We start from the raw sequence: 72,089 nt of genomic DNA, 5'->3' as shown, positions 1-72,089 counted from the left end.
AGAAAGAAGAGGGTACTGTTGGAATGAATGGAGCCATTGAGCCAACTGCAACTGAGGTCGAAGCCAATAACATGGCAAGTGGTTTGGTCACACACGACGCCATCCCAAGTACAGCAGTCCTTATCCTCCTTCTAAGAGGCTGTCTTTGGATATGAAATATGACACAGCTGAATTCTAGATGTATAATAAGAAGGAGAAGCGGATGAATGAAGAGAAAGAGAATGATTAAAATGGACCAAAGCAGAACAAGGTGAGATTGAAGACAAAGAAGAAGAAAAAGACGATGGAGTAGAATGCAAGAACAAGGAGAGTAGACACAAAACTTGATACTTCCAGCTTAAACACCCCATTTGAAAGACTGAAAATATATATCTGATGTATACTTATATGCTTCCAAGTCAATCAAAGTCGTTAGTGTTTTTCTTCTCAAAAATAAAAAAATACGTAGTCGTTAGCGCTCTGTTTTTTTCTTTTTTTGGAAAAGCACTTTTTGTCCCAAAAATCACGTTTGCTTATCAGACCTTGAGTTGTCGAATTAGACTTTAGAGTATCCAACATGATGATAGATAGACTTCGTTGTCCAATAATCATTCCGTGAATGATGCTCACCACCACTTGGATGGAAATTACTTGATGCCAGAAAGTATAAGAAAGTTGATAGAAATTATTTGAATTTATTTATTTGAGAGATTGTATTTTTTTATTTTTTTTATAGTTTATAACATGTAATTCCTTTTTCTTTTTCTTTTTTTAAGCGGAGCATAAAATTTTTATTTTTTTTATTTATATAGATACAGACATATAGTAGAATTTAAATTTATAGTGTCCAATACTTGATGATTGTTCTTATTAACAAGTTAAGATACGAGCTAGTTTTTTTGCGTAACAATAGATTTAGGTACCGTTTGATCACGGCCAGCACGTCCATGTCTAGTGTTTTTTTTTTTTTTTTTTTTAAGTACCAGCACCTTTTGCTCTATTCATGGGACATGAACAGTGCAAACAGACAAATGAATAGTATTTTATGTGTGAACAGTAATCTAAAGATTTTTTTTTTTTTTTTTTTTTTTTTTTTTTTTTTTTTTTTTTTTTTTTTTTTCAGTTTTCAGTAAAATAAGTGGTATCTAAACGCACCCTTAGAGTAAACAACACGTTTAGGGTAGTATTTTCCAAGAATCGTTCAATTTGATTGGCTAAAAGCAATTAATGATAAACTATTTAATGATGCACCCCCACCACTTGAATAGGTGTGTTGAAAAACTGCTAAAGTAGTACTAAACTTTCTTGACCCTAATTTCAAGTTTACAGAAATTTCTTCTTTAAAAAAAAAATTGACAGAAATGAATACATTAGAAAGCCAACACCCCCCCCCCCCCAAAAAAGAAAATTCAAATTCCAAAAAGATCGAAATAACAAAATTTATGCATTAAAATTCTATCACTAAAATTGGGAAACTTCTTCAAGCAACATGGGTGTTCATTTTTTGTGTGGGGGAGTGTTATCAAACCGGGTTCCTAATAAAATAAAGAATCTTATTTGGAGAGATTGTAAGGGCATTTTACAGATTCGTGTGAGCTCATTTGAGTCTTTGTCAAAGGCATTATCCTTAATTTTCTTATGCTCACTCGTCTATTCTTGTTTTATGGCATGGAATTTGTTCCCTGGATAAGTCACAACAGTGCAGGGTGAGGCATTTCATAGGCATGGTAATTTAGAGCATCAGCATCCGGAATTACAAATGCCATATCTAAGCTTCATTTAGCATTTTTCCCTCAAAAACCTCTCACATCCAGAATTGTAAACACCAACTATTGCAAAAAAAATTTGCAATAGTGCTACAGTGCAATTCTATCTTTAGAATTGCACTGTAGCACAATTCTAAAAAAAAAAACTAATATTTTATTCTGCTTTTCTCTCTCATCACACAATCTCCCATCTCTCTCTGTCTTTCTGTCTCTCACTCACTTTCCTCTCTTTCTCCCTCTTCTCTACAATCAACAGAGCACCACCGTGATCATCAACCTATGGATAAGCACCAACGGAGCTCCACGGATCATCCACCATGATCATCTTTTTTTCTTCTTTTTATCCTCTCTATCTTCCCTTGAATCAAGCCTCCATGATGGACCATGGAGATGTGGCATGGGACTCATGGATTGGTGGCTAGGTTTCATCTTCCGTGGTGTGGATTTCATTTTCGGTGGCTGAGTTTCATTTTTGGTGGTATGGGTTTCATGGATCAATGGATGGGTTTTATTTTTGGTGGTGTGGGTGGCTGGGTTTCCTCCTTCCTTGGTTCGGTGGTTGTGGTTTTTGTGGGTTGGTGGCGGTGAAGGTGGATCCGCAATCGGCGTGGGTTTTGGCCGTGGGTTTGGTCGGTGGGTATGGGCTTGGTTCGGTGGTTGTGGTTTTTGTGGGTTGGTGGCGGATAAGGTGGATCGGCAATCGGCGTGGGTTTTGGCCGTGGGTTTGGCCGGTGGGTATGGGTTTTGGCCGGTGCTAGAGGTTGAGGGAGAAAGAGAGGTTGGTGGCTCTCTCAGTGATGGATTTTGGCCATGGGTTTGGCCGTTGGAAACTTGGAATCATGCCAAAGTCTGAAAAAATTGACAGTTAAAAGAAATAATAAATGAGAAATGATATGTCTATAACATTTTTACAATATTTTTACAACAAATCCTAAGTGGCAGGTTGTTACTGGTTGTTATTGTTGGAGCAAAAAAATAATCTTAGTGTTAATTTCAAATTTGAACCAATAACAATTAACCACCTGTGATTTGTTGTAAAAATATTGTAAAATTGTTGTAGACGTAGCATCTCTCATAATAAATAAAGATTAAAAAATAATATTTTAATAAAAATAGAGTTTTGGGATGCTAGAGGTATTGGAAAATGATATAGTATAATGATAAAGTGGCTTTTTGGAATGGTAAAATAGAGTAGAATTAGAATTTGTTGATGCTAATGCTCTTAGCTTTGAATCGGCTAGATTTTCTGGAAATTGAATTTTTTTTGTTATTGTGGTGTAAATGCTAACGACGTTTTGAAATGAAAGTCGCGTCAATGGGACAAACCCGGTTTCATCACAAATTTGTCATCAGGATGCTTCTTATGCCATGGAACATAAGGATATGCATCTGGTGTTGAAATAGTATTGTCCAGTGGAAGGGGTTTTCAAAGTTAATTTGGTTGTTGTTGCTTATAAAAGCTGTTCATATATCGGTTTAGGCATCTTACAGTGGGACTATGAAGTGATTGTGGCGGTAGCAAAATGCATGAGACTCCAGGGTTGCATCTATTCTTTGTGATTATGGAGCTTGGCTTCTTGCTGTGTTTAAGCTCTCCAATTTTGTCAATTTCCCCAACTCATATTGCACATGAGCTTCTTATACCATTGCTCCATCATATCAGATAGTGTAAATTTTATAGGTATTGCCAATTTTACATACAATCACTTTTTGAGCCACCACTTAGTAATTAAACGAATTGTTGATAGCACATCCCCATAAAATCAATAAATATGATTTGAAAAAAATCCCATTTAAAATTACCTTTTTTTTTTTTTTTTTTTTTTCTAAACCAAACCCCATCTGTCCCGTAACCCAACCCAACCGGTTTTCCAAATCAATGAATGACTAGAATAAAAAATGTAGTCTTTTATTGGGGTAGTCCATTTTATATGCTTTAATTTGGTTATGCATTCTTATGTTGTCAGCCGTGCTTAATCACTTATAATTTGTGCTAATTATTAGATTAGTCTAAAATTGTATAAGCCGTAATTTAAAACTTGGGGTCTAAATCAATACCTAGATTGGATTAAGCTTATCTCACAATTGGTATTAGAGTATGGTGCACTGTTTTTGTGGATTAAATTCTTTAGTGTGATCCTTGAGCTCTTATTTGCCATCTTTGTATGCTTCTTTTTAAACTTTATATCTCACAAACAAAAGTTATAATTTCACCGTATAATAATTGCTTGAAATCTAAATCCGAAATAATAATCATACTCTCACACAATTTATAAACTTTTTACATCAATTGTTCTTTTTTAAAAATGTGTACATAATTAAGGGCATCCATTATAAATATTGGGTAAAAAATGGTGTGTGAAAGAACATTTACCAATTTTTAGATGCAATCACGTAATTGTATTAATGTCATGTAGAAGTCTTGGACATGTTGTGGTTATGTAGGCTTGTTAAAATCTTCTAGAACACCCATTTGGATAGAAGATTGATTTGGAGTGGGAGTCATCAACATTAATTTACTAGAATACTAATTTCATTATAATATTGATTAAAGCCCCGTTTGGATTGCGTTCCACATTCATGCGTCTGTGTTTTTGCCTTTTCTTTTTTTTTTTGACCAGCTCCTCTTGCACTGTTCATGGGACATGAACAGTGCATTAAGGGAAAATTACAGTGTTTTCAGCAATGAACAACAATCTAGAAATTATTATTTTTATTGTTTTCAGCAACAAGTTTTCAATTTTCAGCAAAATAAGCGGTATCCAAACACATACTTAGTCCATTATAATGAAATTGCCAGTTTTTTTTATTCATTTGTAAAGAAAGCAAAAGAGACTCGTGCATCCAACTCGCCAAGCGATTATCAAGATTTGTCAATTCTTTCTCTCTATTATGTGTTTTGTAATTGATTTCAAAAGCCCTATTCTTATGAGATTATGGCCTTAGTTGCTCCCTAGTGTGTTTCTTTTTTCTTAGTCGGTCTCCACGGTTTAATTTCTTTCTTTTATTGGACAAGACCCTAATGTTTAATTTCTTGTAAAACACACTTATGATATAATTCTTTGACAATAAAATAGGGTAAAAGGGGGGTGAGCATAGTAACTTTTACAAAACAAAAGACTACTAATAGATTATGGCATCTGTGTGTGTCAAACCAATTGGATTACTAACTTGGCCAAAATGGGCTTTTACCCCTTTCTCACAAACTTTCTAGCAAAATGCCTTATGTTTGAAACTAATTAGGGAAATGTCCCTATTTTGAAATTCGATTTCTGGAACATCAAGTTATAGCAAACGTGGACTTAGAATTTTTTTTTTGGAACTCGAGTTCCATGAACTTGAGTACTTCACATGGAACTCAAGTTCCATGAACTTGAGTTCTAGAAATTTTTTTTTTTTTTTTTTAAATTTTCAGTTTGCTATAACTCGATTGTCCAAAAATCGAGTTTTAAATTAAAACTCGATTTTTAGAAAATCGAGTTTCGAAACAGGGGTATTTCCCTAAATAGTTTTAGATATGAGACATTTTGCTGAAAATTTTTGGCAAAAAGGGCAAATGCTCATTTTTTCGTTACTAACTTTAATTCATTTCGGCATAGTACAATCAGAGTTATTAACCTTTGATTTTTTTTTTTTGGGTGATAATTAACAAACAAAAACTTCATTAATTAGAAAAAGTCATAGATACAACATGAAGAAGAGCTTGTACAATCAGAGTTATTAACCTTTGATTTTAGTTTCTCAAAAAAAAAAAAAAAAACCTTTGATTTTGAGATTTCATCATGGCATTTGTGGTGTAGATGAATTGTTGTTTAATATATTTCCACATTGTGGTGGGCCTTTATGAGATTGTGGGCTAGGTTGCCTCTTGCCACACTATGGCCCAAAGGTTCTGGGTAGGAGAGTTAGGACCGATCCAATTGCAACTCACCTCAGACCGGCTTGTGCGCAAACTAAAACCCCTTTGTTGAAATTTTGGTCACATGCCCATGACAGATGAGACTGTTACAAGAGAGTTATGGCAGGCAAAAATATGACAATAATAAAAGAAATATACTTGCTATTAGACAGAATAAGTAAAGGATTTTCAATCAAAATAAAGGAAAAGGACGGCACACCACCAAGAAATACATTATAAATAAAAATGGCAAAGGCAAAAGAGAAATAATATTGGTACTTAATTAATAAAAGCAAAAATGAATGGTTAGTATGCCGTGCTCAGTTGCATTACGAAACTAAGACGAAGGAGGGAACCACTCCCTCAATGTGAATAACCTCACAGGAAGATCCTACTATAAAAATTACCCACTTTGAGAGAACAGGCCTAAATGGCTTATGCCCAGAAAATTCTTAATCCTTAACAGAGGGTAGGCTTTTAGAGGGAGAGAAGGGGTTAGCCTATTGGTGCATGCCTGTTATTCTATTCTCTTCTATTTTTTCTTCCTAACTTCCCCTTTCTTTTTTTCCCATTTTGTTACTTTGCTTTTCCCCTCTTTTCTTTCTAGTTCTTACTCGTGTGTTATAGTGGCGACTATTGTTGTTGTAATGTTGTGAATCTCTCGTTATGATTGTTGCTCCCTCCTCTCCTTTCTGTGCATGGCGGAGGATCCTTATATACTGCCTGCTGCAACTGGTTTTTATCATTTTACCCTTTAACCACTTTTGTCTAGGTGTAGGTGTCCTTCCAGACCACCCATTGATTTGTCAGCTACCTAGCCACTACCACTTACCTGTGCTGGCCGTGCCACTCCCTATTACCAGACAAAGAAATCTATTTTATTTGCTTGTTCACCATGGCATTCCTATCAGCAATGGTGTGAGTACTTTTTCACTATCTCTTATGGCATGCACTTAGTGGTTCCAACTCACCCTTCCTTCTTTTAGGTGGTATGTCATCCCAGCAAGACATTTCCCTTAAAAGAGTTTGAGCGGGAACCCTAGAATAGTCTCCCCTTTCTCCCCACTGCCAGACCATACTCTCACTTACCTTTGACCTATAACTCATCACTCCTGTATTGGCTGGGTACAGGTTGGTGGTGCTTGGGCCTTGTGCGTGCTCCACTTCCGTGTATGTCCAAAGTTTGTTTGCTGCTCATGCATTTGCCATGGTCTGGAGGCTCATTTGTGCATTTTGCCGCTCATCCTTGACCTCTTTTGGTGTGAATTGTTTTTTGATCTTCCTTTCTTTATGGCTTGCTTCGTTTAAGGGCTAGGCCTTTCTTGATTGTGGCATTTTCTCTCTTTAGCCCACTCTTTGCTCCTTCCGTAAACTTGCTAGCTTTCCTGCTATGCCACTGTTATTCCTGCTGTGGTGTTATTTGACCCGTGCTTGCTTGGCCTCTTTTGGGCCTATTGTATGTTTTTCTTTCACTTGATTACAGTGACCTAGCATTGTCATTGGGTCTGCATTCATGCTACTTGGGCTTCCTTGACCCATTCCATTGCTTACGGGCTTCCTCAGCCCATTTCTTCCTCCTTGAGCATCCTTGGCCCATTTTCTTTCCTTGGGCATCCTCGGCCCATTCCAATTCTGCATTCCCATAGGCTTTTGCTGACTCTTTTGGGCCTTCCTGGCCCAATTACCGTATCCTTTACCCTTGGGGGTTATGGGCTTTCCATCAACCCCTTACTTACTTACTCCATTAATTTAGGCCTGTTTTAGCCCATTCTTACTTTTCTACTGCTCATGGGTTTACTACTTCTTTCTCTAAGCTCCTTTAGGCCCGCTTGCTTTCTTCGAGGCCCATTTATCATTTTATGGGCTTATGATTCATCATTCCTGCCATTTGAGTTTAATGGTTTTTCTCTCAATTTACTAACTATTTTCTGCCCATATTGTTGGGCTTCTTCTTGCTATTGGGGCTTTTCCAAAATGAGCATCAACACACATCATTTAAAAAATATACGATTTATTGAATTGTTGTTATCAAATTTTTAGTAAAAGATTTTTTAATTTCTTTTGTAGCCGGGATTTTGTTCATATCAATAATTCTCTCTTTGATTAAAAATTGAATTGAAAATCTATGGTTGCACTAAATTATAAATTGAAGTAATTTTTTAAAGATGAAATTCCTTGTTGTTTTATCACTTTTTTTTTTTTATTATAAATGTTTCATATTTGATTTTTACTTAAACTTTATTTTTCGTATCAACTTCTTCTTTTTATTATTATTATTTTGTCGTATTTGATAGGTAAACAATTTTTTTTTAGTGTAAATGAACTTTTGGTCCTTACATTTTGGGCCATTTTTCAATTTGGTCCATAAACTAATTTTGCTCCTAGGTCAGTCCCTAACTTTTTAAAATCGTTTTTAAAATGGTCCTTACCATCAACTCAGTTATGGAAAAAGTTGAGGTGGCAAACAGTGTGTTCTACTTGCTGACATGGCGCTGACGTGGATATTAAAATATTATTAAAAAAATTTATGTAGCTTTTTTGAAATGCCACGTCAGATTTAAATTAATAAAAAAGAGAGGATCCGAAATTTTTTTTTTCTTTTTTTGTTTTTGATTTTGAATTTTTTGAATTATTTTTATTTTTTTATTAATTAAAATGCTGACTTGTCATTAAAACACTGACATGGATGCTGATGTGGTATTTTTTAATAATATTTTAATATCCACGTCAATGCCATGTTAGTAAGTAGGAGACACCATTTACCACCTCAGCTTTTTCCGTAACTAGGTTGACGGTAGGGACCATTTTAAAAATAATTTTAAAAAGTCAGGGATTGCCTAGGAGCAAAATTAGTTTAGGGACCAAATCGAGAAATTGCCCAAAATGTAGGAACCAAAAGTGCATTTACGCCTTTTTTTTTTTTTTTTTTTCTCATTTCAACTTTATGAAATTTTTACATCTTGTTCCTTTTAAAAATAACAATGTTATTTTTTCTCTCTCTTATTCCTAAGTTGATTAGAAATCTAATTTCTTACCATAAAAAATTTCTAATATAAAAGTGGGTATAAATAATTTTATCTTATCAATTTTTCCTCCACGGCTTTATCAATTCTTTAGATAGACACAAAAATTTAATTAATTGTAGATTACCAACACTTCAATTTATTAAATTAGATTTTCTTATTATTAATAGTTAATTGTATTAGAAATATTTTCTCAAATCAAATTGATTTATGGATAATTTTTAACTTACGTAAAAACTCTATCATCTATCAAAAAATTCTGAATTCTATTTGTTTATCTTCACACACGTCTCTCTCCGTCACGTCTCTCCCTCTCGGTAGAAATCCTATTCGTTTGTCTATAAAAAGAAAATCCACACACACATCTCTCCCACAAAATTCTCTCTTAGTGGGTTTAGACTTTAGACTCTTAGAGCATTTGCAGCAGTGGAGTTAAAAAGCTATAATGCTATTTTAGCTCCACCAATATAACAAAAAAGCCTTGCATCAGTAGAGGCAAAGCCATAATTTTTTGCTGATTTGCTACAGTGCACATCTATATATAGATGTGCACTGTAGCAGACATCTAAAAAATTTTTTTTTTTTTTTATTCATCAAGCTCTCATCTGATGCAACTTACATTATTTTTTTTCATTTCTTTTATCAATCTCACCGTGCTCTCTCTGTTCATCAAGCTTAGTTCTCTCGTCCTTCTCAAAAAAAAAAAAAGCTCAGTTCTCTCATCAAGCTCTCATCTCTCTCATCTCCCAGCCCACGCCATCGCCGTCCCACGCCATCCCAGCCCACGCCGACGCCGTCGCCGTCCCACGCCATCCCAGCCCACGTCGTCGCCCTCCCAGCCCACGCCGTTGCCGTTCCACGCCATCCCAGCCCACGCCAACGCCGTCTCAGCCCACGCCGCGCCGGCTGCTTTAGGGTTGAGATTGGCTACTATGGCTTGAAAAAGAAGGATCTATTAGGATCAAAAAACTGTAGATTTGGAAGCAAGTGAGAGTCTATCCCCTAGCCTCTATAGTAGCCAACCATATAAACTCCCATTCGTGGACATAGGTTATATAAAACTCCTTCCACAGGGCTGTATATTATTGTCTTCCCCAACAGTGACAGTGAATCATGTAGACGTTTTCCCTCATCTCTTATACCATTTGGTTGGTTCGTGTTAGAAAGCCTAGAAAACTAACTCAACATAAAACTAAACCGCATCTTTTATGTATGTTTGCGTTTGCAGGTTTCAGGACCCGAAGGAATTTGATGAGAGAAGCTGCATATCTTTTGATATAGGGAACAATCAAGCCTATGAAGGTATATAACGTAATTTTGTGTTTCAATTTGAACCATCAAGTCTATAATTTAATTTATTTTACTAATTAGTTTTTTTTTTTTTTGNTTGTTACAACTGCTTGACTAAATTCGAATTTCCTAATCAAGTGTTGAGAATAGGAAAGTGGAAAAAACTACTGCCCTCACTAAACCTCCAAAATGTTGGTTTGGTAAAGGGCTTTTGTTTTTAACTTTAAAATACTTTGTACTGAACAAAAGACCATATAAGAGCATTTGCAGCAGTGGAGCTAAAAAGCTATAATGTTATTTTAGCTCCACTAATATACCAAAAAAGCCTTGCAGCAGTGGAGGCAAACCTAAAATTTTTTGCTGATTTGCTACAGTGCACATCTATAAATAGATGTGCACTATAGCACACATCTAAAAAAAAAAATTAATAGTACACTCTCTATTCAACCTCCTATTAAAATAATCTTACCATGCTCATCTCTCTTCAAGCTCTCATCTCTCTCATCAGGGTTCTCATCTCTCCACGCCGTCGCCGTCCACGCTGTCGCCGTCCCACGCCACGCCTCAGCCCACGTCGTCCCACGCCATCCCAGCCCATGCCGTCGCCCTCCCAGCCACGCCGTCGCCGTCCCATGCCATCCCAGCCCTCGCCGTCGCCGTCGCCCTCCCAGCCCACGCCGTCCCAGCCCCTCCCTCAGCCCACGTCGTCCCAGCCGATCCACTTCAGGTCAATGCTCTCTTCTTTTGTAGTGAATTTTTTCATCTGGGCGTTTGTTGTTTTGGCTTAATTTTTTGGGTTTAGTGTTATTTTGAGGTGTTATTTTGTGGTGAAAAATGGTGTTGTCGCTATGTTGTTTTGGGCAAATGGTGTTATTTTTTTGCTGTTTTTGCTGGGTATAACATCCGAATTGAGGAATTTATTGGGAATTTTCTGTTTGCAGCAGTGGCAGTGGCGGCAGTGGCGGCAGTGGCGGAGGTGGCGGTGAAAGTTGCAGTAGCGGTGGCGGTTGCAGGTAGTTGTGATGGTTGTTTATTGTATGAGATATATTATTTTATTATAGTGAATGTATTATTTTATTGTGATGTTTATATTATTTTATGTGTTGAAAGCTAAAATAGATTCACTGCTGCAACATGTATGTAGGTAAAATAGATAAAGTGACTTTTAGTGGAGCTAAAAAACTAAATTTTTAGCTCCACTGCTGCGAATGCTCTAATCTCTTACTAAGGAAGTCATCTCTATAATTTTCGGATCCGGATCCCCTCCATTCCCCTTTGAAATGGAGAGGGTCCAGTACATGGATAAGATTTCTTTAAAAATGATCAAGGGCCAAATACCTGCCACGTCATTTAAAAGGTAAACATCACACTTAACTGGGGTTAAACTCTTAACTCAACTAGAGGATTTGTTTAACTGAGCGAGGAACTGAGTTCTGGTTTATTCTTTTGTTGGTGGCTTCTTCCGCCTCCAGTCTCTGTTGCTTAACTCTCCGATGCGTCAGTTTCATTTCAATTATTTCTGTATCCATGCTTCTTCTTCATCATTGAGAAACGTGAGTACTCCAGAGAGAATGTGGTTATCACATATGTATTGGTAGCTGGAGCTATTATCCTTGAGCTTTATGCAGCAATATTACTGCTATGCTCAGACTGGATGATGCTATCGCTGAAGAAGCATAGCCTCTTATATCAAGAAATTTCATCACTTCCATGTACTAGAAGCAAAAGGTGGTCTAACACCATTTTTTTTTTTTTTGTTATAGTGCCTAAAGAAGATCTTGCTATTGCTAATACACAAAACAAACGAAAGAATCGTTTTCGAGTGGAGGATGCTGCTAGATTGGTTATGTTGATGGAGGACGTGCATCGTTCCCGAATAGAGGAGGCTGCTAGATTGTTTATGTTGATGGAGGACGCGCATCGTTCTCGAGTAGAGGAGGCTGCTAGATTGGTTATGTTGATGAAGGATGTGCGGCGTGCCACGCTCTGTTTACATGAAGACATGGGTCAATTGGGAGAGGACATGCAGCGATTGCAAGAGGACGTGCAGCGAGACATGTCTCGATTGCGCGAGGATATGGATCGATTGCGGGAGAACATGCAGCGAGACATGGGTCGATTGCGTGGCAATGTGAGTCGTGGGTTGTGAACCATGACGTGGTTATTGTAAGGTGGGTGTGGTTTCGAGCTCACTCTTTGAACAAGTCCATAAAACTTCCAAACTTTTTATTTTGGGAAAAACTTGTTTTTTATTATGAGAATTATAATTTTGGATGCTTTGAGATAATAGGGGTAGAGACAGTCTGTTTGTGTTTGTGTGTAATTTTTTTTTTTGGTTGTGGAAAATATGTGAGAAGGGTAAAAAAAAGGTGTGTGAAAGAACATTTACCGAGTTTCAGATACAATCACGTAACTGCATTAATGTCACGTAAAAGTCTTGGACATATTGTAACTTAATTAACTAGTTAAGTAGGCTAGTTAAAATCTACCAGAACACCCATTTGGATAAAAGATTGATTTGGAGTGGGAGTCATCAACAATTTACTAGAATGCTAATTTCATTATTCTCCAAAAAAAAAAAAAGAAGAAGAGAGAATTCTAATTTCATTATAATACTTATTTAGTCAATTACAATGAAATTCCCAATTTTCTTTATTCATTTGTAAAGAGAGCAAAAGAGACTCATGCATCCAACTCACCAAGCGATTATCAAGGTTTGTCAATTCTGTCTCTCTATTATGTGTTTTTGTAATCGATTTCAAAAGCCATAGTGTTATGAGATTATGGCCTTAGTTGCTCCCTAGTGTGTTTCTATTTTCTTAGACGGTCTCTACGGTTTAATTTCTTTCTCTTTTTGGATAAGACTCTAATGTTGAATTTCTAGTAAAACACACTCATGATATAATTCTTGATAATAAAAAAGGGTAAAAAGGGAGCGACCATAGTAACTTTCCGTCATTATTATGGAGTATCATACTTGTTGGGCCTCTCAACCTTGAATATATTATGCAAACATAAATATATGTTTATATGTCTTTTATGAATCAAATTTCTTTCTTAATTTTGAGTTCTTTTTGTTAAATATTTGAGATAGTTGAGGAACATAAATAACATTTAAACACTAAATCTTTAATGTTTAATATTTGTTTTTCCGGTTTCATGTTTTGAATAATAATAACAATAAGGGTTACTAATAATAATGATGATGATGGTGATATTTATTATGTTTTGTTGCAAATTATAGAATTTGAATAGAATATTGGATCCATCCATGCTCAGATTTCTGGTGCCAATATTTATTAAAAAAAGAAAGAGAAAGGATTTCTTTTGGCAAATTGGTTCTCCTATTCATCAAGGAGTATATTTATTTTGTTTTGTTTAAAGTGTTGACTATTGAGGGTGTTGCTAGCCTTCATATATATATATATATATATATATAAAATTTTACAAGCCAAAATTGATATATATTGTCAAAGTTTTACTAATGTATGCCCTTAGAGCATCCATTTATAAATCATTCTAAGAAACTTTTTTATGAGAAAATAAAAAGAAGACCAACTTTTTTCACAACTTTTTCAATTTCTCATAAAAAAGTATTCTAAAATTGATGATTAATGTACTCATTTAACCAGACTCATATTATTACGCTTGATAAATCATATTTGCACTTAATTTTACGTACGTGTAGGAACTAGGAACTTGATATTCCAAAATGGATATGGATATTGGGTCCGCTGATCCTGCTTTTGTTCAAAAGATTGCACTGAAGTTGCTAGCAGTTTGTTTTATTACAAAATTTGTTGGCAATTAGCTGAAGAACCTATTGTCACTCAGTGTGGAGTGTGGACACCTCTATTGCTGGTCTTGTCTATACAGTTGGCTACGATATTACTCTAAATACAGGGAATGCCCAGTTTGTCGAGCAGCCATCAAGGAACACAGATTGGTTCCTCTATATGGAATTGAATCACGGGGAAAAGAAGCAAAAGATTTTGACTACGTACCCAAAATCTGAAAAGTCCATTCCCAATCGTCCAATTGGCCTAAGACCCCCAGCTGCCACACCTCCTAATAATCTTGGCTATATGACATTGGTTACTCTAATTTGCATTTTCTTGATAATCTCAGGTACATATATTTGTAGCTTTGTGAGCGATAAATCTTATAGTAGTGAAAAAGCATATTATGTCACAACTTTTGCTGGTTATCCTGATCAATATTACCTGATTCGACCTCCAAGATTAAATAGTTTAATTTGAACAAGTTAATTATTGTATTAGTTAGCTTGCATTTATTGGTCTGGATACTATTTCAGATATATTTTGCATTCGTTAACAAGACTTTTAATAATCATTTGATTTTTTTTCCCGTGAAATAAAAAGTGGGATTTTATTTTTATAGTGGTGATTTCTCTCTCTCTCTCTCTCTCTCTCTCTTTTTTTTTTTTTTTTAATTTTAATTTTTATTGATGTTTGACCTGAACAACTTGACCCAAAGGAAATTAGGCCAACTAGTAATTGTCTCATATTTCAAAGAAAGATAATTTAAATTCTATATATAGACATTAGAAACATTAAGAAGTGTCAGTTACTAGGTTTTTGCCAATGACATGTAATATAATTGAATTTGATTCTCCATTGGGTTGTTTGGTTTGTATAATGTAAAATTGCGTTGTAATTTTTGCATTCTAATTTCATTTTTGTAGTTTTTTTTTACATTTGAGCTCTTATTGTGGAACCATTCCTCATACCTCTTTCACCGAACTGCTTTCCTGTATTGGTTTCCAAACTTAAGTCGCACTCTGTTCACCCAACATAAATTTGAGAGAGGTTGTTAGAAATTTAGAATATAAATCTAATGGACTTAGGCCCATTGCTTTAGGTTTCTTGTATTTTAAAATGCATCTCCCAGAGACACGAACTAATATCTATATCTAAATGTCTGTTATTTTCACATAAATTAGTAATTTTTTTGCCACCACTCCTAATCTGTTATATTAGAGTCATTTGCATATATTAAGAGGATTCAAAAAATTAGTTATGACTTCAAAAAATGTCAAAAATACCCCAAATCTAATTAGATAATTTTTATTCTTAAAAAATAAAAAATTGGATTAAAATTGTAATTAAAAAAAAAAAAAAAACTACTACTAGTGAAACTTTTTTCCTAAAATTTTTTTCCCTAAAAAATAGAGTTTGAATTTGGTAAGGATGTGGTGTAAAACTCATGTTTTACACTATCCAATAAGTGATTGTCACATCAACATTTTACTTAAAATTTAATACATCCTACCACATTAAATAACATCTCAATAAATTCTCAATTTGGTTCGATTTATATATGAGTATTAGAATTGATCGGGTGTAATTGTGTTTATTCTTAAAGATGTTATAAGATGATGTGATATGTTGAGATTGAAACAATAAAACATAAGTTTTACACTACATCTATACAAAATTTAGTTTTTAATAAATAAATTTAAATTAAAAAATATATTAAACTCAAAATAAAAAAAAAGTCTCAGCGAGAAATTAAAGTTGTGTCCCAGTAATTGTGTAATTAGATTATCTCATATCTAAAGCCACGTCAACTGATAAAACGAAGCGTAGCGCCGACCTTTGCACGAGATATACAAAATATCTGGTTTTGGATAAAGCAACAGACAGCAATGGTTGTTACACTTCACTTCACACCTCAGTTCCGAAACTGAGAGGCCAACAAGTTCCATAATTTCCAACAATGGTGGCTCTAACTCTGAGTCCCACAAAAACCCTTTTCCTCAATTCCCATCTTCTTCACTCCACCTTCAAACCCCACTTCATTAATCCATACAGTACCAAAACTCACAGATTCCACAGTTCGAGGTTTCTCTCATTCAACTTAGTTACTTGCAAGCTGAAGTCACCTCAAGATATCAAGAACAAGGACAAGAACATATCCAAGAAGATTGTGTTGTCAGAGGCAGCACCGTCACTGGCGGAGAAAGATGGTGATGGTGGTGGTGGTGGTGAAGGCAATGGAAATGGGGAGGTTAAAGCAAAGTCAGGAGGTAGTTTGATGAGGTTGGTGAAGAGGTTCCCCAGAAAGGTTCTGGGGGTTTTGTCTAATCTGCCTTTGGCTATTGGAGAAATGTTCGCTGTTGCTGCTTTAATGGCCCTTGGTATGTTGTGGTAGTATTTGTTCTTTTCTCTTTTTGGGAATTGAGTACAGTTGGGGTGTGTGTTAGTTAGAAGCTGAGAAATTTGTTTAAATTTCCTTTGGTTTTTGAATACATAGATTGATAATTGTGTAATGTTAAATAGCATGGTTTAGTACTCGAAAAAAATTAACTTTCATACTCTTTACTTGTACAAAAAATTGCCACTGATAGATTTCAAAGATTATGACACTAGGTCTTAAAAGTGTAGAAATTTGTGATTTGAGGAAGAAAAGAGAAGGGAGAAAACATGATAGTTTACGTGGTTCAGCCTTGAGGCCTACATCCATGGGACAAGAGTCCAAAACGCTACATTTTCTCATAGATCTTTCTTGATAATACATTACCATGGAATCCTTATTTATAATGAAGAGTATACACAAATGACAATGTCAATTTAAGTTTGAATTGCGTATTGATTGCATAAATCTCATGATATTCTATAGCAAACAATTTCTTCATTTATTAACCAATCCCATTATATTCTCTGGCAATTAATAACTTGATTTGGTCTTCAATAATTGGACAGTGAATTATAATTTCCAACAAAATGACCTAGGAGATGAGATTTTACGACATAAAGGGATAGCCATGTTGTCAAACTGCTTTAGCTTCATAAAGTATTGTTTGTAATTTTGCCCTGATGTGTTATAATTAGAAATTGGTCTTGTATTTATGTGATGCTTCTACAGGTACTTTCATTGATCAAGGTGAAGCTCCAGACTTCTATTTTCAAAAGTACCCTGAAGACAATCCTGTATTGGGAATTTTCACTTGGAGATGGGTTCTCACCCTTGGGTTTGACCACATGTACTCATCTCCCGTTTTTCTTGGAACATTAGTTCTCCTGGGTGCATCGCTCTTGGCCTGCACTTACACAACACAGATACCCCTGGTTAAGGTTGCAAGAAGGTCTAATTGAATGATTGTTGTTATTATTTATTATTTTGCTTTCTCATATTTGGGTCCTCTTTGGCTTTAGAATGAGTTGGAGAAACTTTTCAATCACAGAACTTGGTTGATATTTATATATGCAGATGGAATTTCTTAGACTCTTCTGAGGCTATCCGCAAGCAGGAATATTCAGACACTCTACCTAGAGCATCAGTTCAAGATTTAGGTGTTCTTCTGATGGGAGCGGGATATGAGGTCATACAATCTTATTATTGCTTGCTTTATTTTCTTTCTCATTCTCATTTTGTGTATGTGTGCACATGTATGTTTCTTATTTCCTTAAATTAAGTAGTGTAAGTTTTTGTTTCCATACATTCATCCCTCTTCTACACTTAAAAGAAAAGTTGATGCCTGTTCTTTTGGCTAGGCTTGCATTTTACCTGCTCAAGGTATGGAATTCTGATGGTAGTTTTTACTAATGATGTCCCGCATGCAATCTGTTGTTTGGATGCTGTAGGTATTCCTGAAAGGACCATCTTTATATGCCTTTAAGGGGCTTGCTGGTCGGTTTGCCCCTATTGGAGTACATTTAGCAATGCTTCTCATAATGGCCGGTGGAACTCTCAGTGCAGCTGGGAGCTTCAGAGGTTCAGTCACAGTTCCACAGGGACTGAATTTTGTTGTTGGAGATGTATTAGGCCCAACTGGGTTTCTCTCTACTCCCACTGATGCTTTCAATACTGAGGTTCATATTAACAGATTCTACATGGATTACTATGACAGTGGAGAGGTAGATGTTGATTTTGTTTTGACATCAGTGAAAAACCATAAGGGAAAAACCTTATTACGAGTTTATTAGTTTTGCATTAAATTCTTAATTTGATCGAACACTTCCTGTCAAATTTTTATTGGAAAAAATTCATTTTTTTTCTATGACTGTATTTTTCAATGGGACCCTTCCCTAAGTCGTTAATCCAATGGATGAGAGTAAGTCTTCATGAGCTCATCAATTGGGATCCCTATAGCTGATTTGAAATATGCTCCTTTAGTAATCTCTATAGTGATGGTCCCTCTCACTTTTCTTATTCATTGCTAGACATTTTTTGTGTTCTTTCTTTGGATTTATAGGTGTCCCAGTTTTACACCGATCTTTCGCTCTTTGACCTTAATGGGAAGGAGATAATGAGGAAAACAATTAGCGTAAATGATCCTTTAAGGTATGGTGGAATCACTATATACCAGACAGATTGGAGTTTTTCAGCACTGCAAATACTTAAGGATGATGAAGGACCTTTTAATCTGGCAATGGCACCCCTAAAGATCAATGGAGACAAGAAGCTTTTTGGCACTTTCTTACCAGTTGGAGATGCCGAATCGCCTAATGTAAAAGGAATGTATGTATTTTTCCACCACTACACACACTCGATATAAGATATATGTATTCCAATTATATATGCTCATTCTCTTAAGGTTATGGGAAAAAAGTATGTTGTCCATATAGCCCTGTATTTTGTCTTTTCAGTATTTTCCCTTCATTCTAATATCCTTTTCCCTTTTTCATTTGGATTCAGATCAATGCTTGCTCGTGATCTACAATCAATTGTCATATATGATCTGGAAGGAAAATTTTCTGGAGTTCGACGGCCTGGCTCTAAGCTCCCGATTGACATAGATGGTTCAAGAATTGTTATCGTAGATGCAATAGGCAGCAGTGGCCTTGACCTGAAGGTGATGACTCAAATTAACTGCTATACTAACAATATAGGGTTTTCTTTGACTACTTATTTGTATTTGTGTTGGAGCTAAACATGGTTTTTTCTCAGACTGATCCTGGGGTGCCAATTGTTTATGCTGGATTTGGTGCTCTAATGCTCACAACTTGCATCAGTTTTCTATCTCATTCACGGGTAAAACATCTTTTTACATGATAGAGGTTGGCTGTATATGTTTCAAATATAGTAATTATATGCCTGAATTATAAAGGTTCATAATAATATTGTATTTGGTCATACTGATCTGGCTATAGTTACAATTTACATATATATAAATTGAGTGAGTTCCAATTAACTCAACTAATAAAGGCTCTTATCGTCGAATAAGAGATCTGGAGTTCGAACTCCGCCTACACCAAAAATCGATTGGTGTTGTTATTTAAGAATATATATCAAAATTTGAATGTGGTTCTGGACTTAAGAATGGTAATAACAAAATTAATAAATTGAATTTCTTGCATCATTACTTTTACACTGTAAGGGTGCAATGTGTTAAAATTTCTGTTTTTCTTTTTATTAATAATTCTATTTTTGGTTTGATATTGCCATAATTGATACCATGATTCCAATTTAATACATACTCCTCTTTTCCCATATTTTTTTTTCCTTGAACATCCAAAAGATTTGGGCCTTACAAGATGGAACTATGGTTGTCGTTGGAGGAAAAACTAATCGAGCAAAGGCTGAATTTCCAGAGGAGATGGACCGCTTGCTTGATCGAGTTCCAGAAATAGTTGAATCATCTCGTTCTAAGGAACCTGATAATGTTAGTGGCTAGTTTATGGGGCATTTTAGATGGAAAGAGGGAACACTTGTAGTGGGTTGATAGATGCAATTTTAAACCTTGAAGTAAAGCAGAGAGGTGGCTTGAATACAATCAGACATCCAGCTCTCTAATTAAGGGCACCGCTTCATCCCAATTGAACTAAACTTTGGCACAGAAGGTGCATTTATCTTTCCAAATGTATAGTTGCAGAGTCCACAGCCAGGTTTTGAGACACAAATTTTACAGTCTTTTTCTGCTGAATTGCTTATCCTCCAATTATTTCACTCACCATACAAGATGTAAATTTTTGACTGAAAAAATATCATAAATACAATATCATTCTTTATTGTCTAGGTCTACATTCCATTATTTTTTGTGATTCATGTTGTTTGATAATTCAGACTCTAAAGATTGAAAGTTTGTCACTGCCCTATTTTTATTATAATAACTTTTGTCTTTGATTGCAGATGGTTGATAAATTTCTTTCCTCATTTTAAGTACTCATGATATTGGAGTCAAACATATATTTTCTAGTATTTGGTAATTTGCGTTTTCCAATTGGAGTTGTGACGAGCTCGTACTTGAGTAGTACTGGGTGCTAACTAGCTGAAGTTTAATAATTGCAGAGAAGTTGTGGACTAAAAATAGACGTGTACAAGCCCATTGTATGATCTAGTCAAGCCCAAAGTATGTTGTATAATCCTTATTCAGGTTCTTTCTACTAAGAAATAAGAATCCTAATGTTACCTATATTAAAAAACCTAATCCATTTTTGTAGTGCAAGTAATAAGTTCATTAAACCAAATCACGTTAATTCCATGTATTTCTCTTGAATTTTTGATTCTCTTCGTATATTTTTTCCATTTACTTTAACAATTAAAAGCAAGTATTTAGCGTCGACTAAATTTATCAAAATAATTTGATCAATCAATCTCTCATCATCTATTTTTGGGTAACTGAAGTGTTCATATTGACAAATAACTGTAATTTTCAAATCCACATAAAAGAATTATATATATATATATATATATATAAAAGTTAAAGCAAAGCATTTATTGTTGTTACGTTCCTGTTGAGTCACATCATCCACTTAGTTTTTATATTTTCTTTTCTCTTTTTAAACTTTTCTTCTCCCAATTCTCAAAAAAAAAAAAAAAAAAAAAAAACTCTTTTCTCCTTGTTAGTTCAAATCTNTTAAACAAGGTATATTAATTTTATTTAATTCATATTTATTTTTAAAGATATATTAGAATATTGATATGAATTTTTATTTTTAATACATGTTGTAATATTATAAGATCAATGGATGAGAATTTAGTTGCAAGTAGACTCATCTTCTAAGGAATTGTTTTGACTACTAAGGAATTGTTTTGACTACTAGATATGAATATAGCATTAATTTTTAGCTTTTTAATACTAAAATGCTTCGTCAATAATGTCACTAGTAAATTTGGATGTTTCCCTAGCATTATTTGTGTTTATTTAATTAAAACCAAAATTTTGGTAATTAAAACTATTTTCAATTTTTCTGAAAATTTTAATATCTTTCTTAGTTTAGTTAATAAATCTTTATTATTATTTTATTTAATACCAAATATATATATATATATAAAAGTTGAAACATAGCATTTATTATTATTTTTATTGAAATCATAGCATTTATTATTGTTGCACTTCTGTTGAGCTATATCAGCGGTCACATCATCCACTTATTTTTTATATTTTCTTTTCTCTTTTTAAACTTTTCTTCTCCCAATTCTCAAAAAAAAAAAAAAAAAAAAACTCTTTTCTCCTTGTTAGTTCAAATCTATTATTACACTTCTTCAAACTTTTCTCCTCCCTTTTTGCCTCTTTATCTCTCCACTACTTTATGCTTTACTGTTACACTTCCTTCATCCTTTATCTTTCTTATATTTTGACTCTTCTTCTCCCTATTTTATTATGTATAAATTTGATATTATTTCTTCCATTCAAACCATATTTTTCCCACAAGAAAATGTGAGCACTCTCTCTCTCTCTCTCTCTCTCTCCTTTCTTTTGGTGGATTCTTGTTCTTCATTATAACTCTAATTAAGGTTGATGGTTCCCTTTTTTTTAATATGTGTTTTGGTATTGTGTGTGTGTTTTTATTTTTATTTTATTTTTTTTATTTCCCATTAGAAAAGTCTTCTCTTTCCCTTTTATAACTTTGATTGAATTTTGGTTTTGGCTAATACTTAGATTTTTTTTGAAATAAGAATTTGAAATTATATCAAAACACAATCTACATGGTATGAATTTGAATATTCTTACCAATTGTTTGAGTAATAAATTATTATTAAGTCTATTTTTTATTCCTTTGGCTTCATTTTAATTTTGGTTAAGATAAATTTGTAATTTTGTTATGAGTTTTGATTATTATTATAATTTCATTATTCCTTAAGAGATGAGAAATTTGAATAATAAATTTAAATTTATAAAGTTTATTTGTATATTAAGCAAATATAACACACTACAATAGAAGTTAGAAGAATAAGGTTCACCTTAAAAAAATATTAATAAAAAAAAGGAATGATATATTTATAGAGATAAAAAGATAAAAAATAGTTGTACAAATCCTTTTTTTTTTTTTTAAATAGACAATATTTGTAATGTGTAGAATGAGTGAGAGAATAATAAATTTGAATCTAATACGAAAAACACATTTGGCAATTGTTCATTTTAAAATAAGGGAGTGTTGCGTTGTGTGGTTAACTTAGTTCTAAAACTTAGCACTAAAAGAGTTATACATGCACATGGGAGTCATAATTGAATATACAGAGCTGAGGGTATGTGGGAAGAGAATTAAAGTTGACCTCAGGGTCCAAGGCCTAAGCTATATATGCAATATACAACTAAACTCATGTATGTAATCTCCTTATTTTTAGTCACGGTTTTTACGATTAGTATTTTATTTACTATCATTAGCATCTCTCTCTTTTTTTTTTTTTTCAACTATTGTCTTATTAATTCAATCTTTCATCTCCTCTAATCATTTAAAAAAAAAAAAATCATTTGATTCTCTCTATAGATTTTTAAATTTTCTCATTTATATCTTCTTAAACTCTACAGTTTTGTGAAACCTTTCATTTACTTCCACCATTCCTCTTCCATCTTAACTTTTATATAAATATTTTACTATTTCATTTCCACCCCTCTTCTCTATTCCTTCCAAGTTGTCCACGACAAAATAGGTCAATACTCTCTCTCTCTCCAATTTTGTTCCTCTATCGGTGGATTTTTTTTTTTTTTTTTCCAACCACTTATTTTTAGGATTCTAGTTGTAAGATATCTAATAATGAAATCATTGCTGAAATTGAGATCTTATTCAAAGAAAAAGATATCAAATATTTGGAGTTTCTTTTTGTATATTTTCTACTAAAGGTTCCTTTTGTTATTGTTGACTTAATTGTCACATCACATTTGTTTCTATTTTGATAATTTGTATAGATTTTTATGCATATTTAGTTATTTTGGTATTCCAATTCTTGATCACAAGTTTTTTTTTTCTTTATCTCATTGGTTTGATTTGATTTGGGTTAATAATTAGTTGTTTTGCAAGTTAGAATTTGATTTTTTTTAGTGATCCATTTAAATGTTAAATTATGAGACTTTACTAAATTTTGTTTATTTTTTAATCTTTTTGGGTGAAAAAATTTGTAGTTTTTGTTGAGAAAGTATTCTTAGTAGTTGTATTAGAAGTAATTTATAATGCCATTTATTCAATGAAAAGCAAAGGTTAGTCAAATGAAAATAATTAGATGATGACATATTTTAGCTTTTGCAATTATATTTCATTATTATTATTATTATTTTACAACTATGCATATATAGAAACTTAATTCTAATTGTTTATTTGATAATCTTTTTTGGAGAATGAATTTGTAATTTCCACAAAGAAAATAACCTCAATAGATTATCGACAACAAATTGTTTTCCTAATTGGTCCAGTTAATCATTGTTAATGATAGAGGTATTTTTGTCCGTCAAGGTTGTCAGCACACGTGGATCTGTCTGGGTAGATGTCACTCCCAATGGGGAAAACATGATTATGAAATACATTATTCTTATTAAATTAGACTAAATTGCAAAAAAAAAAAAAAAAAAAGAAAATTTAATGAGATTACCATAAAAAAATTATCATGCGCAATGCACGGATTTACGATTAGTTGTAAATAATAACTTTAGGCAGAAGCAGATTTCTAATTTTGGAGCCAGAACCGAGATGAGAAGTGGCCCTAGTAAACAAGAATGGGGAACAACTCAGGATTATGCAAAGCTTTAGAAGTTAACTAAGGTCATCAATAAAGGTCTTTAATTACATGCCTACTATATTTCAGCATGCTTGTGAAACATGCCCTAACATCCTCAGGAAAAAAGAAAAAAAGAAAAAAAGAAAAAAGAAAAAAAAGGAGGAGCACCACTTTCCATCAAATGGTAAGTGGGGAAAATTGTATAGAGCCAAGAACTAAAAGTCAGTAATTTCAAAAAACTTTATTGTACTAGGATTATGATTTTTCTCATGTGTGTGTGCACGCGCATGCTTAAGATGTTTCTCATGGACACATCAAGTGAGCTAGCCTTTTGCACTTCTTTATGGAAGTTCTAATTCCATTCTTTTTCATCTCCTAATACAACAATGACGGAGCTCAATTATCAAATCTCGTTTGATAATTTTTTGGGAATCATACAATGTAATTAACTACTTGGTTCATAAATTATTTTAATCAAGAGTAGATAGAAACAAGCCTTGTGAGTTACAATTGAACATTTTCATGCTTGCTTCACACATCTGAAATGAGTGTTAGACATTGATATACATAGTAACATAAGAAAAAATATTGATAAGTATTGAAAAAAAAAAAGGACTAAGAAAATAGTACAATAATAAATATCCATAAAAATAGCATTAAGGCAAAGTAACTTCACTGATTCCACCAGTTAACTATCGAAACATATGAAAAATTTGTTGATGTATTGCATTCCCTTTTCATGATATCTTTGAAGACTCATCTTGAAGACAAAACTAACGTCTAGATATTAAGTTTAATGTTTGTGTTTGTCCAAGCGTTTTATGATTAAAGCAAAAAAGAAAGGTCAAAAAAAAAAATTTAAGAAATTAATATAATATAATTGAATTCAAACACAGACTACTTAAGCTTTTCAATTTAGTAGTGTTCCGGTGTCTAATCCCAAGATTATACCCTCTTCCAAACCAAATCGGATTTATCACCACAGGTCCATAAACAAAAAACAAAAAAACAGTGAAGGCTTAAGTTTACAGCTAGGATAATCAGGGAAGAGAGGAGCATTGACCCCTCAGGCCAAAGCATAGCACAACAGATCAACTACTTTTCTGAATTAGTTGTTGGCAATGGGTCCAGAGGTGGATAGACTTGGAGCTTACACCCATCCTTCATCTGCAACTGTTGGAGCATCTCTGCTGATTCTCGATCCCTCAAGGCACTCAAACTTGGGTAAGCAACTGAGTCAGGTTCTCCAACATTATGTGAATTGCAACTTGCAAGGCAAGGGGCTACATTATTAGTAGTCTCCAAGGTCCTCTCTCTCTCAGGCAGAGTATCTTTTAGTTGCATCTTTCACTTTATAAAAAGAAATAAGAAAAAGCAATCTATATCTATATATATCTAAAAGCTTAAGCGTGGCATTTATTGTTGCTACGCTCTGGTTAAGCCACCTAAGCAGCCACGTCATTATCCTTTTTTGTTTCTAATTTTTCCTAAATATTTTTAAATCATATTCTCATTTAATAAGGTGACTTAAAAATTCCATTATTTAAAAATTAAAATATCTTTTAACCATTATTTTTATTATAAATATCTTTTTTCTTTTCAATTTTCCTATAATTATTTTTAACATTTATTTTTTTAATATTTAAACTTCTCCAACTTTTCTCCTTCCCTTACCTTTTCATCTCCCCACTACTTCTCCAACATTTCTTCCCTCCTTACCTTTTCATCTCTCCACTACCTTCTACATTAATATCATTCTTCCTTTTCTCCTTCATCTTCCTTCATTTTTGTCTCTTTTTATTCACACCCTCTTACTATAAATTCGTCACTATCTCTTCTATTCTATGCATAGTTTTCCCTCATAAAACAAAGGTTCTCTCTCTCTCTCTCTCTCTCTCTCTCTCTCTCTCAATTTGTTTTTCATTTTTTTATTTCATCCATACTTAGGTCGATGAATTTTTGTGTTAATTAGAATTCTATTTTGGGTTGATGCGATTTAGTTTTGTGTTTTAAGTTGGTATATTTTATATTCTCTTTTATTATTAAATATTATCCTACTACATTATACATATAGTATATAATAATATAATGTTATTATATTACATAGAATGACTTGGATAATTTGATGTTTATTGTTATATATTTATTTTTACTCTTTTTTCTTCTTAGCTTATTTTATTCAACATTTAAATTCAGTCACATCCTTCATACTTATGCAGCACAAATCAAGAAAATAGCTAGACACACACTTGCCTTATAAGGGTCATATATTTGTGTGATAAAGGGTCATATAATTTATAATTTAGATAGCACTCATTGAATGTGTCTAGGCCTATGGATTGAGCAATTTGTTGTCTTATAAGGCTATTGAGAATGGACTTTTTGAATCAAGACTAAACATATATGGAATACTATATATCATTTAGATAAAAACCTTTGTCATAGATATATTAATTTTTTTGCCACAAATTTAAATCACGCAAATTTAATAATTTTATATTATGTGTTAGCATCATTTCTACTTCTTATTCTTCTTCTCAAGAATATTATGTATCATCTTTAAAGCATTCCAACAATATTGATCTTATGCGAAAAGTTACATAAAATATTGAGAAAAAAATGTTTTATATTACATCTATTAAAAATGTTTTTTTAAGAATTTAAACCTTTCTATTTTTCATATCACTGACGTATTTTATAGTTACAACATGTGATCATTTAAGTTTTAATATTTTTAAGTTGTTTTGGCAAAAAGAAAAAAAATTAAAAAAAAAAAAGGTTGTCACAAAATAGGAGTTCATGTCAGGCCATCAAACTTGATATTTTGCAAATAATGGAACCATTTGCAACAATATTTGCATAGCTATATGGTTCCAGGTAAAGCAATCAAACAAACTTTTAGTCTTTAAAAAACACATATCTACCAGTGGTTAAATGTTCATCTTGGATAGTTTTAACTTTTCATATAATTTTACCTCTACATATTCATCTATTTTAATTTATATTTTTTTTTAAAAAACTTTCATTTAGATATTTATAAGTAAACAATGAAATAATGATTCATGAATAAAAAAAATCATCTATACATATTTATCTTGTGTGGTCTACTATAATTTAGATGATTATAACTTAATAATGAATTCTATAAATAAGGTAATTAAAACAATCATATCTCTACAATTCAAAAGTTCCCATTTATTTTTTCAAAAAAAGGCCTTTTGCATTTCCTTGAAATTTTTTTATTTTTATTTTTTAACTTTGACATACCACTAACCTAACTACTTCATACATTAAAAAAATTTAATGTTCATTATTACTTCTGTTAAGATATTATGGATATCTTAATTGATTGAGACCAAACTAGAGAAATATCTTTCATATTTTCTTGAAAAAAAAAAAAAAAAACCTTTGATATACCACTAACGTAACTATATCTGTAACTATTTAAGTCATTCATGATATCTATTTTTTATTGATAACTATAAAAACTACAACTAGCGAGGGAACATACAAAATAATCAAGAAAAAATGAAATGAAATCAAACATCAATAGTAACCATTATTTGGAAAATAAAAAAGTGGCCAAGAGGAGTAAGAAATAAAATAGAAATGACAATACAGATGCCATTGAAAACTTTATAGTGCAATAAAATCGACCATTAATTACATTCACTTAATTAAATCAATAATCAAAAATTAAATATAATAATACAAAATTTTATTGGAAAATTTTATAATCTCATTTTTTGACATTTCATTTAACCTTTATATATATATATATATACCATGACTTAAAAAAAATCTAATGAACAATTCTTTTGACATTTCATTTAACCTTTATATATATATATATATATACCATGACTTAAAAAAAATCTAATGAACAATTCTATCTCTTATTTAATGTCTATGTTATGCAAATCATCAACCAATAAATATATGATAATGGTAAGAAACATTATAAACAAGATTATAAAAAATATGATAAAACTTTATTTTTTAAGTTCTTTACAAAGTTTAGAGACTAAATTAGTATTTTACCTAAAAATTATCACGCGCAATGCGCGGGTCTGCGACTAGTGTTACATAAAGATGAAGACAACACAATCCAAATCATAGAGATGGCCCTGCTTTCCTATCTTTACTATTGAATCCAGATGGGTAGAGTTAGATTTTGAATCTTTAATATTTGAGGTTTTTGACCCAAATTAAAATCTAAAGTAGCATATCACAGTACTTCAAAAAAAGAGAATTAGCATATCACCTAAAAAAATTATATAAAGCAATGATAAGCAAGAAAAAATTAATTTTTGCTAGAAACTCAACAATGAATCTACTATTTACAGCAGGTGAAAGTAGGTGTATTAAACCTAAATTTCAAGTTTGCCAACAAGCAGAGTTCACTGACAAGACAAATGACAAATTCAACAATACTCTACTTTCCCTTTCCTAAATGTCTTCAGAGAATCATTTTGAAGACATAACAACCTCTAGATATTTTGTACACAAGTAATGCTTGTTTTTTTAATAACTTATTTCACAAATTGTTGAGGTGTCAAGTTGTGAGTACTGCAACATCACTTTCACATGGCCCACCACCGACATCATTTTTATAGTGCAGCAATCACCACATACCACCTCAGCAGTTACGAAAATTTTTTGTGTCACTAAACTTATTGATTCATAAATTCCAAACATGCAAGCCAAAACAACCATAAACTATCAATACAACATAAAAATTCTATGATAAATTGGGGCTGCATAACATATAATTCTATTATACATCAGTTTAGGTCAGAGTACACAAGTTGCAAGGCCTCTTCATGTTGGATGTCAAACACTTTGATAACGATATCCTCAACTAGCTAGTTAAAATCCAAAAGGACACATGATTTTGTCACATACCAGACAGATTGGAGTTTTTCGGTACTGCAAATACTTAAGGATGATGGACCTTTTAATCTAGCTATGGCACCCCTAGTTACCAATGGAGACAAGAAGCTTTTTGGGACCTTCTCACCAGTTGGAAATGCTGAATTTCCTAATGTAAAAGGAATGTATTTATTTCTCTACCACATAAGCAGTTTGTAAAATTTTTTGTAAAATAGTTTGTATCTCTAGCATTATTCTTCATATATATGCACATTATCTTAAGGTTATGGGAAAAAAGTATATTGTGGGCATAGCCACGTATATTTCCTTTTCAGTATTTTCCCTTCCTTCTATTTTCATTTTCCCTTTTCCATTTGGATTCAGATCAATGCTTGCCCATGATCTACAATTAATTTTCATATACAATCTGGAAGGAAAATTTTCTGGAGTTTGATGGCCTGGCTCTAAGCTCCCAAATGAAATAGATGGTACAAAAATTGTTATTGTAGATGCAATAGGCAGCAATGGTTGGAACTAAAGATAGGATTTTCTTTGATTACTTGTTTTTGTTTGTGTGGGAACTAAAGATGTTTTTTTCTGAGACTGATCCCGGGGTGCCAAATTATGCTGGATTTGGGGCTCTAATGCTCACAACTTGCATCAGTTGTCTATCATATTCACAGGTCAAACTTCTTTACTTGATAGAGGTTTGCTGTATATGTTTCGAAACTCGTAATTATATTCCTGAATTTTTATCTAGGTTCATAATAGTGTTATAGTTGGTCATACTAATCAAGCTATGATTACAATTTACATTTTGATGCCTATCATAATAATCAGGACTTTCACTTTTATTATATCTTAAGTAAAAAACCAAAGTTGGAATGTTTTTCTACTCTAGTCTAATCTAAGTGTATATGTGTGTGAAGCTCCCTCTTGGAAACTTGAATCCCGGCCCTTGCTCTCTACACCCTGCAAACACTTATACTTGTAGGTGATACAAATTTATAAATTGTAATTCCTGGTCTATCTCTTATCATCTATTTTTGGGTAACTTTTTTTTTTGCTGAACTATTTTTGGGTAATTGAAAGTGTTCATATTGACAAATTATTGTAATCTACAAATCCACACAAAGGGGTAATTAAAACAATAACTCTAGGTAGAAGCAGATTTCTATTTCTTGAGCCAGAACTAAGATGAGAAGTGGCCTTTAGTGAACAACAATTGGGAAAAAACTTAAGATTGTGCAAAGCTTGAAACATGCCCTAACATCCTCAAAAAAGGTGTGTGATTACATACCTACTATATTTCAGCATGCATGTGAAGTATGCCCTAACATCGTCAAAAAAATTAGAGGACCATCACTTTCCATCATATGGTGAGTGGGGCAAATTATATAACCCAAGAACTATAAGTCAAGAATTTCAACAACTCTGTTGTGCTAGAATTATGATTTTTCTCCTGTGTGTGTGTTAAGATGTTTCTCATTGGCAGCTTGTGTAATTGTCCTGGTTGGAACTATCAACTGAGCCATTTTGCTCTTCTTTATGAAACTTCTAATTCCATTCTTTTTTCATCTCCTAATACAACAATGACGTAGCTCAATTATTAATTCCCAATTGATAATCTTCATGGAATCATGCAAAGTAATTAACTACTTGGTAATCAAATTATTTAACCAATTGCAGATAGAAAAAAGATTGTTAAGCATTGAAAAGAGAAAGAACAAAGAGGACTAAGAAAATAGTGCAATAACAACTATCCATAAAAATAGTATTATGGCAGAGTAACTTGACTGATTCCATCATTCCACCATTTAACTAAATTTTTATTCTAAACTCATGTGATATATTGATGCATGTACCGATGATAACTACTTTTGAGTACAATCACAGCAGAATTTACTGCCAAAACTGATAACAAATTCGTAAATGCCTCCTTTCCACAACATCTTTGAAGAAAAAACTAACGGCTAGATATTATATTCCATGTTCATTATTTCAAAACTGAAGGCTGTCACATCAGTAAAGTTAAGTTTAGAATACCAATTTAGAACCTCATTCTCTCTCCCTTATATGTGTATGTTTGTGGCTTAGTAATATTATTCAGTCTCACTTGTAGAAAAATCAAGATTCAAATCTCCCACCTAACTTGTAAAAAAAAAAAAAAAAAAAGAACCTTAAGAAATCAATATAAGATAATTTAAAAAAAAAAAAAAAAAAAAGAACCTTAAGAAATCAATATAAGATAATTGATCCCAATCACAGACTTTTTAAGTAGTGTCCTAAGATACCTTCCTCCAAAGTGTGGCGGCTCTAGGAATTTTTTTTAGGGTAGTCACTAAGAAATTTAAATTATACAAAATCTAATAAAGCAATAATTTGAATATTTGCTACAATTGCGAGTCAAATCACTAAGGAGAGCAAAATTGTTGTGATTGCAAAACCAAAAAGAGTATAACTATCGTCACTATCAAAGAGAACTCACAACCACAATATTTTTCATAGTACCATTTTTTTTTTTATGGAAAAATGAAATTAGAGATTATTTTATTGAATAGGTTGAATGATCTACAAATTTAAATGATTAGCGATTTTTATCTTTTTGTTTCATAATATGCTTTTTGGTTGAACAATTTGTTCACTTGTTGTGTGGTCTTATCTTGTTTTTGTTTGGTTTATGTTTGTTGTTATTTGGGATAATATTTATTGTTGTTATTTAAGATTTAAAAAAAAAAAATTATAAAAGGGATTAAGGATTATGTTTGGGGGGCAGAATTAATTTTGGAGTAATGCTACGTCTACAACATTTTTACAATAAATCTTATGCAAAAAATTGTTATTGGTGGGTAAAAAAATAATATCAGTATTTGGGTTAAATTAGAATTAGTAACAACTTACTACATTGACTTTGTTGTGAAATTATTGTAAAAATGTTGTGAATATAATATTGCTCTTATTTTTGTTGAACCCAAATTTTTGTAATTCTAAAGTTAGGGTATTCAACATTTTTATCCGGGTGGTCACAATAGGTTAATTTAGCATATAATATTTTTTTAGCAAGTGTATATATACATTTTTTTACAAGTCAGGGTGATCCTGTGACCACCCCTGGCATGCATGTGGAGCTGTCAGTGCTCCAAACCAAAATGAATTTATCATCATAAACATAATAAATTATTAGAAAGTTTATTTTATATTTTTAAGTAGCAGTAAAGATTTAAAAGCTAGGATAATTAGGGATGTAGAAAAAGTAACAAGTACACAGCATATCATACCAGCAAAATGTGAACGAACGGACGAAACAGAGGAGCATTGACCCCCCTCAGGACTCTGCCCCCCGCCAAAGCATAGCACAACAAATGAAGCCTCTCAACTTCAACTCTCTCGGTAAGTTGGGTCGAGAGGTGGATAGACTTGGAGCTTGCATCCATCCCTCATTTGATTCTGCAACTGTTGAACCATCTTTGCCAATGTTGGACCAGGATATAAAACTTCCACATTCCAAATGGCAGTCAACCAACGTAGTTCTTCAGGGGGCATAAAAAAAAAATCACAACACTCGATGATCAAACGTTGAAGCCTTGGCATTTCACCTTTCCCCATAGAGCAATGTACAACTTGCATTTTTGCCATTTTAAAGACTTCAAGTTGACAAAAACTACTTTCATCACAATCGAGGGTGATCTGATGATGGCCATCTCCTACTACTTTGAGTATTCGAAGGTTTGTAAGGCTACCCAACACTCTCATCACGCCACCACCAAATAAGTTTGCGCCTACAAATATGGTTATCTTTGTGAGTGTCAAGTGGAATGAAGTTGGACTTGAAAGAAAAAAAAGTTCATAAATCTTCAGAGTTTGTAAATGCCGCAAGGGATGGAGGCTTGATAAAAGTCCTGACTCCGTCCATCTTATAGAATGAAAGAATAACTTCTCTGGGGTCTAGATTAAAAAAAACCATAATACTAACGAAATGAAGAAGTTATTTTCTCATTCTCCACATTTCTCAAAACATGACTTTCTACGTTCAACATAACACATGATGCTTTGTCTTTATGACTTTCTTAGCTTTTGTCATGAACCAAACAGCGAATAATTTCTCCGAGTATAGAGAAACAGAAAAAACCATAATACTCACAATTTTTTATTTTCTCATCCTCCACTTTTCTCTAAACATAGCTTTCTACATTCAACAATTCATGAAGCTTTGTTTTTCTTGAAGTTCCTAATTTGTCCCCTGGAAACAATCGGAGAACACTTCTCCAGGTCTAGAGAGAATTTTTTTTTTTTTTTTTTTTTTCTCATCCTCTATTCTTTTAAGAAACCAAACAGAAAGCAAAAGAAGCTTTAAATTCTCAAACCCCAAACCAAAAACTTCCACTCAACAAATTGTTTCTTTATCATCAAAATCCTAAGCAACAAAACATTTGGAAATATTTTGAAGTGCTATGCTAGGGTTCTACATTTTCTTAGGAACCAAAACAGAGAGTAATGAAATTTTAGAAAGAACCTGGTTGCATGAAACTTTATTATTTATATTTCCTACCTATTGTTGGGAACAAAACTAGAATAATTTCTGAGTGTTTAGAGAGAAGGAAAAACAAAATTTTTAGTGAGACTCACGACCTTAGGAAAGCACAAGTGAAATTTGCAGTATACGGACTAGTCAAGTTAGAATTGGGGTTCCTCGTAATCATATATATTACCCAAAATCCACCTAGAAAACAACCAATGCAGGACTCAGCGCAGCACACGCGCATACAATCCAATGCAAACAAATCCACAAACACCAGGGTATAATAAAAAACAAAAATTCTAAAGCAACACAACATTTGAATTTTTTCTCCACCCCCCTACTTTAATGTGGTATGCGAGGAGTCCCACATTTTTTTGGGAACCAAAACAGAGAGTAATGAAAATTTTTTCAGGAACCTGATTGAAGGAAACCTTATTATTTTTAAAGTTCCTAACTTTTCTGTATTTTTTCTTGGAAACCAAACAGAGAGCTAATGAATCTCAAAATTCACCATCAAAGTCCAAAGCAACACAACATTTGAATTATTATTATTTTGGTTTTGCTCCTTTCAATCCTTCTTATTTGGTTGAATTTTACTCAGCATTGTACATTTTCTCGGGAACCAAACATAGAGTAATTCACAAACACATAAAAATCACAATTACAATCTCCACTCTTAAAGTTCCAAAGCAAAACAACAATTGAAACTTTTTTTGTTCCTTTTCCTAAGGTTCCAAAGCAACACAACGTTCAAAAATTGTTTTAGCTAGGGATTTTGTAATATTTTCTCGGGAGCCAAACAGAGATTAGTAAAGAAAAAAAAATTTGACCTGGTTGCCACGGCCGGTGTACTTGAGCTGGCAAGAGTCGAAACCGGGGCGGCGGCGGAAGAGGTTGTGAATCTCACGCGCCTTGACATCGTCGGGGAGTCCGGAGACGAAGAGCGTGTTGATTCCACTCCGGTCCTTGTTGTTGTTGTATTCTTGCGGTGGTGGCTGCGGTGGTTGTTGGAGGAGGTAGTAGGGATCGTACGGCTGCGGATGAGCCATTCTTTGAATTGGACGGCTGTGATTTGATGATGGGTTTGGGGAGAGTGGTGGTGGTGGTGATGGTGATGGAGAGTACTGAGGAGTAGAGAGATTTTAGAGAGGTTTCAACGAAACAATGAGAAGAGAAGCTATAGTTACGAAAATGTTAACACAAGTTTATTTGTTATAACGGCGAAAGAGAAGTGTTATAAAATATTTTTAGATTTTGATGTGTCTATAGAATTTCTTGAAAGAGAGTAGTTGTCTTATTTAGCCTTTTGCTCCCATAAATGAAAAATAATTTTTTTTTTCCAGAAAACGTGTTAAAGTATATTATTTTTAAAAAGTGAGGAAAAAAAAAAAAGATTTTCAAAATTTGTACATAAAAGTTAAAAATTAAAAAGTTAGCTTATAATTTAGTCTGTTTGGCCTGAACTTATTTGCTAAGTTTTTAGCTTTTAATTTTTATACATGGCTTTTTAAAACCTCACATTTTCTCACTTTGTTGAAATATAAGTAAACTTTAACAAACTTTCAACGAAAATCTTTCCAACAAAAAATTAAATAAGTTGTTCCCAATTGAGGCAGGAGACTTTGTTTTTGTACTATGATAATTGTTGTCTTTGTTATTTAGTCATGAAAAAACTATAGAATTACTATAAATGTGTGTATTCTTCATTTTCACATGAATGGTTGGTTTTATCGTGATCAATTTCATCATTATTTTAATTAGTGAGATTCATTTTTATGTGTGAGAAATGAATATGTTGATGAAGTGCAAATCGTCAGTCTTTGTAAGTTCATCCAGATGGATGGATCCTCGTTAGAGTCTGCAAATATAGAATGATGGCTCCCTTAAAGTGGTCACTGGTGTGGTGCCTGCTATCACGTCTCTAATGCCAAAGTTAGTATATGGAAGTTTTTAGAGAATAATCAGAGAATAATGGGTATCAGAGTATCTATGAATACTTTTAGGTGAGTTTTCCTGTACCTGGTTTGTATATGATCGAAGTGTATATATACAGCTTTGTGGTTCCTAGCCATTGGGGCCTTAATTGTGGATTTAGTACCCTTTTTATAACGCCTCAAGGCTCATGAATACGAGTTTTGATGAGGCTCCAACGGTCTGCCAACTATTTGGTAACTGTCCAAGGCATTGAATGTTCTTATTAATGGCTCTCCTGTGTTCGTTTGTGTCACACCGAGGTGGACGAGTACGTTCAATGAGATCGTCCAGGGAAATTGAGTTCGTCAGTCTCGTCATATGTAATTACTATTCCTAGTTTGGTTAAGATGATATGTCTTAGAGTGACTTTATTTTGATTTAATAAGCCCTTAGATTTTACATCACTTAGCATTTATGGTCCCTTTGAGGTTCTTTCTTTTAATAATTTCAAAACATTGTTCCGGCGGGTGTGTGTGAATTAAAATGGTCAAAAGGTGGTTTTTACTTGTTATATTGAGAGTGTGTCTGGGAAGTGATGAAACTCACAGTTTATTAGAGTTTATAACTTATTTTTGCTACTATTCATGGGTCTCATTATAATTTTTGATACTATTCATGAGTCCTATTATACTATTCAGCTATCTTTTAACTTTTTTTTTTTTTAACAGTACTTTCAGTAATAAATTTTCAGTTTCAGCTAAATAAACCATTTCCAAATAGACTCTGAGTATAATTACAAGATATTCTTTTCTTTTTCTTTTTGGGTTTTTGGTTTAGAAGAAAAGTGACGAGTGGTTGATTTGAATGGCAAGTTGATGAAATCATTGAGTTTAGAGAGGGGCAACCACTCAACCAAACACAATCTAAACCCTCTTTCCAAAACTATTAAGAGTGAGGAATAAGAAAGAGAAGCAAAGCCCTATGGTTTTTTGACTTAATTATATTTTTTCTTTTCTTATGATTTTGTTTTTCTCACCAACATGACATTCCCTTGGTGTAAAGAAATTATTTTAGAAATTAAACACACAAAAGAAAATACAAAATAATGTAACATAACAACAACTAAAGGGCAAGAGATCGCTTGAGCAAACTGTTCACTAGGAAGGTTTGGTTAGACATGCCTAATTGCAGGAACAACCTCCTCACTTCGGAACATGGAAATTATATCTGATTGTCCTCAATATACTAACAACCTTCGAGACACTAGTGCAGCGACGGTAGTATATTTGGGCTCTATCGAGGAGGGTTAGGAGGTCATAAAATAGTGAAAATGAGATTGAGTGTGGGCAAAGCTGCACAACTTCTTTGCTAAGTTTGACAGCCAATTACTTGAAAGCTACTTTTTCGTAATCCCCTATATCTCTTTCAATTCCTTGTTCTATCCATTCAGTCTCATATATGTTCCATGCTATACTCACATCATCCATGCCTTTAATTGCAATTTAACGCGCTCTAGATCATTATTTTTAAATAAGCCGTCGGCAACATTATCATCTGTGACGGCTTTAGGAATTTTTTTAGGGTGGTTATTAAGAAATTTAACTTATACAAAATCTAATAAAGCGATAGCTTGAATATATATTTGCTACAATTACGAGTCAAGTCACTAAAGAGAGCAAAAATTTTGTTATTGCAAAGCCAAAAAGAGTATAATTGTCGCTACCATAAAAAAGAACTCACAACCACAATATTTTCTTAGTACCATTTTTTAAGGAAAAATAAAATTAGAGATTATTTTATTGAATGGGTTGAACGATCTACAAATTTAAATGATTAGCGACTTTTATCCTTTTTTTATAATAGGCTTTTTGTTGAACAATTTGTTCACTTGTTGTTGTTTGGTATTGTTTTGTTTTTGTTTTTGTTTGGTTTATGTTTGTTGTTATTTGGGCTAATATTTATTGTTGTTATTTAAGATTATTTTTTAAAAAAAAAATTATAAATTTGCAACATTATCATCTGTGACGGCTTTAGGAATTTTTTTTTAGGGTGGTCATTAAAAAATTTTACTTATACAAAATCTAATAAAGCGATAGCTTGAATATTTGTTACAATTACGAGTCAAGTCACTAAAGAGAGCAAAATTTTTGTTATTGCAAAGCCAAAAAGAGTATAATTGTTGCTACCATAAAAAAGAACTCACAACCACAATATTTTCTTAGTACCATTTTTTAAGAAAAAATAAAATTAGAGATTATTTTATTGAATGGGTTGAACGATCTACAAATTTAAATGATTAGCGACTTTTATTCTTTTTTTATAATAGGCTTTTTGTTGAACAATTTGTTCACTTGTTGTTGTTTGGTATTGTTTTGTTTTTGTTTTTGTTTGGTTTATGTTTGTTGTTATTTGGGCTAATATTTATTGTTGTTATCTAAGATTATTTTTTTTAAAAAAAATTATAAAAGGGATTAAGGATTATGTTTGGGGGGCAGAATTAATTTTGGAATAATATTACGTGCACAACATTTTTATAATAAATCTTATGTAAAAAACTGTTATTGGTGGGTAAAAAAATAATATTGGTATTTGGGTCAAATTAGAATTAGTAACAGCTTACTATATTGAATTTGTTGTGAAATTATTGTAAAAATGTTGCGAATATAACATTACTCTTATTTTTGTTGAACCCAAATTTTTGTAATTTTCAAGTCAGAGTGTTCAACATTTTTTATTAGAATGGTCATAATAGATTAGTTTAGCATATAATATTTTTTTAGCAAGTGTATATACACATTTTTTTACAAGTCAGGTGCAAGTTAGTGTGGTCTTGTGACTACCTTGGCTTGCATGTGGAGCTGCCAGTGATTATCTTCAAGCTATACATATCATCTAGGATACATGGACACTTCATTTGAGATTCCGTACCCGTGTTGTAACAGTATCCAATATGTCGTATCATGTTATAATTTTTCAAAAATTATTCGTGTCACTGACTCTCTGTATCATATCTGTATCTGTACCTGCACCCATATACGTGTACGTGCATGGTAGCATATGATCACTCAACTCAATATTTTCGTCAAATTTAATAGGCTGAAAAGTAGGAGCAGGATCAGCAAACCGTGTAATGGGGAAACTCGCAAGTGGTCTCTGTTGGAACATCCAGGGGTGGTCTTTGGTTGAGGATAATCATTAAAGATTCCTGTCATACGCTATATATTGGTCATTAACAGTTTCTAACTAATCCTATAAAATCCATAAATGAATCTATAATATCTGGCCTTCAAAAAACTACAATTTGAGAAACAGTGCACTGCATAAACCCCTGATATAGGAGGAGGTATATCCTGTACCCGGCAAGATATACAAAATGCTGATATAGACCTACATTTTGAACAGGGGAAAATGTTTCTCTCTAAAAACACTTCAAACTCTTCTTATATTTTTTTATTTAATGTAAATTTTAAAAATTTAATTGTTAGATTGCATGTTCTTATTATATCCTTCATGCTTGTAAAATTTCAAAAAGATCAAAGATCAATTGCTATGTCATCAATCAAATGTATAATTTCAAGTTTATGTGATCTAAAATTATGCATAAAAAATAAGTTGATGATCAAATAGTAAATGACATTTGATTTGAATGAAATTTGACATGCATATTAAGAACATGAAAAACATGCAATTAATTTTCAAAATTCATACTTAATAAAAAGATAGGATAGAACAGTGGCGGCTCAATGAATTTTTTTAGGGAGGGTGGTCATTAAAAAACTTAAATTAAAATTTTTTAATAAAAATAAAACTTGAATATATTAACATCACCAAAAAAAAAAAAAAAACACTTGCAAATATATAAAATTTTCAAATTTTCATTCACAGGTTTTTATATTTTGAAATTGTTATGTGATATGATAGCTTCAATATTAATGTTATCAAGTACATATTTCTCAATGTACATAACCAAACAATCAATAAGCTACAGATCTCTCATTCAATTACTAACATATTGCCTAAATAAGTAATAATACATCTAAATTATCTTTTTTGAAAAAATGTATCACATAAATCCAACAAATTCAATTAAAGACTAAAACAAATACTAACAAACTAGCTATGTGAAAAGTGTGCATTTTTTATTATTAAAAAATAGCGATTTTAAAATATGTCATTTGAAAACACAATTAAACGTTTGATTTGGGCTTTTAGACTAATTTGTTTGTTTGGGTAATTTTTGAAAAGTGTTACATCCACAATATTTTTGTAACACTTTCACAACAAAGACTAGGTGATAAGTTTTTATTGATTCTAATTTGAACCTATCATTGAAATTATTTTTTTGTCCACTAGTAACAACTTGCTACTTAAGATTTGTTACGAAAATATTGTGAACATAACATTTTTGCAAATTTTTGGTTCAACATTCAACGGACCAAAATTTTGGAGAGGTTGAATTTTAGTTTTAATGGGCTCAAATTGTTATTTAGGGTGTTCAAGGTTTTTTTTTTTTTTTTTTTTTAGGGTGGCCAAAGACCTGTATTAATTTAAAGGACAAAGTTTAGTTATAAAATTGGTTGTAGCCTTAGGCTATAACCTTACTTAATATCTTTTTATTTGAGGTAAATTTTGACAAATCTACTATAGGATTACATCTTCTTCTTATATCCTTCATGCTTGCAAAATTTCTAAAAAATTAAATATTAATAGTTATGTTATCAATAAATTGTTTAAATTGCAAGTTTATAATTTAAAATTATGTATATATATAAACTTATAAATTATATAGTAAATAATATCCGATTGACACAAAATTTGGCATGTATATTAAGAGCGTAAAAATCATGCAATTCAATTGTTAGATTTTCAAATTATGTAGTAATGTTTATTTTAATGAGTATAGTTGTAGTCTTAGGTTATGATAAGTTTAGTAGCTAAACTTTGTTCTAATTTAAAATTCAATATTTTTAAGGTATATAATTTTTTTTTTAAAGTTAGATATAGGAGTCTTTTGGCTAAATATTGCTAAATTTAAAACATATTTACGTTATAGGTACTGTTACAAGTTATTTAGGGGAATGAGCAGAGAGAATGAGAAAAAGGGAGGAAAGAGAAAAACTTGAATTTCGGCAACAGTGTTGCTGTAATTTATCTGCCCAATTTTCCTCACCTGCCCGGATGTGTGAGTGTGAGAAGTGCAATGAGTGAGTGCCCAAAAACAAAAAAAGTAATTGTGGCAATGGTATTGCCGAAAATGGTAGGGGAAAAAAGTGAATGCCAAAATTTGGGGAAAAATTAAAAAAAAAATATAATGTGCTACGTACACAATATTTTTACAATAAATCACAGGTAACTAGTTATTATTAGTTCAAATTTAAATTTAACATTGAGATTACTATTTTAATATAACAATAACAATAAGTAACAACCTAATACTTGGAATTTATTGTAAAAATGTTGTAAAAATTGTGTGCACTTAATTGAAAAAAAAAAAAAAAACTTTTTTCCTAATTGTGGCAATGGCATGGCGAAATTGTGGGGAAAATTTTCCCCANCCGAAATTGTGGGGAAAATTTTCCCCACAATTTCGGCAATGCCATTGCCACAATTGGGAATTTTTTTTTTTTTCAATTGTGGCAATGGTATTGCCGAAATTGTGGGGAAAAAAAAAATTTCCCCACAATTTCAGAAATACCATTGCCACAATTGGAAAAAAAAAGTTTTTATTTTTTTTTCTCATTTTCGGCAAATCCATTACACTTTTTTTTTTTTAAAGAAATGATAAGTGCATACAATTTTTACAACATTTTTACAACAAATTCTAAGTATCAGGTTGTTACTTATTGTTATTGTTAGATTAAAATAGTAATCTCAATGTTAAATTTAAATTTGAACTAATAATAACTAGTTACCTGTGATTTATTGTAAAAATATTGTAAAACTATTGTGTACGTAGCATATTATATTTTTCTTTAATTCTTCTCCAAATTTTGGCATTCACTTTTTTTTCCCCTACCATTTTCGGCAATACTATTGCCACAATTACTTTTTTTTTTTTTTTTTTGCACTCACCCATTACACTTCTCACAGTCACACATCTGGGCAGGTGAGGAAAATTGGGCAGATGAATTACGGCAACACTGTTGCCGAAATTCAAGTTTTTCTCTTTCCTCCCTTTTTCTCATTCTCTCTCTTACTTTTTCTTGAATTTCGGCAACACCGTTGCCGAAATTCAATCTCTCTCCTCATTTCCCTAAATAACTTGTAACAGTACCTATAACACAAATATATTTTAAATTTAGCAATATTTAGTCAAAAGACTCTAGATATAGTACTTTAAGTGCTGTTCCTTAAGTTATTCTCTTAAATTTCAATCGTATAACTTTTTTCTCATGGGATAGAAGAGTGTTTTTAGTTAAACAACCACGTGACTGAATTTTAAGAAATTAGTCTAAAGAATAATACATAAGGTACTGTACAGTTGTACTTAAGTTTTGTCCAAAAAGATACATGAAAAGTTTGAAGGTTTTTTTTTGTTTATTTAGAAGGAAATTTAGATATAACTTGATGAAAGATCCAAATTTTTATATATTAGATTTACAACTTAAAATCAAATAATTAGACCAACCTCACAACTCATGATATAATTTCCAGACTTCCTGTTGATGATATTGCCCCTTGGCGGGCCCGAATTAATGTCACTCACAAAGATTTGAACCACCAGGAGCCGAGGCCTCAAAAGCTCACAAGAAAAGAAATATAACCAATGATATAATTACACAAAAGTAACCCACAAAAACCTTGTAAGAAATTTCGAAGTTCATTGCTCAAAAATTGAATTAAAGAGTAGTAATTCCAGGTCATATTTGGCGCGAGAGATGTTGGTTTGGTTGAGAATATGAGCATTAAAAGCAGTCACATGATTTTTGGGCCATTCCATTTGACAAAATTTCATCATTCACAAACACATCCTTCTGTAAAGGGGCCTTCAATCTCGCATCTTGCACGTTGAGATTGTCTCGATTTTCTGATTTTCCTGCGGATAACACTGCCCTTGTTTTTGCTGTAAAAACGAACATGTTTGCAAATGGAGGCCTTTAGGGCCCCCAAAACAATGTCGGAAGATTTGGACCACCAAGGGGCCGAAGAACCCTTTAAGCTCCCACCATAAAAGTAGGACAATGACCAACGATATTAACAATAACACAACCATAACCAAACAAAGATCTGAATAAACAAACGACAAAATTTAGATCAATTTTTTATAAGCATTATATTCTTTTAGCTGTAATCCTAAATCCATCTCTCAAAATTTAAGTACAGAGTACAGTATCTTATGTGTTGTAGTTAAATTCAACTATGTAACTATTGACCAATGTAAATAGATAGTTGTATTTGATTGGCAACAAAGAAATGAATCTAAGATTCTAAGTTTTATCCCATATGAAAAACCCAGATGCCCAAAAGAGCAAAACCCCAAAATTGAAAAAGAAACCAAAGAAACAAATCTCATTTCCTCTGTACTAAATCACCAAATTGGGGGGGAGAATTACAAAACCCAAAACAAAACAAAACAAATCAAAAATTCATAGCAACAAACACAAATTTTGATTAACTAAGAACTAGATCCAGAACCGACAACACCACCACCAGAACTAGTACCAGTCATCAACCCGGAAGATTCTTCATCCAAGAACGAATCATCAGTCCTTCTCACTGCGGCGTGCACCACCACCAACACCGCCCCAATCAACAGCGCCACCAAGATGTTCAACGTGGCCTTTGTCAGCAACAAGAACACCACGGTCAACACAGCCAACACAATCATCACCACCCTATCATCAATCACGCGGCCAAAAACCATGAGTGGCTCGTCCCGCAAGAAGTACAAGAACAACCACGCCGCCATCATTACTATAAACACTATGAGCGATACGGGGTGCCATAGAAGGCTGAGGAAAAGAATTAGAAGCACTACGATGGCATAGTTCATGCGAAAATACCCCACGTTTGTTTTTACCCTCGAGACTGCATCGCCAAAGGTTGAAGGGAAGCCAAGACTGTCGAAATTGAACATGAGCTTCCATGGTCTACGAGTGCCAAGGCCTGCCTGGATTCTCTCCTTTGCACGTGAGATGTATTCAAGGTTGGCTTGTGCTGGTGATGAAGCTGGTATAGTACCATAGGTGGTCATGTTGTATTTTGCTTTTGTTTATGTTTTTGGTTTTGTTTTGGTGAATTTTGAGGGTTTGAGACTTTTGGGTGTTTGACCCTTTTGAGAGTTGAAGAGATGGAGAGAATATGAAGGTGATAACGGGGATTGTGAAAGGAGGTGAAGAGAGTAATAAAATAGAGAGGGTGTATTGGGGCTTATAATAAGATGGGTGTGAGGTGCATTGTTGGAAGTGTAGGGGCCATGGGGTGTTTGTGTGATATTGTGTGATGGGGGGTGTTAGTGAAATTTTGGTTGGGTGTCAATAATGATATACCCAACAAGCAAAAAAAAAAAATAGAAGAGAATATCAATTATGATTAAACCCCAAATTGGGTTAGGACAACGGTTAAACGACCAAATATTATACGACAAGTTTGATGAGGATGAAAAAGTATGATTGCCAATTCCATTATTAAATTTTACTATGCATGGAGGGGAATATATGAATTGTATAATTGGTGGACTTGAAATGAAATTGGGAGGATAATTGTAATCAATCAATATGTAATTAATTTGTAACGTAAAGAGATTTTGGGCTCCACAAACCAAAAAAAAAAAATGGAGATTAGGAAAATATAGAAAAATGAGCAATCTATTGTCAAAACATTGTTCGAATTACGGAATTAATCCAATAAACTTAAGACAAATAGTAATAGTAAAATTTAAATATGGGAAATGTTAACGAGTGCCGTTGGGGTATTGGTTAAGAATCCATTTTAAGAAAGTTTTGACATCACTTTTATGGAAAATGAAAAAAGCTGTTAAAACATTAATTGCTTTTTCTTTTCTTTTTCCATAAAAACTTTCTTTAATTGGATTGTTAACCAATGCCCTACGACACTCGTTAACATGACCCTTTAAATATATATACTTGTTATTGGACTAAATAATGAGTAATTATTAGTTCTCAATGCGCGGTAATGTAGAGATCTATTCTCTTATATTCATAGTAAATTCCACCAGTAAATTTGTGATAATATTTACCATAAATGTGAAATGATGGAGTACTATATTACTGTGTTTTAGGAGCAGTTTTCTCTAAATTATATAACAATTCAATGAAATGAAGCTCATTAAATTTTTTTTTTAAAAAATTTCTTAACTTGAATGTTTATGATTGCTTCTATTTTTACCATAAAAGTCTTGAATTAGAAGGCTAAACAAACTAATCTTAATTCACTCTAAGCAATTAGATTTGCTTCTAAATTTCTGATTAGAAGTCTTAATTTAAAAGATAAGTTTACATTTACCAAAAAAAGACAAGTTTACTCTAAATTTAGATTTAACTAAATTACTTTTCCTTTTTAATAGAAGATTTTAATTGAATTCTTGACTTAATAAATATCAGTTACTAAATTAAAATCTTATAGATCGTGGATGCCCAAAAGAAGGAGAAATTATTATTTACACTGGGAGGACTGTTAATGCAATCCTTCTTGACCAATGAGATGATGTTATTTATGCAAATGTATGTGTGAGCTTCCTAATTAGCACAAAAAATAAAAAATAAAAATTATCAGATGATGTCACATTTGCATAAATAACAATATTTTACTGTATGGAAGATCAAGAAGAACCACGTCAGCAGTTCTTTGGTGGACCTAATAATTTCTGGCAAAGAAGAGGGCAAGTGATAATTTAAATGTGGCAAATGAATGACTGAGATTGATGAGGTACATGGAATGTGATCAAGTGTACCCACATGTTGATACCTTTCTTAATTTCTTAAAATTATGGTAGCTGTACAAGGACCCAACATTTTCAACTAATCTTCTAACACGGAATGGGTTGGACTCGTATGTGGACAAGACCACACTAAAGCGTTGTAGGGACGGCAGTGATAAAACGACGGCAAGGTTCCAACGAGAACCGGCTTGATTGCCCACGTGGCATGTTGGAAGCTACGAGAAAAAAATGTGGAAACCTTTCCAAGCAAAGAAATCTTAATTAAATGTTTCGTTACTTTTAAAATCGGGAAAATATCTATTTAATATGCAAACGTGGCAGGAAGATATAGTGAATTAAGAGAAATGGGTTGGTAAATCTGACCAATAAGTGATTGCCACGAAAGCAGAATAGTACCCATTTGCTTGAAGAAGCCTTTTCTATCTAAATCATCAAGTCAATTCAAATTTTGAAAGTGTCACAATTTAATAGATGATGTGAAGCTTCTACATTCCATAACGCGTTGAAGTTATATGAGTGATTATTGTTTTATGCCTAGTTTTACATTTCTTGAAGTTTATATTTGAGATCTTGAGTATAAATTTTTTATCTTACTTTTTGTATTTTACTTTATACTTTATTCACAACTTGTTACATATTTTTTCTTTTACTTTTCTTATAAAATAACTATAGTCTAAAATGGAAAAAAAAAAAAAATTTCAGGCATGTAACATATCATAATAAATAAAATTTAAGTAAAATATACAAAGTAAAATATATAAATTTTATTCAACCAATATCCCCACTCCCCTAAGGTAGACAAAGAAGACATCAAGTTCAACATGATTACTTTGGTAGAACATAATCATAGTAGCTTAGTTATTTTATAATTGATGATTGAGGGGTTTAAATAGTGATATGGGATCATAACTCGTAAACACTCCCTCATGTGAGTTGAACCATAGCTGGATCTTAAACCTACATAAAATACTAGCCTCATCACACATGTTTTACTCGTGCAATGAGGCTTTTTTTTTTGGATAAGTTTATTTTGAAGATATGGATTAGTAGGAAAATGTCCTATTTTGTAGGCATTTTAAGCGGAGTTGGAGATATATTTTTACCGTCCTTAAGTTTTTTTCCTAGGGGTATTTCTAAACCACATAAAAGTTCAATCTCAAGAGGAATTCTCTTATAAATAATACAGACTAGTATTGCAAATGTTAGGAGGAAATACATAGTACTTAAATTGAATCAGTGTCATATTGTCATATTTGAAGGTTTGAACTCAAGAGCTATCTTATATCAAGATCCTAATCATTAGGTCACACCTCTCGATGGTTGCAACTTGGAAATGACTAATATGGAATGTTTATAACTGGAAAAGAAAAGAAAAATTCATGATATAAAATTTTGCCTACAATGATATTCCTTTTTATTATATAATTTTGAGCGTAAAAGTTAAGTTATAATGTAAAATATGGATAGACTATCAAGTTAAGGCATTCCATTGGTTATGAGTCTAGTTACATTCAAACGGTTTTTATTTTTTATTTTAACTATATTAAAAAAATTAATTATACTAATATGGGATTCTACTACTATTACCCAAAAAAAAAAAAAAAAGAAGCAAAGAAAGGGCTTTGTTTTTTTGCTTTCATTTGTTCTGAGACAGCTTAGGGGCTGTTTGGATTTCAAAAAATGTTAGACTCATCATTTATCACTGAAAATACTATAACTTCCTAAGGTGGCATGTTTGGCACTTGTTTCCAACTTTGATAACTTAAAAAATTTTACTTTTTGTGAGACCCATGAATTGACTTGGTGTAGCTTTTACTTCTTCTTTTTTTCCCCTTCAACCCCTAATACCCAAACTCACCAAACCCAAATTGCTCTCAAGCACCGTTCATCACCTCCCCCTTCATCCATTCACCGAACCCAGCACCCAACTGAAAAAAACCATCACCGTGCAAACCACAAAACATCAAATCAATCCACCATAGTAGATCCAGCCATTCACACCACCAACACCTTCAACACCACATCAAATTATACTATAAAGCTTAGAAAGAACTAAAAGAGGGAAAATAGAGAAGAGAAAAGATCGTGAGAAGTGAAGAAAGAAAGAAAGAAAGAAGAACCCAAGCCTAGAAACCCAGTGAAAAGGAATGGAAAAAAAGAAAAAAGAAAAAAAATGCAATCAAACCCAGAAACCTAATGTGAAAAGGGAAAAAAATAAAAATAAAAATAAATAAAACCAATGTGAAAAGGAAAGAAAAGAAGAAAAGAATAGAGAAAGGTGTTCGTCCTAGACCCAGCGTGAAAGAAAAGAAAAGAAAAAAAAGAAGATAACGTGTGTTGGAGAGAGCAAAAGGTCTGACCGTGGGTCCTAGCAGTGTGTTTATTTACTAAAATACCATGAAAACTCTGTTTCTATAACTTAAAAATATCTAAAATGTGTTTTCAGTTTTCATAATTCATTACTCAAAAATCAGAGAATTAAGTGATGTAAACAAAAATGAAAATAAATCTAAACAAACCAAACAGTCATGAGACCTATCAATTTTGAGTTATGGACAATAAAAATAGAGTAATGAGTGATGAAAAACACTAAATTCAAACAACCCCTTAGATTCCATTTCCCTAGAAAAGAAGAATGAAAAAGATACGGGCTATTGTTTGATGCGTTGGAGTTTTGATTAGCACTTTAGTAGAAATCACTTTTGTTGGTGGACCCTTCCCTTTGCTGTGCAATCATATGGGCCCAAAGAAAAGCCCAACTCAAAATGTGGTAGACAAATCCCAGGCTCTTAACATGACAATATTTTGGGTTCAATTTCTTCTTAACATTTCTAAAATTTCCTCATAACATGATCTAGTCCTTTTGTTTTTCTAGGACTAACCTAGAAATATACTTAGTTTTGAAAGCTATAATTGGGTGTTGAATTATTCATTCAGTGTACTTTTTCTCCCCCACATTTTTTTTTCCACCAAGTCCCTACAGTAGAATTGGTGTTCTTTCTCCATAGCGTGTGATTCTAGACCAACACAAAGCCACAGAATGTGGTTTTTTCTCCAATGCGTGTGATTCTAAATTTCTAATCCAATACAAACCCACAAATTGAAGATGCTGATTCATTTGATGTGCCAAGGATTTGGAGTTCAATTCTCTCCACGAAGCTTCAATACTGTTATCACTTTGAATCATTTTTGATTATGCTAACAATTAAATAGATTGGTTTAGAAGGTTCCATACGTAAAGCTGCACCCAATTGACTCTTGCTCCCTTTCACCTGAAGATGAAAGGTTTCACCTGAAGGTGAAAGGCTAGAAGTCATGTATAAGACCTACAAATGAAGGCCACTCTAATGTGAAAAGCGATGGACTTTGTTGGGCTAGCCTAATAATGTCAGTATATTTGGAGCATCATTATATAACCATGTATTTTTTTGGTTGGGAGGGAGATTATACTGATAAGAAATATGCTACGTCTACAATATTTTCATAATAAATCATAAGTAGTTAGTTGTTATTAGTTTTAATTTAAATATATTATTAAAATTACTTTTTTGTCTCACCAATAACAACTTGCCACATAGAAAGTGTTGTGAAAATATTGTGGACATAATATTTCTCTACTAATAATGTTTATATATTTTACGTAATCAGATTCCTTGTTTGAATATCTTACATTTGCCAAGAACCTTGTAATTCAATTGGCTAGTACTTTCTAGTATTTCCAAGATATCTTGGGTTCAAATCTTTTCTCCCCTATTGTATCTATCAAATTATCCCCCAAAAAAAAAAAAAAAAAAAAAAACTTACATTTAAGCTAATATTTTAACTTCATTTATTAATGACTATATATTTATTATTCTTATTTATGTTTCTTTCTGTGTTGAAATACATAATTAGTCACTTTAGAGTAAGGAGTACTTAAAAGTAACAATGATTATAACAAGTCTCAACTCTAACTCACTCCATGAAAATAAATTATTTTTACATCTATGTTATATTTTCTATATCAATTAATTTTTTAATTAATTAAATACTTTTTTACGTATATTAATTAATATTTTTAGAATTACTTTTGTTTTCAACCTTTTATTTTCATCTTATCCCCTTAAATTAAAAGTCAGACTTTCCCATTAGGGGAGAGACTTGGGAGGGATAAGTGCCAATTGGGTTAAAAGACCATACTTTGTGGAGGCTACATTTATGTTATATTTTCTATATCAATTAATTTGTTAATTAATTAATACTTTTTAAGTATATTAATTAGTATTTTTAGAATTACTTTTGTTTTAATCATGTCCCCTTAAATTAAAATTTTGATATTTCCCATTAGGGGAGAAACTAGAGAGGGATAGGTGCCAATTGGGTTAGAAACCCCTTAGCACCATGATTTTATATGTAGGGGAGATAACACTTTGTGGAGGCTATTATGTTGTGGAGATAACATTTTGAGAAACCTCCAATTGAGTAGTTAATATAACATATATGATTATTACTTAACCCATAAGTTTAAACTTATGAAGTTGGGCCAAATTATTTTATATTAACCATTCACTCTTCTCGTTAATCGTTATTATTCAATATGAGATTTTACCCATACATTTATACCCAACACTATATATTATGGACAATGTTTATTTCTAATTTTTTTTTGATACAATGTTTCTCTCTAAATTAGTTTGGAGAGAAACGATTCAAACTCCTCCTATTTATTTTGATTGACTGTAAATTTTGAAAATCTAACAATTCGATTGTATGTTCTTTATATTCTTAACACTCATGTAAAATTCTGTTTATATTATGTGTTATTTACTATTCAATCAATAAATTTATTTTTTATGAATAAATTTAAAGGAAATGCCAACAGATGCCCTTAATGCAATGGTTAACAATTGGGAAAAGAAAAAAAAAATTTTGACAACTTTTTTCATTTCCTATAAAAGCGGTGTCAAAACTTTCTTAAAATGGATTGTTAACCATTGCTTTAGGAGCACTCATTAGCATAGCCCTAAATTTAAATTATAAAAACTTGAAATTTAAACATTTTATTGATGACATAATTATTGATCTTTGACATTTTTTGAAATTTTACAAACATAAAAGATATAATAAAAATATGAAATTCAATAATTAGATTTTCAAAATTTACATTCATTAAAAAAAAATATTAAAAATTTGAAGGGCTTCTCTCCAAATTTTCCATTATATATTTATAGTCAAACTCATTTTGGAAAACTCATCATTGGGCGGAATTTACTAGCCTTGATTGATATTACTTGCATTAAGAGCCAAAAAGTCCTTAAACAAAACACTCAAAGGTCCCTGAAGTGGTATATACGTGGTATATGATCCCGAGAGACGATAACAAATACGGTATCGAAAAAGGCTAATCTTGGTATTTCATTACAAAAACATACTTGTCAAGATGATGGTCACCAATAAAGCCACTTAAGCTTCCTTGACTTCGTTTCTATTAAAAAAGAAAACAGCTTCCTTAATCTTACTAAAGATTTGGATAAACCAAATAGATTCGTATATATATGGACATGTAATATAGTTTTTGACTCATTCAATTGTATCATATAGCCCATGATCACCCAAATACGTGAATATTATAAACAAAAATGTAGGAATATGATTTTCGGCACTGGGAATCAATAGGTAGCGTAGCTGCGTAAGTGACTGATAAATCAAAAATTTCTCCAACTAACCAACTCAAAAGCTTCAAATTAGTCTTCAATAAAACATGGCTTATTCTTAACCAGCTTTTGATGACTGAAAATTAAGTCCAGCCGCGTTGTTTGAGTAAAACAAAGGTTTCTTTGGCAGTTCTGGGAATTAGTCTAATCAGATACGTATTAGGAAGTAAAGATTTTTTCAATCATTGCTAATAAAAATTTGTGACTTGGCATTATGGTACAATAGTTGCAAACCAGTTGACTCTAACAATGTCTGAGCCATGCAACATCCTTAACACATGTTTTATGTGTTGTCAAAATTTGATAATGTTATCTAGTCAGACATGAAACGATAACGAAAAAGTCAGCTAACTAATTGACCCAGCACAGCTACAAAAAATTGGGAAGTGTATAGCTAATAGCTATACAAGTGCTTGGTCTTATTCTTTTGGCAAGGAAAGTGACTAATTTCATTCTAAGAAACTTCTACTTGAAGTATAAACTTTGATAGACTTGGAGGTGGTTTCTAAGAATGAGATGGAAAGTACTACAAGTTTTTCCAACCGTTTATGTTGCTTCTTCAAATGCAACAACGAAATTATCTACCTTTATAAGCGACCAATAACATAGCACAATTCCCTTACATGTCCAAACAAATCTAATTCACACTTGAAAAAAAAAAGAAAAATCTAAGCTCCCACCTCCCTCCCTCTCTCTCTCTCTCTCTCTCTCTCTCTCTCTCTCTCTGTGATTGTTTTGAAAGCTAGAGCAATGGAGAGAAAGCAAAAATTCCTCCATGGAATACTTGAAGCTACCATCTTCTCTGCCACGTCTAATACACCACTATCTCCTTTCAATGTAAGTACTAGAAGTCAAGTATACAATACAATGAAATTTGCTAAGTTCCAACAATTTTTTTTTTAAGAGACAACGTTCCAACAATTTAATTAAACTTCAGAGTATCGTAAATATATGTGTAACCCTTTACTTGTTAGCTAAGCATTGAAAACATTTGCAATATCTTTGTATTTGATAGAATAATGGTTAAAAGATTAGAATATTTCCTAATAGCTTAAGAATTTGGGACTAGTGGTAATTTATTAGTATCTGACTTACAGGGAGAATCATGCTGTCTAAATGTTTTGCAGTGTATATTTGTAAGAGGAAAGCCCGCCTATGTAACCATAGAGATAGATGACAGGAAGGTAGCAGAGACCAGCCATGAACTTGACCGAGTTTGGAATGAGACCTTTCAAATTATCTGTGCTCATCCATCCAATTCAACTATTACCATCACAATGAAAACAGCATGGTCTTGCTTCTTGGGAAAGATCAACATCCAGGCAGATCAGATTCTTAATGAATCAAGTTTGATTAATGGGCTATTTCCTCTCCTCAAGGAAAATGGAACACCAAATCCAGAACTGAAGCTACGATTCATGTTATGGTTTAAACCAGCAGAGTTTGAACCAAGCTGGAGAAAGATACTAAGTAATGGAGAATTCCAGGGGTTGAGGAATGCAACATTTCCACAACGATCAAATTGTCATGTCACACTTTATCAAGACGCTCACCATCTCTCTACTTTTCAACCTCCATTCTATTCTTGTGGTGCTCCAAGAAGATTATGGGAGGATGTATACAATGCCATTGAGGGTGCAAAACACTTGATTTACATTGCAGGCTGGTCTTTCAATCCCAATATGGTGCTGGTAAGTCATGAAAACTAATTACAAATTTACCAAATTCACTTTTGTCTCATGTTCTGGGAATCAACTTTTTACTTTGTCTCATGTTCTGTCAATCCCAATACGCTTTTGAATAGGTTAGGGATTTTCAAACTCAAATCCCACATGCAAAAGGAGTAAAGCTTGGTGATTTGTTGAAGCAGAAGGCAGAGGAAGGTGTGGCTGTAAGGATTATGTTATGGGATGATGAAACATCCTTACCATTCTTCAAGAATGAAGGAATAATGAGAACACATGATGAATATGCCTTAGCCTACTTTGGACGCACCAAAGTAGTATGCAGATTGTGCCCAAGATTACACCCAATGTCCGCCCCACTCTTCTCTCACCATCAGAAAACCATAACCTTAGACACTAAGTCGCAAATAAATTCAAGCAATAGAGAAATTATGAGTTTTGTTGGTGGAATAGATCTTTGTGATGGTCGCTACGATACAGAACAACATTCATTGTTTCACAATCTCAATATGGAACCACATTGTCATGATTTTTATCAGACCAGTATTGCAGGAGCTAGCCTTGACAAGGGGGGGCCAAGACAGCCGTGGCATGATGCTCATGCTTGTATCAAGGGTGAAGCTGCTTGGGATGTACTAACCAATTTCGAGCAACGATGGAGTAAACAATGTGATCCTTCTTTACTAGTTCCCATTAGTACCTTGTCAAATCTCAGCTGCCAAAGTTATTCAAGCGTTCCCTCTGGGAGGAATTGGAATGTACAAGTATTTAGGTCCATTGACCATGTGTCAGCTAGCCAAATGTTTAGAAACTTGACTGTGGAGCAAAGCATCCAGGAAGCCTACATACAAGCAATAAGGAAAGCTGAGAGGTTTATTTATATTGAGAACCAGTATTTTATTGGAGGTTGCCATTTGTGGGAGAAAGATCAACATAGTGGCTGCAGAAATTTGATTCCTATTGAGATAGCACTCAAGGTGGTCAACAAGATTAAAGCAAAGGAGAGGTTTGCAGTGTATATACTAATACCAATGTGGCCAGAAGGAGTGCTTGAGAGTGATGTAGTTCAAGATATATTGCATTGGACTAGAAGAACAATGTCAATGATGTATAAGTTGATAGGAGAAGCAATACAAGAAAGTGGTGAGCCAGGGCACCCTAGAGACTACTTGAATTTCTTCTGCCTAGCAAATAGAGAAGAGATGGGTAAAGAGGAAGTTATTTCTCCAGAGTCTCCTCACCCTGAAACACAATATTGGAATGCTCAAAAGAATAGGAGGTTCATGGTTTATGTACACTCCAAGCTCATGATAGGTATGTGTGTCAATCTTCGTTTACACTTAAATAGAGTTCCTTCTATGCTTTATTTTATTTTTATTGTTAGAGGAGTACTGCCCTAATGGCTTAGTAAAAATTTACATTAACGATTGACACAAAAATTAGGTACAATTTCTTAGGTGTTTTATCTTATATTCCTCAATTAAATTTAATCATGTTGCTCCATTGGTCTATGAACTACATAGTTTGAATTTAATTATCTTTGAGATAAGATAGTACATTTTGCATTACATTGGTCAATACAACAACATAGTTGAATTTAATTAGAAAACCTATGACATGGTATTTATGCTAGCGTCATTGTTATACCTAAATTTTGCCCAAAAGATTATATTTCATGTTGCCAATAACTTATTTAGGTCAATTATCGCTTCTTTTACCATGCCAAAAAAAAAAAAAAAACAAAAAAACAAAAAAGAGTAGAGACTATTTGGATGGATATAGACCTATAACTATCCTGTGGGTTGGGTGAGGATATAGACCTAATGGGTTTTTGCTGTTTTGGTTTTGTTTGAATTACTTTCTAAGTAAATGGATTTCACCAGTAGAAAATACTAAATGCATGAAGAAAAACTTTACATAAAGTTTTCTATGGCCAAAAATTTGACAATTTCCCTCCACTTTGTTTTCCTCTACTTTCCACAATGAATATGATAACTTAATAGCGATTTACATATTAACAATTAACCTGTTCCTCCATTGTCGCTATTTATATTTCAGTGGACGACCTGTACATTTTAATTGGATCAGCAAATGTGAACCAGCGATCCATGGATGGGCAACGTGACACTGAGATTGCTATAGGGTGCTACCAGTCCAAGAGTGACAAAGACAAAATGAGTCACGGCGATATTCATGCATACCGTCTGTCACTGTGGTATGAGCATACTAAATGTGCTGATCAGGAACTGTTTCAAGAGCCACAAAGTCTGGAATGTGTGCAGAAGATGTGTTCGATAGGTGACCAAATGTGGAAGATTTACAGTGGTGAAGATTTGGTAGACATGGAAGGTGTGCACTGGGTAACATACCCTATGAATGTGACACAAGATGGTACTGTGGAGGATCTAACAGATAATGGGGGCAATTTTCCTGACACAAGAACACAAGTTAAGGGAAAGAGATCAATGTTGCTACCAACTGTTTTTACCACATAAGATTATTAACCTATGCTTACTCAGACAGTAAGCCAAAAAAAAAAAAAAAAACCCATTCTTTAATTTTTTTTTCCTTCTATACAGAAAATCACCTTAACTTATTGTTACCCATTGATGTAAAGATTATAGAATCTGCTTGTGCATGTCTAATTTTTTCAATTTTTTGAAATTCTTTCATTTGTTTGTATATTTATGTAAACAATTTTACACAGCAAGAAAAAAAAAAAAAAAAAAAATTTTTTTTTTCCTTCTATACAGAAAATCACCTTAACTTATTGTTACCCATTGATGTAAAGATTATAGAATCTGCTTGTGCATGTCTAATTTTTTCAATTTTTTGAAATTCTTTCATTTGTTTGTATATTTATGTAAACAATTTTACACAGCAAGAAAAAAAAAAAAAAAAAAAAAGGAGAAAAGAAATAAAACAAATGTTTCACCTTGCATCATTGCTTTTGCTTGCCTTTATCCACTCCAATTTTTGTGAAGAGCATGCAAAAGTTTATCGTTTTCTTTTATCTTGCATTGTACGTCTTTTTTGCAACTTAGGATGATTTTTTTTTTTTGGGTGCAAACTTTAGGATGTAATAACTTCCATTTCAGTCCAAGTAATTATGCACACTTGTTTTCGGTGCAAAGATTCTTAAAAGCAAGATTTAACAATAACCCAGGCCTTACAAAGTTAATCAAGCTTGTATACACCAGAAGCTAGCAGTCTCTTTGTTCATGATCCCTCTCAAATTTGAGAAGAAAAATGAAAATCAGTCTCAACCATGTGTACTCTATTTTCTTTTCTTAAAAACAAACCATCTAAATCTAATTAAACCTTTTTTTTTTGGGGGAACCTTAATTGAGGGAATGAGAAATAAGTGGGTCATAAGCTTACGGGTAAACTTTTGTAACAATGCAATTGTTGATGTCTTTTTTTTTGGTTCAGCCACCACCCCATTAGTTAACTCAAGCTGTATCATCATATTTTTATAAGGATAATGCTTATTACATACGTGTGTCATAAGTTTTCCCTTTTTGTTAAGAAAAAAAAAAAAGAGGTGTTGGGCTAAGTTCATTTAAAGCCTGAAATGTCCAAATTGGGTTGGGTTTTGCATAAAATTCTTAATGCCTCATGGTTTGGGCTTATGGCGCATATTTTTATATTTCATGGAACAGATATAGTACAAGGCTTTATAGTTCCTTCCTTCTTTTCTACTTTCTATCTTATTTCTGTTCTTATTTGGTCTTCTTGCAATTATATAGCTTTGTTGTTCCTTCCTTTCTTTCTTCTTTCTATCCTTATTCTATCTTCTTGCAATTACAAGGCTTTGTCGTTCCTTCATTTCTTTCTACTTTCTATTTTCTTTTTATCCTTATTTTGTCCTTTTGCAATTATAAGGCTTTGTCATTTCTTTCTTTCTTTCTACTTTCTATCTTATTTCTGTCCTTATTCTGTCAATAGGTGCCTATCTTTCTTTTTGCAATTATAAGAGTTCTTAGCTATCTATCTTCATTCTATCCTCAGTTGTCTATCTTGTAATGATGAGATGTGGAGATTCTTTTACCTATCTTGCTAAGTTCGCTAAGAAAAAAGAATGAAGTGTTGGGCTAAGTTCATTTAGAGCCAAAAATGCCCAAATTTCATTGGGCTTGTATAAAATTCATAATGCCTAATGGTTTGGGATTATGGCTCACATTTTTATATTTCATAGACTAAAATCATGGCTTGTATTTTCTCGACATCATAAGATGAGCTCAAAGCTCATGTTTTTCTTCCATTGCAATTGGGCTCAAGACTCATATTTTCACCTTAATGGATCAATGCTTATAAGAGTAGCATTATTTCTTATCTCTCATAGTATGGGCTTTCCAATAAAGACTATATTTACACAAAGTGCTTCTTGGAGAATAAATGCCAATTTCAAGGATTAATTCAGTTACCCAAACAAAAGGAGTTTTTTTTTTTTTTTTTTTTAAGGTCTTTGGGTCTTTCCTCCAAAAAAATAAAAATAAATAATAAATAAATAGTCATTGGCTACATAGTGCTACCTACATCAATCATGAAACCCATTAATATTTGAAGGCCCAAGCCTTAGTAAGTAAAATAATGAATTTGAAGCAAGTAGGCATTCAATAGGTCATTTCTAGGAAAAAAGATTTTGTATAAAATGATATTACGTCATCTATATCAAATCCCAATAAATGAGAGATATGTGTATAAAAATAATTACCTACTAACACATGTGTTTTATTTGTAAGTGGAGTAATTATTTTTTGCTGACATGTCTCACATTTATTAGATTTTGATACCGTTGATATAGTATCATTTGATACCAAACACTTTCTCCATTTCTAGACAAAACAAAAGCTTAAGGTTTAGCCTTCTTCCACTTAAAAATGCAAATTTGTCAACTCACCAAAAACAGTTTTGGCTCATTGCCACGTCAAGGCCACTGCTCTCTCTCTCTCTCTCTCTTTGTGAGAACAAGACCAAAGCGAAGGTACCTAGCCAAAACTCTTTACCCACAGGCCACATGAATTGTTGTTTTAAGCTTTGAATATCATAGTCCAATACCATAAGTTCTTTTAAGGCCAACTTGTGCTTTGTAGTTTGGAGGGCAAAAGATATATGTTTAATTCAGCGGCTCTTAATAGTCCATGAAAAAGCCATATACATGAATTTGGCATGTCACAAGTGGTCGTGAATTTCTGGATGAGTAGTTGCAAAACAAAGATTTCATTGATCAAATTCCTCAATCACCAATGAGCCCTGGGAAGAATAGGTCCCTCATGTCCAATTGATATTCAATGCGTTATTTGAAACCTTTATCTCTTCTATAGAAACAAGACAACTTCTATCCAAGCATTCATCAATTTTTTTTTAACTCTTTCAGAAGTTGGACCAAGCTAACCAAAATTTGTTAACTTGTCTCTCTTAAGCCAAAGAACAAGGTCAGCAACAAGCCAGGATCACTATTTAAAATAAATCAACCTTCCCCAGATGTCACTTCTCTAATTTTTTTCTTTCTTTCTTTCGAAGAAGACCCTTTTAGCCTTATTTAAGGAAGACAAGGAAAACAACAAAATGGATGACATTCAAGCACTGATACAAACATACAATCATCTTTCACATCACACTCAAATTATTGCTTACTATCATAATCCTTTCTTGACTCAAATGCACATGAGAGGAACAAAGAAAAAAATATCTTCCCTCTACTTCATTTTATTATACTTCACTCAAATATCTTTCATGCAATGAAAGGTTTAACGAAGGAAGAGACCATTCTCCTTGGACAACATTGGTCATGTCATCTATGATCCATTCATCGATCATATTCAAATTTACTCTAATTTTATAGAAGTTTGGCTAAAATGCAAAATTTATTACTCTCTATATTTCACCAAAATTCATTTCAATTTTCTAACTCTAGTTTCATCCATTTCATCTAGCTTTTAAGTTTATTCAATAAAAGCTTTTTCATCAACTTTTGTTATGAACAAAAGTGAAGTTAGAGAATTGAAATGAATTCTAGAGAAACTTAGAAATTGATTTTTGCATTTTAGCCTTAAAATTTTATAGTTGAACTCCTGGCAGTATACTATTTCCCTAATGGTTGGATTGACTATTGTTCTTATTGTTGGACTTGTATATTTTAGTATTTTACTATTGTTTTATTGCTGAACTCAAACCATTTTTACAGCTAAATTTGTTTTACTTTACTGCTTCATTACCTCTAAACTCTTAAAACTGTTTTTTTTTACTACCATATAAGTTTTTTTTTTTTACTGAAAAAGGTAGGCTACCATATAAGTTACTATCTTTGAATTTGTAATTGTTTTAACTATTGAAAGCAAGTTATTTCATTGTTACTTTACCATAGCCATATTTGAATGTGAGTTACTTTATTATTGTTTTATTGATATTTTACTACAGTTAAAGTTTGGCTACAAACTTGGTTGTAGCCTAAATCTACAACATCATTTAATATTTTTTTTATTAGATGTGAATTTTGACAAATCCATCATCAGATTACACTTTCTTTTTATATCCTTTATGCTTGCAAGATTTCAAGAAAATTAGAGATTAATAGTCATGTCATCAATCAATTGTTTAAATTACAAAATTTTCTACTCTAAAATTATACATAAAAAATAAATTAGTCAATCATATAGTAAATAACATCCTATTAACATAAAATTTGACATATGTATTAAAAGTATACAAAATATACAATCTAATGATTAAATTTTCTAAATATGGAGCCATATTAAATTTTTTAAAGGAAGTTGTAGCCTTAGGCTACAATCAAGTTTGTAGCCAAATTACTTGCCCCACACTCTCTTAAAAGCAACCTTGACTTTTGAGTGGAGTTTGTAATATGCGTTTGTATTATAACTTCTTTCCCTTTTCCTTGTGTGTGTGTTTGTTTTGCACAAAAAAAAAAAAAAAAAGAGTTTGTAGCCAAATTTTTTTAATAACAATAACTGTTTCCTTCACTTTTATCTCACTGTTGAATTTATATTATGACAAAGTTTAGTTACAAAATTAGTTGTAACATAAGGTTACAACCTTACTCAATAAAATAAACATTATAATATATTTAAAAAATCTAACCATTGAATTGCATATTTTTTATTCTCTTAATATGCGTTAAATTTTGTGTCAATCGGATATTATTTACTATATGATTTATAAGCTTATATTTTATGCATAATTTTAAACTTCAAAAACTTACAATTTAAACAATTTATTGATGACATAGCTATTGTTCTTTAATTTTCTAGAAATATTCCAAGCATAAATGATATGAGAAGAAGATGTAATCTAACAATGAATTTGTCAAAATTCATCTCCAATAAAAAAATATTTAATAATATTGTAGGCTAAAGTTACAACTAATTTTGTAACTAAATATTGTACTTTATATTATTTTGTTCCAACTTACCACCAGACATTCATGATCCAATGTTCTATTTTCATTTTACTTTTGAATCTATAATAGTCTCAAGCCAAAGTTTCTTTATTGTCTATTTTTAACCTCTTAAACTTTGGTCTTTGTTATTTTTTTAAGCATAAAAATACACCGGTATAGCCATTGATCTTTTTTGGCCAACTCTCCAAAAAAAAAAAAAACACTTGGATCTGACGAGACTAACCTGTAGTGACTAACATATATCCATGCACAAAAAACACCTCTTTTAGATAACCAAGTAGTACCAAATACCAATCCCTATTTTTTTAATTAAAAAAATCAAATAGTATCATTATGTGTGTCAAGAGTTTCGAAAAAAAAAATTCTTCTCTTACCTTTAATACACACCAAAAAAAAAAAAAAAAAACAAAACCCCATGCATGATCACCACCATACAACGTTGAGTTTCAAGCTCATCTTAAAATCACTAACAGTTCCGCTTTTTATGCATAACTAGTAAGTTATCTGTGCGATGCACAAATAATGTTGTAATGTTTAATGTAAGATGATTTTGGAGAATGTTGTATATGTATTATAGCACAACTGTTATGAAAATTTATTAGTAATGAGTTCATCATAAAAAACAACAACTATAAATTGCACACACATATCTATTATAAGTATTCAATTGAACTAATGAGAAATTAAAAAAAAAAAAAAAAAAAACTTTGGAGGAATATTATAGAATAAAAGTTTATATAGAATGTGTTTTTCTCTTTCTCATTAATTCTAAAACAAAACACACATTCCAAACACTCATAGTCAATCACATCATTTACAAAACCCACAAATCCGCAACGTCTAACCTTAACATCAAAGTCGTAAGTGTCATTGTCACTCAATATAAAATACAAGCCCTCTTCCTTGGTTGTAGCTAACTTGTACGGCTTAAGATTAGATGAGACAATAATGTTAAAGTTAGGTAAGTATCGCCGAAAAATTGAAGATAAATGAAATTATTTTTGGTCTGTGTGTATTTAAAATTGGATGGCATAAAGGACTGTGAGTAGGTATATATAAAGGGGTAGAAGTGCAAGAGATAAAAATGATGAATTAAAATGCAAAAAGTTTTGTGTGTATTTGTGAGAGACGGAAAGTCTTAAAACATTGAACTAAACGATATAAAGAATATTTATATTTTTAATTAGAAAAGTCTTGAAATATTGAACAAAATAAAACAAAAAGTCAATATTTAATTTGTTCTTATCTCCGATGTGGCACTTGAGAATATTTCAATTCTTTTTGTATAGAATGCACCACTTGGAGAAACCTTATACTTTCCCATATTTCTATTTTTACAAATATATTGATATTGATTGATTGATGTATATTTATGATTGTAAGCTCCATAAACCAAAATATATAAAAATAAATAAATTGGTGAGCCAGCCCAATTATTTAACATCAATCCAATGCCGAATCATATTCTTTCAATACTTTTCTAAAGATGCTGCCATGGACAACGACAAGAGGATTCACCAGAGCCACTAGGTTAGTTCCATCAAACTCCTACACCAGAAAGAAGTTGGAAAAAGTAACCGTAGAAATCTCTCAATAATTAGCTATTTTTAAGGATTATTATTCTAATTCATCATTGTAAACATGGCTACTTTTGCTTATTAAAAAATGTCATAACTCATGAAGTGTGCCCAGTGCCAACCGATCCAAATAACTTGGATGCAATGTATTATATATAAGATAAGATCCAATAATGCATCCACCGCCTAATAGTTCTTGTAGTTGGATAATGACAAAGTCCTGTGGCGGAGACACGCCAATGGCTTTGTGGAGACCCAAGAGGCACATCAGGATCACAGGACACTCTATCATTAATTATGCATCATTACGCAATACCATTGTCAAAGAACTCAAACAATCCAGCTACAAAAAGAAATGTTAATAAAATAGTCCTTTGACTTTCAAAACTTATAATTTATACCATCAACTTTTTTTTTTTTTTTAAATAAAAAATTTTAACTTATAGACACCAGTCAGTTTTTGGTATAAATGGTGATTGAATTTCAGATCTTTGATTCAACTATCAAAAAATTTCCGATTAAATTAACTAGAACCCACATACTATCAATTATTATCATTATAATGGTCTGTTATATCTTTGTCATTTACCTACCTAAAAGAAATTATACTTCCAAAAAAAAAATTATACTCTTCTATATTTCTATCCAAAATGATGTCATTTTGTGTGGGTTATTGTTACAAAAATTTATGGAATGAGCATTGATATTATTGTAATATCAGGAAAATAGTCATTTGACTTTCAAAACTTATAATTTATATTGTCAATTTTTTTTTTAATAGAGAATTTTAACTTATAGACACCAATCGGTTTTTGGTATAGACGGGGATTGAATCTCAGATCTTTTATTCAACCATCAGAAACTTTACTAGTTGAACTAACTAGAACTCACATACCATCAATTATTATCATTATAATGGTCTGTTATATCTTTGTCATTTACCTACCTAAAAGAAATTATACTTCTAAAAAAAAATTATACTTTTCTATATTTCTATCCAAAATGATGTCATTTTGTGTGGGTTATTGTTACAGAAATTTATGGAATGAGCATTGATATTATTGTAATATCAGAAAAATTATTGTGTATTCACGGAGTACCATAAATGTGTATTCTCTCCTCTCACATGAATAATAGATCCCACTAATTAAATTCATAGTGAGACCTATCATTCTGTGAGAGGGGGGACTAAAGATTTATGGTACTCTAGAAGTACCTAACAATTTTTCAAAATATCAAGTGTTTCACGTTAGAATAATTAATTTTATAACTTTTCATAGTTAACTGACTGATTTATAATCAATCTCAAATTTTTTCTTAAAAAAAAAAAAAAAGTAAATATTTTAGCCTCAGTCTTAATAGCTACTTTTCAATCCGATTGTTGGTTCTTTTATTAACGTAGAAAAGAAATAAACTTTGCTGCTTTGCTCCCCTGATATAAAGGAATTTAATTTAAATAAATAAAATAAATTTCGTAATTTAGGTTTTGAGTTAAACTATTCGTTTTATGACTAATTATCTTGAAATATATATGATTATTTTCTTTATAGCTCCCTCAACACATATGAGTGTTCATAAACTAACTGATATTTTGTGCAATACATCTGTATAATCTAGTTTTGTTCTAAAAATATTTATAGGACTTTTTTACATGATGCATTTGTAACACTCATTATAATGTTTTATAATATATGACGTTCTTAACATTTGAAGAGTTAGTTTTATCGATTGTATTACTTGTTATCATTATTCATTCATCAAGAATAAGAAGAAAAAAAACCCAAGAGGCTCGTTGCTCGATTAGTTGGTACCTTCTGGTGTTTTCAATGGAGAAATCTAGGATTCAAATCCCCCTACCCTAACTATCAAATTATAATAAAAAATAATAAGAAAAAAAAAAAGAAACTTAAATTATTAAAAATAATATAATTATTCAAATGACATACTAATAATGTCATCGATTATATAGATACAAACTACTTTTGTTTCTTATCCATATGTTCATTAGGTTTTGTGGGGGATCCGAGAGTAGTACCTCTACCAAACTATGTCCAAGGAGTGTGAAAATCTAGCAAACGAGCCCTTGGCTGGGAAACCAGATATAGCTTGAAAAAGGGGCTTGGACAAGGGCCCTTAACAACTCGAGGAAGTCCTTGGACGTGAACCTCCCAAAATGAACGAAAATGGATCTTGCCATTGGCTGGGAAGCATGAACTGAGGAAACCAAGAGTAGCTAATATGTGTAGAGAGAGGGGGGGAAACTTCCCAAGAAAGCACCCATCACCTCTGCATTGAATGCCCTGCACCAATTATGTCAGTCGCATTAATGGCTAAATAACACTTGAATAGTATCAAGACAACCTGTAGTTCACTTAGCATTTTCTTCAAAGGTGGTATGGGACAAGTATTTAGGGGAGATCAACCACCTTCCAAGTGGATGGTTAAGATTAAAAGAAGACCATTATAAAACGATGAATGATCCCAGTGAACAGGGATCAGAATCTGGAGATTAGAGAGAAAAAACAATCAAACTTGTAAACCTTTAAGTCTAACAAGCTTCCTCGACTGACCGAAGAAAGATCAATATATTCTTTTGCACGTTTTATTTGTTTAATTTTTACTTCTTTCCATTCGGACCCTTTTTGAAACTTCAACCTATTAGATAAGAAGTCCAAGTGTTGGTCCGCTATTCTCATCTCTACAAATTAATTGTAATGGGTTCGCATCCAAAACCCATTTTTCCTGCATGGGCCTTTCGCGTTTGTTTTTGCCCCACACAGGTTTCGTTTAAATGCAATTTATTTATAAATTATCATCTATTTTAGAACAAAAAGTATTGTAAACTAAGGAAAAATTCGCCAATAACCCATTGGTTCAATTGGTATTTCTTTGTGTTTCCAACCCTAACATCTAGAGTTCAATCATCCATCCCCTAACTTAAAATTGATTGAAATAATTAAATATTTGTGAACTCACTAAAGTGATATATCCATATTTTATATCAATCTTAAGAATTTACATTTCCTAAAATTATTCTAATGACATGTAATATATATATATATATATATTGCGGCGAGTAAAAGGTAAAAAGGAGGAAATTAAGCAGGTTATAATTGTATTACTATTTGCTCACACAATTCATTTTTAGAGGTGGAGTGCAAGGTCAACTTTTAAATACCCATTCTGTGACAAAAACTGATAGTTTGACCAATCTCAGGCATATGGTAGAAATATTCAATTAGAAAAAGCTTTGAAATGGCTAAGTGTCTGTCCTAGGGTTTGGTCCAAGGAAGAAGTTACAATTGGATAATTTCTCTCTATTCTCCCTTTTTTCTCCCAAAAAATCCTCCCCAAATCTAGGTGCTTCTTGGCTTTATATATTTAGCTAGAATGCACATGGACTCTACATTTTGAGGGTTAGGATTAGATCTTCTTGATACTTATCCCATCAAGATCTTGTTAGAAGGTCTTACACTAAGATGTGAGCTGTATGGGTACTGTTCATTGCATTTAATGCGGAGGGGATGACTGCTTTGTCCTTCCCTTTTCTTCTCTTCCTTGTTTAATAGCAAGTTATTGTTTTCCACTTTCGGGTTGCGTTGTGCCCCTTTTAAGTCTGCCTCTCGACTTTCTGAGGTTAGGTGGGCGTCCTTAGTGCCTTGGCCAACTGTGGACGTTCAACCTCTACACGAATTAGGGAAGTACTTTCCAAGGATACCCCGCAAATATTCCTCGAGGTCTACCTCCTTGGAAATGCCTTAGCCCTTTCTATCAACTATCTCGAGTCTTCATCCCCCCCCCCCACATATATATTTTGATAATTTGATAGTTACAATGAGGGGGTGGTATTTAAATTCCAAATCTCTTTGAAAGATCAAGAGATGTCAACAAATTGAATTATAAGACTCTTGACATATATATGTATAATAGTAATAGAGTCTAAATTTGTGCTATATAATTAAATAGTGTATAATAGGGTAAATGAAGTTATTTGTCTGCTCCTAATGATAGCTCTTTATCATCAAATCAAGGCACCAATCACTTTTTGATATAGGTGAGAATTGAACTTCAAATTTTCCTAGTCAAGCTAATTAAAACCCACAACATTATAGAACTTAAATGTAACTTATGGTGCACTCTATATATATATATATATATATTGGGGTGAATATTATATTATACATTACTGATTTTTTTTTTATTCTTAAAAAGAAAATTAATCAGTGTCGTCAAACCTTTGTTTTCTTATTTACCTATTTATTTATTTTGGGTGTGAATATTAAGAACAAGATACCTTGTGATTCTTCTTAGGAAAAAAAAAAAAAAAAAAAAAAAGAAGATGCCTTGTAATTATCCTGTCCAAATAAAAAATGGCTAAATACGTGTAAATAATGGCTAAATACTTAGACGATTCTTCTTTCTTTCCAGTTAGCTGTTACTGCAATTCTCTCTCTCTCTCTCTCTCTGCTTTTTAAAGCTCAAGACCAGTACACAGAGAAAAACATAGATCTCTGTGTGTGTGCTGTTAAAGCTCAAGATCAAAACAGAGAGAAGACAGGAAAAAGAGTTGTCATCTCTAATGTACTGTGTCGTACAGAAATGGGTTGTACTCAAAGCTCTCAGGTACTCTCTCTCTCTCTCTCTCTCATTTACGCTTTGTTGGCGGGAAACACATTTTGGTTTCACTGACTACAAACGTGTTTTGTTTTAAATGACTAAAGCTTTTCTCACCTTACATACTACAAAGTTCATATATTTATGTTTGTGTATGTGTTTGTTTTCTTAATGACAAACTCAGAGAAAAGTTGTAGTTAATAGTTATGTGTATGAATTTGGATTTGATTATCTGGGTTGATCTTTGAAATGATCAGAGATCAAGCACTCGGATGGAAGGAGGCAGTTTATGTGTATTGTTTGCGCCCTTCATAGGCTATATTGAAGTCCTAGTCCTCAGCTTTTCTCGCTGCCTTCCTCGGTACTCTACACCAAAGCACTTGTATTACTCCTTTGATGACATCGTCCGACTTGCTAATATAACCCCATGTGCGTCCAATACTCTGTTGCTGTTGTGTTTTGGATTTTTTTTTTAATAATTGGTGATGGTGAATGAGTGATTGGAATGAGATTTTTTGGTGTTTTTGTGCTTCTGTTTACAGTTACAGTCAATGAAATTGAGGCGTTGCGCGAGTTGTATAAAAAGTTGAGTCAATTGCTTGTTGATGATGGTCTCATACACAAGGTAGCTGGAATTCTGTGAATTGTTATGATAACTTGATTAGTGGATATTAATGCAACAATAATGACTCCTTATTTTTAAACTTTAAAGTATTTGAATATAATTTTCTAAACTTTTTTAATAAGGCGACATCTACTTGAGTATTTACCGCAAAGAATAATCAGATGAATTGTATAAACATCCAGACTTTATTGATTTTGTGTATGTCTAGGTCGAGAGAAATCATATTGAGAGCGCAGACAATCCTTCCTATCACTGTCGGGAGGGTAGTCCTATTGTTTGTGATGACCAATCTTGCTAAAATGAAAAATAAAACTAATGAACCATATTAGTCAGGATCATAATTTCTGATGCATTGCATTACTCTTCTGAGATTGATTTGCTTTGTATTTACATGCAATCTGTAGTAATTACTAGCCTATTTGGGGATAGGACATAGATGTGTTATATTTACATATGTGAGAGATTAACTAAGACAACCTCTGAGGCAATTCCATAGTATATGAATAAGAAATTTATTTGTTTTCTGTCCTTATTTTCATCCAATAATTAATTACTCATCTGTACACTATGCACCTTGGGTTGGCTCAAATGATTGAGTTTTGTTGCAGTTTTAGAAATACTGTCCTAGAAGTAACCAGATTCTAAATTTGTAATCCTTATGTTTGCTTGTCATTTGAAGGAAGAGCTTCAATTGGCACTGTTTAGAATGCCAGCGTGCGAGAATCTTTTTCTGGACAGGGTACTTTTGCTTTGACTTTTATGCTTGACTCCAATAATCAGGATATTCTTTTCAAAACTTGATTAAATTGATGAGATGTGTTGCTGATATGATTTGTGATTCAGTTAATTCTTTCAATTGCTACCCTTTCTTACCTAGGTATTTGATCTTTTTGATGACAAGAAAAATGGGGTCATTGATTTTGAGGGGTTTGTTCGTGCACTCGGTGTTTTCCATCCTCATGCTCCTATGGATGACAAAATTGATTGTAAGTGTTGAAGCAGTTCTACTTTATGCAACTATAAATGCAGACTTTTCACTCGGTTTAAGCTATTGATTTTGTTTTCTCCTTTGATTTTTATGCAGTTGCATTTAGGCTGTATGATTTGAGACAGACTGGATATATTGAAAAGGAAGAAGTGAGTAATTCTAAGTAGGTATATTTTTAATATGTATATAAACTTGGATGTCAAAGTTGTTTGTATCTTTTCTACGAGCTTGTTTTGGGTCGGGAGAAAAGGAGAAGGAAATGATGAAACCCTACCATTTCTCCATTTGCGACCTTTTAAGGGGATGGGATGATGGAGTGGGCCGTTCCATTCTTCTCCAACAGCCATTTTTGTATCCTGCCCATATTGGGTGGAATGCTTCATTATTGTCATTATTAACTGAGGAAAAATGGCATCTTTGCCTCTATTTGAAAAGAATAGAAATAAAATATAAAGGGACATAATAGTAAAAGATGTATCCCTTTCCTTTCAATTCATTCTGTTATAAACTCTGAAACATACTAAAAAAAAGATAAATAACCAGCGTTTAAGAGATAGCCCAGTGGTAACAGCATCCTTTGTGGTGTTCTATGTCTGTGATTTGAACCCCACCTCTCCCTTCATCGAGTATCTACCTATCAAAAAAATAAAAACTAAATTCCTCCATATTCCAATCCATTTACTTGTAATTTGCCATTCCATTTGATCATTTTCCTTTGTGAACTCTGAAACATAGTGTAAATCTTATCTATTACTTCTTTTCATCCAAAGGACATTGATAAAGAAGAGGTTCATGTGTATCCTTGACTCATAAAGACTATTCTGCTAACAGACAATGTTGTAAAACATAAAATGTTAAAATCAAATTCATTTGGAGTTCAAAATGGAACTTTTCATTTTTTTTAATAGTACAGCTCCTATTCCCATTCAAATACTTGGTCCATTATGTGCTTCTAGTTGGAGAAAGATGAGATTGTAGCAATGTTAATTCCTTATTGTTTTCATTTATTGGTATCCCTAAAATTTCCCAACCATCAATTTTACTGTGGAGATCTCAGGTTAGGCAGATGGTTGTTGCCATTCTTTCAGAATCTGGTATACAGCTGTCAGATGAAAGTCTTGAAGCTATCCTTGATAAGGTAAGGATTCCATGTCAAAATTCTTTCTTCTGATACCCCATTTTTGAAGTTTTGTGCATTGACAGTGACTTCTTTCTTTACTTAGACATTTGCTGATATTGATGCCGATATGGATGGCAAGATTAGCAAAGAAGAATGGAAGGCTTTTGCTGTTGGGCATCCAACACTTCTGAAGAACATGACACTTGCTTATTTAAAGTATCTCACTTTCTCCATTCACTTTATTGTTAAATTTATTACTATCATTATCGTTACTACCATTACAACTGCTGATAGATTATTGTAACTATGAATTCTGCTTTTCCTGTCCAAAAAAATTACTTGTTTTAAAATTTATATTATTCAAGTTCTGTTTCTAAACCCAGTATTCGGTTCCTTTGTTTACACTTGAGTGATTGAAAAAGATAGCCAAATATGATACTTATAAAAAAGAAAAAAAAAGGGCAAATATGAATACTTTGTAAGATCATACGCCAGACTTTTTGACATTGAATTGCCCTTGCTGTTCGTTTTATCTTTTGTCTTTAGAAGCATGGTTTGTTTTCTCAAGGAACTTGTATCAAGATATTGTTTTTATTTATTTATTTGCCTCTGATTTCTGAGAAACATGGGAAAGAATATGGAAAATTGGGCTCTTAACTTTGTTGAAGTTAGGATGGTATGGTAAAATGGGAAATTCCTTTTATGCATTTAACGTCTTAGCAATCTACTGTAGCATAAAGTAATAAATGCCAGATCAACTTCTCAATGCTATTTTTGAATTGAGTGTCTATTACATTTGGTTCTGCTCTTGCATGGTTACCGTCCTGTGAACTTTGTTATATTTTCTATTTTGGGTTGGGGACATAATCTAGGATTGTCACAGATTTTGTGTTGCACTTGTGACTGTTGCATGATGCATTGCTAGTAGATGATTGGGTTATTACATACTTGGCTTGGGGCAATGTAAAGAACTAAACTAGCATTCTTTGGTATTTAGGCATTGAGCTTTCTCTGACACATGATGTCAACCACTACTTGTATCACACTGAATACTCTCAATACTCTAAACCTACTTTGTTTATGATTTTGCCATTTGCCAGGGACATTACAACCGTATTTCCAAGTTTTATTTTCAACACTGAAGTTGATGAAAACATTTTGGCAACAATACGATAAGGCTAAATGTTGAAAAGGAAGAGAGGAACTTCTGCTATGTTTTCATCTTCCAAAGAAGTTGGACTATTTTGGTTTATATATGTTGCCTCCAACCAGTACAAACACAAGGCTGGCTAAAACCATTGCATCTATCTATGATCAATCCATTCTTCCACTCGAAACCTCATTGGCAACAAATATCCCTTGTTGTTTATGTAAATTGATCAAAATACTCCTATTGTGTAGCGAAGTGATATGTAATTTTATCATTGCCCTCGTTGTTTGTCCTGTCATCCACCAATAATTATATCCTATGCCAGCTCTATGGAGCAGACCTCTCACATGATGTGGGTCCAATGCACCTGTAGGACTTAGCTTGTGAGTGGTGCACTCCATGGGACTGGTCTTAGGAACTAGGGGATACCTTCTTGTCTTCCACACCTCTCTCTTTTTAAAATTTTATAGCCTCAATTGACTCTTTGTTGTTGTGTGTGTAAGCCTGTTTGGCTATATATTCATATAACTTATAAGCATATCTTTTTAAGTAAAAAAGTAAGAAAAAGAGGATTTATCCTCAAGCCTTGAGCCAGATTTGTCTTAAGAACCACAGAGCTAATTACAACGTGGAAGGGGCTGCTATATATATATGATGCTCTCTTGACAATAAGAATTTGCCATATGCAACAAGGGTGGGGAGTGAGGAGCCACTCAAGGTGGCTCCCCCCAGAACAAAACCCACCCTTCATTTCCCTCCTTTAATAAAAAGCAGCTTCAAGAAATGCCTGCCTTCGAAATATATATAGTTGGGTTAAAGGCCCCAGATTTATGCATCTATAGTTGGCACGCAAGAATATATTTACTCTTAAGCAGTTTTTTGTTGGATCAGTATATATTACATGTTGATGTCAATTTTGTTTGTAACTACTTAGATTTGGTTTTACAATCATGGTCATCATTGCAATATGATGTTGTGAAATAAAGATGTACTTTTCACAACATTGCTTTCTTCATCGTACCTCTATTCTTTTTCCAACATTTATCACTACTTTATAATAAGGGTCCGGTTAATGTGTGCCCTTAGGGCACACATTAAGCATTCATTTTGGAAAAGCTTTTACGAGGAATTGAAAAAACGGTTAAAACAGTTAATTACTTTTTCATTTTTCCATAAAAAGTTTCATAAATGGTTTACTCTAAGGGCACATGTTAGTAAATCTCTTATAATAATAAGGGATTGCAATTTTACCCTAACTCACCTCATCTTGTCTTGACATGACTGGATGATAGGACGGGGCGGAGAAGTTTTTTTTACCTCAGCCCCTGGGGTGGGGCAGATACAAATTTTGGTCATCCCACCTTGACCGTTATAAAAGTGATCTGTAAGCATAGTCCTATTTTGCTCTCTTGGTCCCCTCCCCCACGCCAAATAATTTTGCCATTGCCATCATCCTTTGTCCTGTCATCCATCGATAACTATTTCCTATGCCAGCTCTGTGGAGCAGGCCTCTCACATGATGCGGGTCCAATGTACCTGTAGGACTTAACTTGCGAGTGGTGTGCTCCATGGGATGAGTCATAGGCACCAGGAGACATCGTCTCGTCTTCCAAACTTCTCTCTTTTTGATGTCGTGGAAGCCTGAAGAAAAACACACACGATACTCTCTTGATGAAACAGAAATTAAACTGTTAGTTTTTGGGTGGTAAACCTCGAATACACGAGGAGTTCCTTGAATCCACAAGGTGATAGGTCTGGAATCCACCAAAGAACACAATAGACACAAGTCTGAAATTTTATTGATAATAAACTATAAAAAATGTTTACAAACTTAGGGGCCTAGGGCTCCTCAAAACTTGACAGACTAAAATAACTCCTAATTGATACCTAACCATAACAGGAATCAAATTTGACCTAAAAAGCATTAAATGCACCTAAAAACAAGAAAATAAATCACCTAAACCTAAAATAACGTTTTTTTACATAAAAAATACCAAAAATAATAAATTACAATAATTAAATAGTAAATTGTGTCCTACATCACTTTTTAAAAATTTATAGCCTCAATTCACTGTGTTGTTATGTGTGTAAAGCCTATTTGGTTATGTATTCATACAACTATACAAGCAATCTTTTTAAGTAAAAAGTAAAGA

General features: G+C 32.6%; 4 protein-coding genes and 1 long non-coding RNA gene across 11 annotated transcripts; 3 read left to right on the top strand and 2 right to left on the bottom strand.

Moving 5' to 3' along the window:
- Window positions 1-15,611: 15,611 nt before the first annotated feature.
- On the top strand, window positions 15,612-20,005 carry LOC112032517 (cytochrome c biogenesis protein CCS1, chloroplastic). 2 transcript variants are annotated; one of them, XM_065761893.1, is made up of 8 exons: window positions 15,612-16,116; window positions 16,845-17,064; window positions 17,190-17,301; window positions 17,564-17,836; window positions 18,175-18,440; window positions 18,618-18,774; window positions 18,870-18,953; window positions 19,441-20,005. In XM_065761893.1, the coding sequence occupies exons 1-8, from the start codon at window positions 15,696-15,698 to the stop codon at window positions 19,594-19,596; spliced, it is 1,689 nt and encodes a 562-aa protein (XP_065617965.1). In that variant the 5' UTR covers window positions 15,612-15,695; the 3' UTR covers window positions 19,597-20,005. The 2 variants fall into 2 exon arrangements, with proteins under 2 accessions (XP_065617965.1, XP_065617966.1); XM_065761894.1 differs by lacking the exon at window positions 17,564-17,836.
- A 4,735-nt stretch (window positions 20,006-24,740) lies between these two features.
- Window positions 24,741-32,648, bottom strand: LOC136062620 (uncharacterized). The gene is made up of 2 exons (XR_010624358.1): window positions 32,006-32,648; window positions 24,741-25,205 (listed from the first exon to the last, which is right to left on the bottom strand). It is a non-coding gene; the product is annotated as an uncharacterized LOC136062620 (long non-coding RNA).
- Window positions 32,649-42,528: 9,880 nt separating this feature from the next.
- Window positions 42,529-43,553, bottom strand: LOC112039001 (PRA1 family protein F2). The gene has a single exon (XM_024071828.2). It carries the CDS (start codon window positions 43,352-43,354, stop codon window positions 42,776-42,778), a length of 579 nt encoding a protein of 192 aa, XP_023927596.1. The 5' UTR covers window positions 43,355-43,553; the 3' UTR covers window positions 42,529-42,775.
- Window positions 43,554-51,329: 7,776 nt separating this feature from the next.
- On the top strand, window positions 51,330-55,141 carry LOC112039018 (phospholipase D alpha 4). The gene is made up of 4 exons (XM_024071861.2): window positions 51,330-51,591; window positions 51,882-52,445; window positions 52,559-53,753; window positions 54,498-55,141. The coding sequence occupies exons 1-4, from the start codon at window positions 51,505-51,507 to the stop codon at window positions 54,932-54,934; spliced, it is 2,283 nt and encodes a 760-aa protein (XP_023927629.1). The 5' UTR covers window positions 51,330-51,504; the 3' UTR covers window positions 54,935-55,141.
- A 10,679-nt stretch (window positions 55,142-65,820) lies between these two features.
- Window positions 65,821-70,421, top strand: LOC112039004 (calcineurin B-like protein 10). 6 transcript variants are annotated; one of them, XM_024071842.2, is made up of 9 exons: window positions 65,821-66,062; window positions 66,311-66,482; window positions 66,596-66,678; window positions 67,358-67,417; window positions 67,556-67,664; window positions 67,763-67,829; window positions 68,724-68,804; window positions 68,890-69,002; window positions 69,887-70,421. In XM_024071842.2, exons 1-8 carry the CDS (start codon window positions 66,039-66,041, stop codon window positions 68,975-68,977), a joined length of 684 nt encoding a protein of 227 aa, XP_023927610.1. In that variant the 5' UTR covers window positions 65,821-66,038; the 3' UTR covers window positions 68,978-69,002; window positions 69,887-70,421. The 6 variants fall into 6 exon arrangements, with proteins under 6 accessions (XP_023927610.1, XP_023927604.1, XP_023927602.1 ...); XM_024071836.2 differs by having other exon boundaries at window positions 65,822-66,062; window positions 67,580-67,664; window positions 68,717-68,804; XM_024071834.2 differs by having other exon boundaries at window positions 65,823-66,062; window positions 68,717-68,804.
- The last annotated feature ends 1,668 nt before the right edge of the window (window positions 70,422-72,089 follow it).

This window comes from Quercus suber, unplaced genomic scaffold (assembly GCF_002906115.3).
Source record: "Quercus suber isolate HL8 unplaced genomic scaffold, Cork oak 2.0 scaffold_433, whole genome shotgun sequence".
Classification (NCBI taxonomy): Eukaryota; Viridiplantae; Streptophyta; class Magnoliopsida; order Fagales; family Fagaceae; genus Quercus; species Quercus suber.
Note: the sequence above shows the minus strand (reverse complement) of the source record. Positions and strands in the feature narration are given on the sequence as shown.

What these genes read in the sequence shown, in the direction of transcription:
- LOC112039018 (XM_024071861.2), top strand. Translation starts at nt 51,505, where the DNA reads ATGGAGAGAAAGCAAAAATTCCTCCATGGAATACTTGAAGCTACCATC. An exon ending in TCAATCCCAATATGGTGCTG is followed by an intron (nt 52,446 to 52,558) that starts GTAAGTCATGAA and finishes GCTTTTGAATAG; the next exon opens with GTTAGGGATTTTCAAACTCA. An exon ending in ACACTCCAAGCTCATGATAG is followed by an intron (nt 53,754 to 54,497) that starts GTATGTGTGTCA and finishes TTTATATTTCAG; the next exon opens with TGGACGACCTGTACATTTTA.
- LOC112039001 (XM_024071828.2), bottom strand. Translation starts at nt 43,354, where the DNA reads ATGACCACCTATGGTACTATACCAGCTTCATCACCAGCACAAGCCAAC.
- LOC112039004 (XM_024071834.2), top strand. Translation starts at nt 66,039, where the DNA reads ATGGGTTGTACTCAAAGCTCTCAG. An exon ending in GTTGTACTCAAAGCTCTCAG is followed by an intron (nt 66,063 to 66,310) that starts GTACTCTCTCTC and finishes TGAAATGATCAG; the next exon opens with AGATCAAGCACTCGGATGGA. An exon ending in ATGACACTTGCTTATTTAAA is followed by an intron (nt 69,003 to 69,886) that starts GTATCTCACTTT and finishes GCCATTTGCCAG; the next exon opens with GGACATTACAACCGTATTTC.
- LOC112032517 (XM_065761893.1), top strand. Translation starts at nt 15,696, where the DNA reads ATGGTGGCTCTAACTCTGAGTCCCACAAAAACCCTTTTCCTCAATTCC. An exon ending in CTGGTTAAGGTTGCAAGAAG is followed by an intron (nt 17,065 to 17,189) that starts GTCTAATTGAAT and finishes TTATATATGCAG; the next exon opens with ATGGAATTTCTTAGACTCTT. An exon ending in TCGCCTAATGTAAAAGGAAT is followed by an intron (nt 18,441 to 18,617) that starts GTATGTATTTTT and finishes ATTTGGATTCAG; the next exon opens with ATCAATGCTTGCTCGTGATC.